Source organism: Anarhichas minor, unplaced genomic scaffold (genome assembly GCF_050575085.1).
Source record: "Anarhichas minor isolate MPS153535 unplaced genomic scaffold, ASM5057508v1 ptg000067l, whole genome shotgun sequence".
In the NCBI taxonomy this organism is placed as follows: Eukaryota; Metazoa; Chordata; class Actinopteri; order Perciformes; family Anarhichadidae; genus Anarhichas; species Anarhichas minor.
In genome coordinates, this window is record NW_027466513.1 from 3,758,750 (window position 1) to 3,830,838 (window position 72,089).

The window sequence follows — 72,089 nt, forward strand, 5'->3', positions numbered from 1 at the left end:
TATGGATCACCAGAAGTTCCATTAAAAATCCAATCAGCAGTGTTGGGATTATGGGCCGTGACTGACAGTCAGACTGAAGCCCATCTGTAGTCCTTCCCCTCGATGTCATCACTGAGAAAGAGATAAATCAACAATGCCAGTTTAATTTAATTTAATTTTTTATTTTTATTTCAGAGTTTCAGAGTCAGAGTTTCCTCTTTCATCCACAATTCACAAGTCTCAGCCTGCAGTTGATGGCATCGTGGATAACACTTTGTTCTCAGATTTGTCTTTGAGATAAAGTCATCTATTCTCCGCTAACATTAATCGAATGTGACGGCTTGGAACCGCGACCCATAACTGTGAGTTTCATAAACGAAGTGGTATTTTCCTGCTTTGACTGCAGAGATGTGACAGCTGAGTGTGAAAATTAGAGCTAAATGGTCTCCATGTCAACACCCCGAGTTGTGGGCCACGAAGTAATTGAGTTCGTATAGATGGTAGATTCACACACACACACACACACACACACACACACACACACACACACACACACACACACACACATATACACACACACAGCAGGTTACTTTGCAACAGAAGATTGTTATTTAAATATCAAACGATTTCCACTTCCACAGTTACTCCCTCCTTTCTGGCATCAACCAGAAGTCACTCTCTTGCGTTGAACTCAGGCGGCAACTTCCGGTTCTGTAAAGTGAAGCCGATAAGGAAGTGTCTTAAAGCTGCATTCTCTCTACTGACCATCAGGGGGCGACTTCTCTGGTTGTATAGAAGTCTATGAGAAAATGACTCTACTTCTCTCTTGATTTACCCTGTACTCCAGGGTAATTACTATAAATACTCAGACAGACAGACAATGTAAAACATTCAATGAAATAAGGAAAACTTATTTTGATTTGTTGAAATGTAATAAATTAAATGTTGAATGTTGAAAAGTTGTAATATTGTATTATAACAGATGTTTTGATATAGTTTTGCTGTTTACTTCAGTTTATCAATGATTTACTACATTTATCTGCCTTTTTTTGATTCTCCGTTCATGGAACATATGAATGGAAGTGGAACATAGAGAAACAAAGCTTTCTTCCAAAATTAAAGGTAACATGCAACGAGTAATTGAAAAAGTTATGCTAAGGGTGAAGTATTCCTTTAAATAAAGGAATACATCGGGGCCCTCAGCTTTACATTAATCTGTGGAGATAAGACTGAATAAATCTCTTCTCAAAACCCAGTTTTATAGACTTGCTTTCATGTGAAGTCTCTCTATTCCATTTATTGTCTTTTTTATTGACTTTATTATCTTTATATGTATTGTTGTCTTGCTTTTGTTTGGCTTTCTGTTGTGTTGTCTTCTGAGAAACCTGCTTTTGCTTCGTCTGTCAAAGCACTTTGTAAACTCTGTCGTAAAGGTGCTTTATGAATAAAGTTCTTCTTCTTGTTATTATTATCATTATTCTTCTTTGTTTAATCTGGCATTACACTGAATGTCAGAGTGAGACATTACAGCCTGTACTCCATGTCGAGGACTGACTGAGTGCTGTCAGCTGGAGACGAGCGAGTTCATTAATAAAACAAATTGCAGCTTTTCCAACACGAGTACTATTTTTCTAACTTAATTCACCTCAAGTGTCAGGCGTCTGCTCCACAAGAGGTGTTGAATAAAGTGTGAAAACTCTTCAGCTCTGCCACACGGAGAGACGCAGACAGGAGAGTAAGAGGCAGACAGACAGACGGGAGGTCAGCGAGACAGGACTGAACATCATCGCAGACTGATACGAGGATCAACGGACAGATTCATCAAAATGCATCAAATTATATATTTAAAAGTGATTGACAGGCAACAAAGAAAGTAACACACACACACACACTCAATGTTACTTAAACATGCAGACACACTCAATGCTACTTAAACATGCAGACACACACACAGCTGCAGACGGATAGGTAGACACTCCACATCTTGTTTCCATGGCGACCAAATGAACAGGAATCCTTGTTCATATCAAATCCTTTTTCCAGTCCAAACCAGTCTGTGTGTGTGTGTGTGTGTGTGTGTTTGAAAACTACCCAGAACTCCAGAAAGTAAAAAACTTTTCACGTCTAAACTGAGAAACTAATCTACCGGATTCTCATCCAGGTGAGAATGATCATCAAACACACATTAAAACATGGACATCCCACATGGATAAATATTCCTGGCACCCAGGGGATGATGTAAGTCTGTGTTACATTCAGTGGTGGAACAAGTACTCAGACCTTTTAAGTACAAGCAGTAATACCACATAGTGTATTAATACTCTGTAAAATCATCAGCTCTGGAAAAAAACATGGCTGAGTCTGAAGTCGATGATGGAAGTTGCTAACGAGTAAACCAAAATTGGAAATACTAAAGTAAAGCATCTTGACTATTTACTTCAGTACATCACTTGGGTAAATATACTTATTGACATTGCACCACTGTGAGACACCAGGCTGAATGTTGTTGTTTTATTTCTTTTCCAGAGGACACATCAGGACTGAGTGAGTGTTTTTCTGACGCAGAATGTTTAATCTGCACTGGAACGGATGGATTTCACTGCTGAAAAACGTGAGTATGTGGAGTTAAATAAAAAAGGTGCAAGGCTACAACATAAATGAGAGTAAATACAGCGGAGGCTCACGCTCGACAGGTTCCAGGTGGGCATGAGAGTCATTTTAATGCCGGAGCTTGCAGGTAATGCAGAGCCCAGCGGCCTATAAGCCTCTTTAGCTCACCGTGGCAGCTCTCAGCTGCATAATGTGTCGAATAATGAGGTTGTGATTTCTCAAACGCCGTCCATTACTGCCCTGAAGAATAAATTCCATTAAATCTGGGGCAGCTGGCTTGATGTATGGGGAAATATGAAGTCGTGACGATGTGGCATTGTGGTGCCAATCTCATAAATAAAATCTATTAAAATTAAAATAAGGTTGCAAGTATGTATTAGCAGCGTCCTTTCATTGTTTCGGTTTGTGTGTTAGTAATATTAAACTGTGTATTCTGTTTGTGTGGGATTTTTCTTCTTCTTTGCAGACAGAAAATGACAATCAAATTAAATCTCCATTCATCCATTCTCTAAAAACTGCTTCTATTGTCAGGGTGGAAATGGATTTAAATGGATTTCGTGGTTTTATTTTGGTTTGTTCTGCCTTCAATATACTGAACGGGCAGACTGAGGAGACAGACTTTATACTTTACGTTTTGAGTTGCAGTCTCTGGTGTTCGTCACAGTTGCTGCAGCCATGCCTGCATTTAGTACTGCATCTATACACACACACACACACACACACACACACACTTTAAGACGCATTTATAATTGTACTAGAGGCGTGTTTGGAAGAATATCAGATTAAAACATTGTTTGGTGAAAATTAAGAACAATTACCTCCAGTCTTGGTATGATTAACTTGTTAATATTTGCGTGACCCCAACACTGACTGGTACAATACATCAAATGCAAACATTTCCATTTAGTATTGTACATACAAAGCCTATATAACAAACAGTATATAAATAAAATAATAAATAAAATTATGAATTAAACACAACATATACACAACAATACAGATTTTTGAACGTGGCGTCTAATAACAATACTACTACTACTACTACTACTACTACTGCTACTACTACTACTACTACTACTGCTACTACTACTACTACTGCTACTACTGCTACTACTGCTACTACTACTGGTACTACTGCTACTACTGCTACTACTGCTACTACTACTGCTACTACTACTACTACTGCTACTACGCTATTCCCTAAAGAAATCCAATATAAGTGAGTACATATTTTTTTCTGTTGGCCTTATATTCAAATCTTTGGCATTGTTGGGGATCCTTGATTTGCAATTGACCCTTTGGTTAAGCCCCGCCCCCCACGGCTACTCCATCAAACTGTCAGAGCTACGTTACGACGGAGACCACACTGTCACTAACTGCAGTCTCTGCATAAATATGATCTAATATTTGGAAAAACTAAAAAGTGATTTCAGAGAGAAGCAGACAGAAGGCTCTATATGTGATAAATCCAGGATGTCAAACTGATTAAAAAGGTGAAGATAGAAGCTGAAGTGTTAAAGTGAACCGACACATCACCTGGAGATCCAGACAGAAGATAATGAAATGAATTAATCAACACCCTCTTTATTCACTGTTACAATCATTAAAAAACTGTTTTTTACATAGAAACGTGTTTTATAAACACATATCTCCTTCCAACCTCTCCGGGTAACGAGTATCACTATTATAATCATATTACCGTGACTTCACTTTAGTATGTGCCGAGAATGAAAAGTGTTTGAGGTTCAAGAGCTGTTACAGGAGAAACAGGTCTTTATGATCGATCGTTGCTGTGATGTGAAGTGTTGTCGTCTTATACTGCCGCTTCAGTTTCCTTCATACCTCAGGAAATAAATTGTGTTTTTAAACTTCATATTTAACTTTAAGGGTCCAAGGTGAAACGAAGCCCACACAGACTTGAACACCAGATAGAATATAGAATAAAACACCAGACAGTCAAGTGGCAGCATTACAACATGGATACATCATCCGCCAATTTGATAAGAACCACTGGTCATCAGCCTTTGGATGTGGTCTTTGGCCAGAGGAGATGATCGAGCATGTAGAGGACGCTTTAAAATGACTTGTGTTTGAGATTTCGAGCGAGGCTGATCAGCCATTTTAACAGTTGATGATCTTACTGGCCGCTTGAACTCTGTGGTGCAGCCTGTTGTGGAAAAGATATTAAAGTTGGAGAAGGTTATTCTGACAGTGGATGAGTGCTGGCATACTTCTGTTATTTGACTTGAAATAACAACAGATTCAAGGGGAAAAATCTCCAAAGAGCAGAACATAGTTTGGTCTTCCTCCTTTACCTTCGAGGAAACTAATGTGTACGTGATGTTGGTGATGCTGGATTACTGTCCAAAGCTACTTCTAGCAAGACAGGTATGTGGCTCATAGTACACTTCGTCTTTCAAAAAATAAATGCAGCAAATTAAAATGGGGTTCATGTAATCTTGTTGTGATCAATTGTGATCATTTACCTCTTTGATTTCAGAGAAAAGCTGCTTTTCATTTTGAACCAGCAATCATCGATTTTGTCGCCTAAAATAAAACCGATTAGTTGTTTGGAGACTTGTACTAAATTAAATAATGGGTATATAACAACTTAAATACATTCTCAATTATGACATTAGTCTTAGGAAAAAGTAAATGTGTCATACAAATGATGTAGATAAGACATAATACAACACATAATGGCAACAGTTACAAAAACACTCAATATATGTGCTTCTTGTACGCCCACCAGCTGGTCTCACATAGCTGGCAGCTCCTCTCAGCTACAAAAACATCAGCTTCAGCTTCCAAATGGTTATTATTTGGATGAACTGATCACATATCGAGAATCTCTCACGCCTTAAAAAATATTTAAAAAATGAATAACGGCTTTATTAATTAAAATTAAATAATTAAAAGCTTAAAAACAGGTTTTTTTGGCAAGTACAGGAGGATAAAGTTGGAGACGCTGAGCAAAGAAATCTCACTTGTGCTCTAAAATGGAAGCAAGATTACAAAATGCAGAAGCGCCTTGTTTCAGGCAAAGAATAAGGTCTATTCGGGGAAACTGTTCGGCGGCATCATCCAACTGATTGACCTTCATCATGATATACAATTTCTGGGGAAAGTTCCAAAGAAATACGGGAGATTTTCCCTTCAGCTGTCACGAGACAATAACTCCTGTAAAACATGGCCCTCCGGAGCTTTATCATGGAGTAAAAAGGATCTGTAAGTAGAATTTAAATATAAATGTCCGTGCTTTGGCTGTCACCTCCTGATTTATCTTTCAGTGTGAAATCTGTGGGATGTGTTTTTTTTCCCCTCCAGATCATTCTAAACGACTGCAGACAGCTCGTTGAACACTTGAGTCGGAGTCACGATCAACGCACCTCATCGCTGAGCTGTTTGACACCGATGGAAGTAATCACGTCTGCCAACGTTTTCATTTTCCAGTGCGGTTACCTGATGCAACCTGTCCCAACCTCTGACATCTCCCCGCCAGAACGTGTCTGAATAATGTATCTGCTGTAGTAACACGGGTGTAATCATTCTGTCAAATGATTCTGGAGATAGAGCAAAGGTGTGATGGGGCGATTGCTGGGTAAAGTAATGCTCACTCATTATTTACCCTCAGGAAGACGGGAGTTTGACAGCAAGGATACAAGAGCTCTCCCATAAGGACTCACTTGTCCTTCACTTGTCAATAGAGTCAATAAAATAAACAATGTGTTTTTTTTAATTTTCGAGATCTGTTGGCTGTAGACATTAACTGCAGTTAATAAAAATGACTAGTGAAGGCTTAATGGTAGAGCTGGAGCCGAACTGTAATGTATAACAGGAAAAGCATCTGCACCAGTTTTTAAGCTCTGATTATTTTGTCACCGAATTTAGACTTGAAAAAGTTTGTGAACATAGAGACAGAGCAACTAAGTTCTGCTCACACTGGAGGTGAGAACAATTCACCGCTCTCCATTGATTTTGCACCGCGTGAAGGTTCTCCCTTGTGAGTTTCGTCTGCCAGCCAACAGCAGAAAAATGCCTTAAAGCTGCTCTGTGGTGGGATTGCTAAAAAAACTTTTAAAAACGATGTTTTTTTTAATAGAACTAGGTTTTTATAAGCTGCCAGACCAAAGAACTGAGAATACAGGCAATAAGAAGTGAGGCATCAGCAGGAAGAATGGGAAAACTGGTGATCCTGACACCTAATGTCTACTGTTACTTCTGCAACAAGCATTTTGTCAGTTTTAAGCTAAATATAGTATTTCTGTTAGTTAAAGCTACTACAGGAAACTTTAATTTCGTGTTGATTTTAGTGCTCCCTGTGGACAAAAGTGGTAGTATTTCCGAGCACCGGACTCTCTTTAGAAAACCTCTCATGTTACTACAGCAGGGTCTGACAGTCTGCCCCGCTGTGTACAGCATGATGTTCATTAAGTAAATTATGGTCCATTTAGAGACCATAAAGCAGGGTATGCTTTAGGGCGGGGCTACACGGTGATTGACAGGTCTCTACCAGAGACGTATACGGCGTCTCTACGTCACTCCTCCTCAGTCCAGATATGGTCACTTCTGTTCATTGATTGAGAAAAAAAACTACATGGCGACAGCCATAATCCAAGATGGCGGCGGGGAAATCGCTGAACTCGAGGCTTCAAAACATCAGTCCACAAACCAATGGGTGACGTCACCATGACTACGTCCACTTCTTTTATACGGTTTAAGTCCTGTAAGAAGGATTGCGACCTGACAGCAGTAAAAAGATGAATATTAATGGACAAGTTGGGGAAAAGGGAGGAAAGAAAGAATGACATAAGATAAGAAAGTAAGGTGGCAGCATTCATAAAACAATAAGAGCAAGAACAAGCTGAAGGGCAAGCATGTATAAAAGCAGGAAGTTTAAAGTGCTGTATCAAAGTAAAATGCTGCTCTTCAACATCACAACAAGGTCAGCTGCAGACGGTGTTGTCTCCACTGATCTACAGTGTCTGGGCTGTAAAACTAAATGTGGTACCCTGAAGTTACACAAGAACAACAACGAAAGCTTTGCTCTCTTCTCTGTCGATTATTAAAAATGGATGAAACCAAGTGTGAGCTAACACTGTTCTGATGTGAACCTAAATATAACTGTATTTATTTAAACAGCTTAGCTTTATGAGAGCAGCATGTGTTAACAAAGACTCTCTTTGTTAGCCAGCTGGATGAGCACCTTTGAAGAGAAAGACATCTTAGGGTGCTTGTAAAAGTCTGTCAGACAGACATCCATCGCTGCAGTTCATTGTTAAATAAACCCACCGCTCGCACTTCACACCTGAGAGGCGTCTGCAGACAGACTGTAAACTATCTGTCATGTTCATAGAAATATAATAGGAGTAGAAACGACATTGAACTGTTTGCCATTGTTGTTGTTAGTTAGCTAGCTTGTCCTCAGGAGGAGTGAGGCGGAGGGGCCGTCAGCCCGCTGTTTGGCTCATTTTCAGTAACCAGTGTAGCATTAAGCATGGTGGAGTTAGCAAGCTAGCTAACTAGCCAGCTAACTCTACCATGCTTTAATGCTACACTGGTTACTGAAAATGGGCTGAACAAAGTTTTCACTCATCTCTTGATAGCAATGTGTGGATGAAGCATTAAGTTGTTAAATGTTACACATTTACTCGACTCTCTACGATTCATAGGTTACTATTCCACTGCTCGTTTTAGTCGTTACTGTAAAACCTCACTTTAGAAAGTCCACGACTTCCCGTAAGTCGGTTTAGAAGTTCAGAAGTTAGCCCGCTACAACGGTACACATAAAAAATGGCCACCACTTTGACCATCCTGCTACATTGATTTGAATGGGAATGTCCGTTCTACTCCTATTTTATGGTGATGTCGTTAACTAAAACTGCCGGCTGCCACTTGTGATCAAAACTACATGCTCTGTGCACAGGTGCATCCTCAACTCTTGTCCTTTCCCTGTGACTCCGGTGGGCCAGATGTATAAATGATGCATACGCACTCACAAAAACGTGCAAACTGTACGCCATTTCCAACACATAAACGGGTATCTATAAAAGAATAGTGTGCAGTGAATGCTCACCCCACACATACATCAGACCAGGTGTTCACATGGTTATATAAATGTGATGTCTTTGTGCATACACAGAGTTTTAGTCGTGAATCAAGTGAGTTTTATGCGTCTGGCTCCAGATGTTTACTCCAGTAATGGCTGTCAAAAACAACCACGTGCACTCTATTAAAACACAACTGCAGGGCCACAAAATAAACGAGCTGCAGCAGTTTCACTTTATGACACTTTATGACATCACAGAGAGACATGCAAGCAGAACTACTTTGGGTTTCAAGAACGTCTGTTTTGCATCTCTTTCAGTGACTTCTTGCAGGTGAACGACACCTGTAAAGTGCTGCTGTTGGGATTCAGATGTATTCAGATGGGTCTGGGGTCTCGGGGGAAATTGCCCAACTCGCCCGGTTGATAATCCAGCCTGGGTTTTTCTCCAAAGCGGTTTATAAAAAGTGCATTCCAACTCCATAAGAACAAAGGCTGGATGTCACCAAAAATTGGAAGTGAAACTAAAAACTGTGTTCACTGCTGCTAAGTATAAAAACAGAAAACCAAGGAAAGCTGCAGTCAGAAAAGTGTTTAATTTCAGACTAATCCCTCCTCTCCTACCAGACAGCGAGGAGGGAAAAGTTAACGGTGAAATCCTGCCCACTTCACCTCCTGAACAATAAGTATTAACTGCCCCCTCCTGTTTCTGCCCTCAGAAATAATGACTCAGCACTGTCAGCATTTCCCTCATTGTATTACTAATGGATTGAGCTAAGCTTTTTTTGAATAGGGCAAAGTTGTGTCCTAATTAAAAAACAACTCAAGGACAGAATGTGAATGTCAAACTGTCTTTTTTCTGAAAGGTTTTACTCAAATGTGTGTTAAGAAATTGGCTGCAGTTGGATTTACTGTTTCAGATAAAGTAGAGACAGATAAGTAAGAGAGCGAGAGAGAGAGAGAGAGAGAGAGAGAGAGAGAGATAAAGACATTAATGTCAGGATGATTCGCCCAAGATGTCAGGAGAAAAATACCAGTTACCATAAATAACTATCATTGAACATAGGATGAGGTGAAAACCATAACAGCATTAGTAAGTTGCAACACGGCAGTGAATCCACTTAAAGAAAAGGCTTTAAATGCAATTAAAGCATCGATGGCTGATGTATTTTAGGAAAAAATTTTAGCGCTAACAACAGGCATGTTTGTTGTCTACGTTCATTATGATAATTTTAGGGGAGTGGCTTCGGAGGAAAGAGACGGGCTATCAGTGTTGAAGATCTCACGACGAAAAAAATTATATTTATTAATAATAATATATATAGTATATATAAATATATATAGATATGTAGAGATTGTCATGAATACTTTCACAGGTGGCGAAAAAGTGACATCATTTTTTGTTGTGAACGAGGTAAATTTGTCTGAACTTCAGTATCACCAATAAAGGCATCGACCAATCACATTGTGCAGAATGCACATATTAAAAAATGACACCATAATAATAAAAATAAACTTTATTTATATAGCACTTTTTAAGGTTACAAAGTGCTTTATGAGATAGAAATGGTAAACAATGATTGTTGAATGTTAAAAGTTAAAAAACGTTAAAAGTTAAACAACATTGAGCGAAGAAGCAACTGATGAATGGACGGATGGAGGGACGGAAAGACAGACAGACACATAAACATAGCACAAAAAGTGCTTTGTTGTAACAATGCTTCTTGGCAATAAATCTTATCCCGTTGGAAAGCCTGTTTATTTCCCTCTTAAATGCCACACTTCTAAGGAACATGCATTTGTGGGATGAGCAGCAGAGCTGAGTGTGTGGGTTGTGTCCATGGGCTCAACAGGGTCCTGGTAACGTTTCAAAACTTCTACTGAAAGAAATATAAAACATATGCGCAGGTGAGTATTTTGCATTTTCTGTCCTTTATCCGTCCCACCCCCGCTGCGTAAAGGCTTTTACTCGACACTTTGGCAATATTGTCTTTGTTTAACTCAACAAAGCACTTTATTTTATACATAAAATAAGGGGAAAAAAGCTAAATGTAAAAGTTCTTCACATTAATTATAAGGTATGATGATATCTGCTCGTATCTTCCACCCGTTGCTACTCGGCATCAGTGCACAAAGCTGTCGATGCAACATCCGAGATGTTTAGAGGATGTGTTTCCATGGGAACAGAGTCGAGTGCCGACAGCGAGCCTCTGAGTGCATTTAACACGGAGTTGTTTCAGCTTCTCCAAACTGTTTACGTATTCGAGAGCGAGGACACGCTTTCCCTGCTTCCTCCTCGCTGTCTGCTCTTTAATCCCATTGAGCTGATTTTCCATCATGGGGGGGGGGGAGGTATCTGCCTCGCTTCCGGCTGTCCTCCCTCATTTTGCCAGGCAGGTGGAGGGTTAGTGAGCGAGCCCCCACCACCTGTGACAGATGAGGAGGTGGAGGTTGAGGATGGCCAGGAGCCAGAGTTTCTCCTGGAAACATCAGCGGTGGTGGGCTGTCACACAGCCAGAAATACATCACGAGAGAGGAAGAACTAAAAGTGTTTCTGACTCGCAAAAATAAAGACAATGTTTAGAACTGCATTGTATAATATTATAATCTCAATCTTCTCTATTTCATCTTTCAAAATCACAATTAAAAAGAACATCAATAGCAGTAAATTGCACACTTTTAATAAATAATGATTGATTAAGATGTCAAAAAAATTAGATCTGGCTGCTGTTGGTACGAGGAAAAGATCCTGTTTGAAATCTGTTGTATATTGATCCGTTTGGGGGGGGGGGGGGGGGGGGGGGGGGTGTGTGTTGATGCTGGGGAAATTGCAGGGTTGTCTCTTTTTTTTGTTCCCTTGCTAATCATCAAAACAACTCTCTGCTGGATAAGCAAGTATTATAATCGTCTGGTTCAATCGTGAGTTAGTTGGTTAATTTGCACAGTCATGCTGAGATGCTGTCGCGGTAAATACGGGATATAATAAGATGATCCTTCATTAGTCCCACAGCGGGGAAATATGCAGCTTACAGCAGCAGAGAGGAAAGTGCAAACGAACAAGAGGCATTAGTAAAAGAAAAACAAGGACAAAACAAGTACAATAAATAAGTAACCACACAGTAAAGGTACAATAAATAAGTAAAAAACCTTTTTAAAACAACAAAAACTACAACATGATTTAAAATCAGAGCTGCATCTAACTGTATTTTCTCATAATGCCAATAGCTCCACAAAGAGAGAAATAACTGACACAAATCCCTGCCCGAGGACACAGAGTTTGATCTCTTTTTAACGTTTATTCTTCAACAACTTTTTGGGCCGTAGCCATCTTGTTTTTTCTTGCAACCAGAAGTGACACTAGAGGGTGGAGCTAAGTACAACCAAACGCTGGAGACATGTTTTTGGTGACCAAGATGTTACAATTAACTTTCATGAACTGAAAACACACTTTGAAAGGGTTAAAGTTCGAAGACGAAAACATAAAATAAAGCTGTAGTTTTGTTACGCAACTTCTTCACTTTACTAACGGCAGTTACGCAACAAACATACTTATTCTAAACGCAACCACAATCTTGTTCAAAGCCTAAACAAGTAGTTTTGTTTATTTTAAATTTAAAGTATTTAACGAGTTGGGAGCCAGTGAACGTAGTCCAGGCTGCAGTTTCTCTATTTATCTATTTATTCGTTTATGATGCAAGTTTTACAGAAGGAAATGGATGAAAATAACTATTTCAAAGCACTTTGAGAGAAGTGCAGTACGTTCCGTCACTGCTGTGTGTCACCGTCCACATCAAGCTCGTACACTCTTCTTCTAATGTCATCAAGCATTCAGACAACACAGACGTCCTGATTTCTGTTTCAACTGTACATCAGATATCACCAGTTTGGCCGCAGTGACTTCTTCTTGTCATTTTTAGATCTATATTTATAGATTGAAGTTATTTTTGCACATTTTCACAGCAGAATTTACTTGAGCCTTCGGGGGACCATTTTATGTTGCTTTCACTTTACTAAACACCAAGCTGTGTTCACTGGTCCCTCTGACCTACTTTCTCTCTGACAGATCTACTTTCCTTTCCATTCTGCTGCTTTTGAAGCAGCTGTTTGAAGTCACAGTGCGAGGAATAGTCTGGAAGGAGGTGGGCTCTGACTGGGCGGCTTTTTTGTTTTACATTATTTAGATTTTTGGTGTCAAAGTAACCTCCATTCTGTAGATGGTGCAGATGAGAGGTACAAGATAATGAAAGAGTGCGTTTTCTGTCACTCATTCCCCCCAAAATTGCTTCAAATAGACATTTAAGAGGCAGCGAGCGGAGGAGCACGGGTTGTACCATCAATATTTGAAAACTGGCATCGTTTGAGTGACGCATTCCCACTGATTTGTTGGTGCTATGTGAGAAAATGGATTCTGAAAACTCAGAGGCAGCGGCGCACAAACTGCGTGACAGATAAGAGCCGTTAAAGAATTGAAAGCCCGCTATCGTGCTTTGTTGTGGGAAAAAAAGAGGCTTGAAAATTGAAAGGCACTTTGCGTCCCTCTGCTGCTGTCCGCCTGTTGATGAGTCCATTCATCAATCAGTTATCAACCTTGACAAGGACTTTAGAGAAGACTTCATTACATCAAAACATCCTGCGTCATCAAGCGCTGTGCAGTTTGTTCAACAGTGAAGTTGCTGCTGGAAAAAAGGTGAGCGGCTCCGGTGTGGATGTGACCAACAGCCCAGTAGTCCAAAGGTCTGATGACCACATTAGATGGTTCCTCACCTCATGATAAACCTCAGTGTGCCTTTCATGCAACAAAGTAGAAAGTGATGGTTTGAAGGACAGGTGTGCAGGATACCGGGGTACGCGTCCCATCACAGACCTGCAAACAACAATCACCTGTTTATTGTCCATCTGTTTCCGATTAAGAGCATCTGTCGCCTTATGTGTAATCCATCATTTATTTGCCATAACTATAATCTTTCCTTAACTTTAAAAAGAGGCTGCATAAGCTATATTTTTATACTAGCATTACGTATCAAATGACAGTGTCTAATTCTGGGTAATTACAATCTGAGGATTGTTTCTTAACACATTATATTTGTGAGAAAATATTTGCTGGAAACAAAAGACTACGAACTATGTAGTATAGATGTATGTGTAATATAATTATCTATTTGACACTTTCAGGCACGTTGTGTTGGTTAATAAAGACGGATAGTCTGCACTCCAAACATGGCCGTCGTGTGGCAAACTTTGCAGAAGTTGGTTTCCTGACTCTTCTTGTTTTTGTTGGGCCAAGTCGGAGAAAGTTGCCACATGTTGACGCAAAACAGCCGTTGGCTCCCACAAGCATCAGAACGTAAAGCGTCATCCAACTAACGGATGCTGGATTTTCAACATCGCGACAGTAACAATATTTTTTAAATGATAGACATTTTTATATTTAATGATATAGATCGCCAAGACCTAATCCACTGTATGTTCCAAACTGTACTATTTTTTACTAAAATATGGATAAATACACGTCTGTGTGAAAAGGTCGAAAAATGTGAGAAACGTAGAATCCAAAAAGTCTATTTTCAGGTTTCAGAAACATAAATTAACTTCTATATGAAATATAAAAGCCAATTCTTATTCATTGAGCCATTTATGAGTTTGGAGTGTTTACATTCTGCAGTCAGATTGATGTTGTTATGATTCTATGATGTATGCACCTCACATTTGCATCATATTCATTTGTGGTTTTCAAATCTGATTCAGATCAAATTTAAAGAGCGTGTCTCCGTCTCTAATCGTATTTCGAATTGTCCTTCAGACGGAGACAGAATACATCTCATCCAGCCAACAGCTCCACAGGAAGAAAAAACAAAAGCACTCCCATCCAGAGCACATATACAGTGTTAAAGCTGCTGGGTAAACAAAACCTTAATGCACAAATCCAACCTGATTAACACTAACAGCCAGATTGGATTTAAGAAATTAATTCGTCTGCGTAACCGAGTCAAGGACGTAAAAACAAAGGAGGAGACAGAGAGTTGAGCTGGCAGCCAGACGGAGCGTCGTGAGTGGGAAGGTTAGATAATGTGAGAGATTTATATGAGAGACAACAAAGACATTAAAGTGAACAGGAAGGGAAAAGGTGGCATCATCATCTCATCAAACAATATCTGTTTTCCTTCTTTCAAGAGTGTTTTGATGCAGCTACACCACAAAACGTCTCCAATCAAATGAGTTGTATCGTCTGTTGTTAAGTTCTTTAGTGTTCGTTTATTCTTCAGTTTCCAGAACAAATTCAAACCCCAACACGAGGAAGTGAGTTTTTAAGCGTGTGATTTTCTCTGCAGTGTTGCCGCCCAACATACTGTGCAGGAGACGAGCTTCATTGTGAGCTCATTATTACCGCTGCTGGGGGAGAACTTCCATTTAAACGACTGCTATTATAAAGAACTCAAATTCATAATTGCCACAGAAATAATGTCAAAGTATTGAAGAAAAGAGTGAAGAAAAGGATTTCTGTATTTAATAGTATAAAATTTAACATGTCATTATGAAGTGACAATGATGAGGATTACGTGACATAAATGTAAAGCTAACGTCATCAGTACTGTTCTTCCTTCAGTGAACATTTGTGCCACATTTGAAGGAATTCCCTCCAGGCTTCCTTAGATATCACATTCCCGATAAACGTAAGTACAGACAACCTGAAAATATAGACGATGAGACTTTATCTTTATGTCCTACTGTACATCAAAGTAAGTTACTCAATAATTAATGGATAGTTGAGTATTTATTCCTTTTTATTTTTTATTGCAAATGGAAGATGAACATTTTGAATAAGTGCTCCACGAGGCTTTTGATCAAACAGCAGCAACAAAAAAAGAAACATGACGTTGAGTAGAATCCACGCAGAACACCTGTAGTTTGAGCAGGACTGTTTCTGTAAGAGTGATTTCACCAACTGTACATGCTGAGTATGCAAAATGTTGTGAGATTTTTGACACGTAAAAAAATGAGGAGTGATGTAGAGACACGTTGTGGGAGAGACCTGTCAATGGGAGAGACCTGTCAATCACAGTAGCCCCGCCCTAAAGCATCCCCTGCTTTATGGTCTGTTTGACTCTAAATGGACCATCATTTACTAAATGAACATCATGCTGTATTGAAGAAGACTTGAAACTAGAGATTGAGACCATAAACTCATGTTTACAATGTTTACTGAGGTAATAAATCAAGAGAGAAGTAGAGTCATTTTCTCATAGACTTCTATACAACCAGAGGAGTCGCCCCCTGGTGGACACTAGAGAGAATGCAGCTTTAAGACATGAAGCATCATAACTCAGTCTACAGTTATTAATCTTTTTAACGAACGAACAGATATGTTTCATGTATTTTTGTTTTGTAAATGTATATCTTGTATTCATGATTATTGACTTTTGCCTACTTGGCCTCGTTTGCAACCTACTTGGCAATAAACCAATTTCTTAATCTCAAATTTTCATATCAAACTTTTCAAATTTGCTCTACAAACATCAGACTCTTAAACATTTCCTTTAGTTAAAATAACACATTTTGAGGGGGTTCGACGGCGGTGGCAGGTTTGTGTTAGAGAATCCGTAAATCAACTTTACAAAAACAAGTTCTCTAAATCCACGCAGAAAGGATTATTTGCTGTGGTTTTTGGTCTTCTAAGTTGAGTCACTATGAAGCAGCTCAGACTGGAAGAAAGCGGCCACTAAATCAGACCGAGGAAAGTCCTACTTTACTGATTATTTGATTAAGTCTTTTTTGTGTGTTGCCACTTAGCAACATCAATAATACGTGTATGAAGTCTTCCAATTCCTCCACAAACCCCCTTTATGAACATTTCCCCTTTCAGCTCTCATGAAGTCTGCGGCAGAAAAAAAAACTGGGACGACGACTTCTTTGATAATCTGGGTTACATGATTTTCAAAGTGCTCGGCGTCTTACTTGTCTCCTCAATTTAGGCGGCAAACCGCCACCTGTCACCATCCGACAATATGAGAAAATGCTCCGTGTCCTTTGGACAAAGTCAAATTATCGACTGTATTGTGGTGAATTTGAATTGTGGGACACAGGGGAGTGAAAATAAATAAAATCATCCTGCTATTCATTCTCCAAACAAATAATAACCGTGGGCTGTTTTTTACCCTCTTCGTTTTTTTCGAAAGCCAGTTTCTCTTTTCATCTAAGAAGAATTGAATATGGAATAAAAGAAGGAAGGAAATAACAACAAAAGAAAGGCATGAAGAAGACAGAGAGCACAAGGATAAAAAGGTGGAGAAGAAGAAATAAGACAGAGAACAAGAGCTGACAGACAAAGACAGGCAGAAATGCCATCGACTACAGAGAGTTCTGTTTGGTATTAGATATCGTCTCCCTTTGTGTGTCTGCATGTCTTCTATCTGTTTTATCTCGACACAAATACCAACCACTCAACTTCTCACCTTTGTCATTTCCAGGCGGCCGTAGGCGCCGGAAGCCGCTTGAGATCTGATGTCTCCTGATAAAAACATCTGCGGGAAACAGAAGTACAAAGGACTGGAATTAGAAAGTGTCTTATGCTCCAGGTTTTTGTGTAAAGTAAAATCTCTACTGGACTCACTTTCAGCAAGTTTGTACCATCTCGATGAAGCTTTCAGGTTAAAGGGACTTCAGTGTGATATGAAAATCAAAATCAACTAAAAAGGTCAAGTGTTATCTAGCCATACACATTTTATTCAACAGGTTTAATGATATCTGCTGCTGACTTCTGAAGCCAACCCAACGGGCCACACTTTGCTTATTCTTCCTGCGTGCCGCACGGTTCACAGCAAAAAGAGAAAGGATGGTGAAAATGATGTTTTGACAGCTTATTGACGTCATAACATTTACGCAACACTTCCTGTTGTTGTTTCTCAATAAAAGCCCTCTAGCGTCTTTCTGTGGACACCAGAACCTCTAGTTCTGCTGAGTGAAGCCAAAGCTTCATGTCTTAAACCTGCATTCTCTCTGATGTCCACCAGGGGGCGACTCCTCTGGTTGTATAGAAGTCTATGAGAAAATGACTCTACTTCTCTCTTGATTTATTACCTCAGTAAACATTGTAAAGATGAGTTTATGGTCTCAATCTCAAGTCACTCCTCCACATTCCAAATATTGTGACTTGCGCGCATAGTTGCAAAACGTCAAGATGGCGACGGCTAATTTGTCGAACTCGAGGCTTCAAAACGTCACAACGACTACGTTCACTTCTTATATAAAGTCTGGTGGACACAAGGCTTTTATTCTGAAATACTTGCAGGACAGTGTTGTGTCAAATACACTGACTTGCACGGCTCCATAAATGAAGAGAGTACTGGCTTTTAATCATTATTATTATTTACAAATGAGCAGCTGCTTCTTAACCTTTTTCTGTCTAAAATAGATAGATTGTGAGTCATTGAAGGATAAAAAAAGCTCTCTGGACTCGGTTACTAACGGGACAATAAGATCACACAGTGTATTGAAAGATGTATCTGTACCATCGATGTCTGCAACATTCCTCTTTACAAAGGAGCAGTATTCAGACGGAGGAGGTTAAATAATAGTGAATAATGGACTCTCCAGCTCTCTTGTTCCCTTAAAAGTCAGCACTATTACGACAGCCTGCAGTTGATCGATGGCTAATATGTGTGTGTTCACCAAAGCTGAATTACTACAGATTTACTTCTATTGATTGCAGGTACAATCCGTTGGGCCGATATTGATTTCCCTGGAAAATGTCATCGTTTTAAATGCTGTGAAAGGGCCATAAAAACATCTTTGTGATATTACGTGATAAAGCGATGATGATGAGAAAAAGGAGCTTATTAAACAAAATATAGTCATTAAGTATAGTATTCTCTTCATGGCTCGGACTGTTTTACATTTACAAAACTAAAAGAGTTTTCAGAAAACTCCCTGCTTGCATCTAACTCACACAAGTGTGATCGATTACATGTTGTACTGAAATGATTTTCTGCGCTCATGGAGAGTCTCTTCCTGAAAGTCAATCAATCAATTTAAAGAAAAACCTTTGGTCCGCTTTAGAAAAGGGTCTGTCGCTGTGTATTTAAAGGATAAAGTAGGCGAAACCCTTTCAATGTCTATTGAAGTTATACATGTTAACACAAAAAGTTATGTAATTATGTTACGTGAGTGATGAAACCGAAGGCTGAAGCACCACCAAAGCTGGAACAAAAGGTGCAGATCATCTATAATAACCACAAAAAGATGTCGGCAGCAAAGTGAGAGGCAGAGAGTCGCTGCAGACAGCACGGACCAAAAGTTACATATTGTCTCAATTGCACATAAAATCTAATCTTTAAGGCATAAATGGAAACAAAAACAGTTTTCACAAGGCAAATAGAGGCTACACAAAATACACACACACACACTCACACACACACACAACAAGATGAAGAAACAAAGATATGACGTCAAACTAATATGACAAAAACGGTTAACACCGATGAAGCCGTCCTGTCAGACAAGGTTGTCGTAGGAGCTTAGCATCCTCTAGTTCTCCCCACAGGTAAACACTGTTAGCTCTGTCAGCACTGTTGCCGTTGTTTGCGCTGTTAGCGCCGTTACCACCGTTAGCTGCAAGTCGCCGGTTTGGACGTCACCATGTTGAGAGCCGTGAGGAGGCAATAGATACTCTCTGACTTTCGTATAGAGCACCTTCAAAGAGCACAGCTCCAAATGGACATATATATACATATATATACATATATATATATATATATATATATATATATATATGTATATATATATGTATATATATGTATATATATATATATATATATATATATATATATGTATATATATATATATATGTATATATATATATATGCTCCAGACGGAGCGAGGAACCGACCAACAGAGACTCAGAGTCTTTTCATTCCTCTGGTCCCACATCTACTCTATTTTCAACACCAGGCTTCTTCCGATGTGTCGAGCTCAGCAGGCTGGAATGAGTTCTGCGACCGCTGAGTTTGAGTGTCAAAGGAAATTGCACAGATGTCAGCGGCAGCAGAGTATTCATCATCTGTAGAATGGAATGAAACTGAGGCTCGTGCACGTATTATTACCAAAAAGGTCAAACAAGAGTTGACTGATGCAATGTGTCACTTTTCAAAATGTTCCTCCATACATTTTATTTGACTTCCTTTCTTAACAGAATAAAAGCATTAGTCGTTCAAACTTACACAGTAGGCCTCCTCATAATGATACTGATACCTGACGTTATGATAACCAAAACTAATACAAAAGTAGGCCTACTTGTACATAAATAGGTAATTAAATCAGCATTAAGAGCACCTCTAATTGATATGTTCAATTAAAATTGAAGTAGACTTCTTCATATCATTTCAAGGCTAATTGCTTAACCAACTGGCCAAGGAGCCAATTATGGTCCTTTAAAGCTCTTAGCGACCCGAGCACTTGTCGGAGTCACACCTCAGTGAAATCTGAACACACCGACATGATACACATATTTTTAGATTCAGGGTAACTTACACTTAGCGAGGAAGTCCATCGATGTCCATCGCGAGTAAACGTCCATAGATCCGCTTAGAAATCAGAGGAAAAAAAGTCGCTCCACAACTTGCCTGAGAATCATCACGTCTTTAAGTTTTCTTCCGTGTCAAAGTAATTCAATGATAGTTTTCCGCACAACTATGGGTTCATTGCAACGAGAAACTGCTAATAGATAATTCGGCATTACTTTTAATGATGCCATTTGCCAAAATGTAAACAAATACAGGCCAAACAGGCCAGGAATCAAGACGTAGCACACAGCTAACTCACTTGACCCCCCATGGCAACATGGCACTTCCCCCAAAGCATTATGGGAAAAACTTAAAGGACGATATTCCCCACAATTAAAAGTAAGACTTACAATCATAGGAGTGACTGAAAATGTAGAACAAAACAAAAATGCATTAAAATATTGTGAGTGTAATCACATATTGGATTTCTCCGTTAGGAATAAGAGCCATGCTAAAGAAAGCAGTTATTCAGCACTCAGTCCTTTAGCTTTCCAGTCTCGCTACTTCACCACAGCTAAGGTTGATCTTTTCTCAGATCGGTTTTAGGGACACGTTGTACTTGTCTGAATTTGTCTGTAGTGCAGGAATCATGTTATGTATTCACATACAAAACATTAATTCATATTCTCTGAGCCCCCTGCGCTCCACTGGTCACTGTATTCATGCTGTTTTTAAAATCACAATATTCTCTCTCTGTCTCTTTGCAAACGTTTTCCCTCGTCTTTTATTTTATTCCACGAGAGCTGCTCAGGGACAGAGAGAGCTGGTCTTTGTGAAGCAGACAGACTGCTGGGAGTCGATATATGCTTTGCTTAAAGCTCTGTGGTGCACCACGGGTCACAAATCTGTATTCATATGAAGCTGCAAGCTTCGTCCTTCTGTTCTGCATACTCTCGCGACTTCTTCAGCTTCTTCCTCTCCCTCTTGAGCACAGTTAAAAGAACAAACATCCAATCACATGTTCAGGAGTCTGGTTTTATGGATAACTACATGAACGTCCAGATGCTACTAGCTGCTAAAAGGCAGTTTGGTCACCAAATGGATACATTTTAATTAAAAAATATTACAGCTGAGTTTTTGTGCCATTTTTCAACATCGATCAAACAGCTTGACAACAGATTATCAGCGGTTTAAGTGCTGTAAAAAGAACAGCTCAGAGCAGAAACATGATGGCATCAGCAGGATACGTCTGACATTATAACAGCATTTCAGTCATTTTTTGGACTCTCCTCCTGTGCATGTAAACAGGAATATGAATGGAGAAACCTGTGAAAACTTAAATTTAAAAGTAAATAGAATAAAATGCATTGTAAATACTTAACTGTGCACCATCAACTAATACATGCAGCCTACTTTATCCAGCGCCACCTCAAAGTTTTTAATTATCCAGTGAAATATCTCTGATTCTACACGAAGGATCGGCACAACATTTTGTACAGACCTTCGTGGTTCCCACAAGTTTAATTGTAATAAGTTTGTTGATCCCTCGACTTTTCAGAAGGTCAAGGTTGGTTGGTTGATGACGGACGTTTTGAAGCCTCCAGTTCGACGATTTTGCCGTCGCCATCTTGGATTTTTGCAACCAGTGAACAGTGACCATATCTGGAATGCGGAGGAGTGACGTAGAGACGCTGTATACGTCTCCGGTAGAGACCTGTCAATCACTGTGTAGCCCCGCCCTAAAGCATCCCCTGCTTTATGGTCTGTTTGACTCTAAATGATATACCAGTATGTTCTACAACATCCGGTAGTATTTTGCAGTATGCAAGCCGGCATGCTTTGTTTTGGTTATTCTGACCCACAATCCTTTGCGCAGCACATAAACGAAGAGGGATCAAAGTTAAAGGTGCCGTGTTATGAGGAAGTAGTAACTCCCAATTCGATGCATACTGCAGGCAACCGTACGTACTTAATAAGCTCAGCTGCAGCTTGTGTTTCTGTCCTGCAGCATCTGAACCGGCGGCAGATTGACAACCATGGATATGATTGGATGTTCCCAGACCACTTAGCGGTGAATGAGCCAATCATTGTGAAGGATATTGACAACAGCTGATGCCACTTAGCCAAATTGGGGCCGCTTCTTTTTAATTCCAGAGAGAACAGATGTTGGAATTTATTCTGGAATAATAACACTAATCAATTGGGTACTCCACATGATCTGAGAGTCTGTGGAGATGCTGGCAGAACTCTACAGCTTTGAGTAGAAGACGATAAACCAGGAATGCTTTACTCTGCTTCGATTAAGAGATTTTCTATTCCAAGTGTTACAAATACTTTCGTAAGTATGTCAATTCTGGTGATGTGGATTTCTGCACATGTACAGTTCTGAGGTTATAAAAAGAAGCTCTACAGAGAGACGCTGTAGAGCTTCACGTTCCTATTTAGCAAATCGGGAAAAAGTTTGGAGTAAAGCAGCAGAAGAGAAGAGCAAGCTGTAAAATAAAGGAGACGTTTCTTAACAATAACATCCGTTCAACACTAAGAAACACAGCCAGGTCAAGAAAAGAAGAGGTCACTCTTAAAGGGACAGTTCACCCCATAAATCAAAAATAAATCATTTTCCTCTTAACTATCTAGATTATAATCTAGATTGTTTTGGTGTGAGTTGCCTAGTTTTGCAGATATCGGGACTAGATGTCGTTCAGCTTGTGGTGCTCAAAGCCCCCCAAAAAAATACATTTGAAAAACTTGACAGCAACGTCTCTTTTGAGAAATCAGGACCTGTTTACTCCAGATAATCTACAGACCTTGTTTTGAGCAGATTAATGTCGGAACTATAGTCTTGAAAAGTAAAAAACAAATAATGATAAAATAAAATAAATAATGTTTCTCTACTGATCTATGCTATAAATGTAATTTCTGTATGATTTCAATAATTTTAAGCATTTTTATAGTCAGAATCGCAGAATTTGCGCATGTCCTGTTCAAACAGAGAGACACGTGAGGTGAGGCAGCGACGAGCTGTGCCTCACCTCAGATTGCGCAATCCCTAACAAACTGGGTTGAGCGCGTGCCTTTTGCTTTCTCATTGTCACCAGTGTAATATTTGTTGATACTTTTACTATATGTCCTTTCTTTCCATAGAACAGGTCATGTAGTTCATGTATGTGTAGAACATATTTAGTCGTTGCTGATCTGACAGAAACCGCAGTGAAAAAGCACAGAGGGGAGGCACACAGTACCTCTGCCTCAATGAAGGGGGCGTGCGAGAGCCCACGGGTCGGGTTCATGTTGTAGTTCCGTTACTCTTCTTCTACACTTCTCTTCTTCTTCTCATATTTTGCTTTGACCGCAAACATTGAAGATTAAATATCTAAGCTTTAACAATTCTCAAAAAACAGGAACATATGACCAAATCAACAGCAATTCAACGTCGGTTCAACGTTTGTTGTTCTCTTTATAAATCCGTGGCTGTTACACAGATTATCGCGGGATCTCGCGATTGTCGCGGGTGGCGCCCGCGATCGCTCCGCTCTTGAAACAGGTTGGTGGGGCAGGTCGCAGATCGCGGCGCACACACTCCTGGTGCAATGAAATATGTACCTTACCTATGTGTGTGTAAAGAATGCTGATATGAAATATGAAAAACAACCAGTAGTCAATGTGCAGGCTGCCAATTGAATGGTGATTTAAGATACTCTATATTGGGTTCATATATTTGTAAATCTGACTCTGAAAGAGTCAGTGCCTCAACAGCCACGAACCTCACCGCACGTCACTGCAACCGAACTACACCGGGCAACCGTATTACGACGCAGACGGAAGCGTGCATCTACTCACGGGCGAGAGGCTCGCGACAGAAAGACACGTGAACATAGGAGGCGCCCTTCTCGGCTGAGCTGTAACGTTAGCTAGCTCAGCCAAAATGCTAAACGCGAGGCTTCAAAACCACAGTCCGCAAACCACCGGGCACCGTGACGGTGATTGCATCCACTTCTTACACGCCTCTTTGCAGGATCACCTACCGCTTCTCATTTTGTCCTCTAACTCACGTTAACTATTTTCTCTTCTGTGTTGGATCTGAGTCCAGTATTAAAAGCTGAAAAACCTGCCAAGAGAGACGGGGGCGAAAGAAATAAACAGAACGCAGTGAGACATCAGTATGCAGAGAGTTTCTAAGAAATTATTGAAGGTCGCCCCAGATGGCATTATATTACAGTTTCTTGACCTTTGGGCCACTTTAGAACGCACTTCATCACATTTTACCAACAGCATTATACTTCAGGTGAAATGGTTAATTACGCAACTCCCGAGTTGTTGTCAAACTCCGTGTTGCATGGTAACCAGAGTGATGTAACGTCCCTTGTGGCCTTGGACTTTGCGGCTCCTTCTGCGGCCGCCGACACTCGTACGTGTGCTTCGTGTTTGTAGAGATGGAAGATTAAAAAAAGTCGCTGGATTATCATCCCAAATCAAAAGCAACAGAATACATTTTGTTTCCCCAATCTGCATGAAGCGATTGAATCAATAATGATTTATTCTTCGTCGTATCGGGTCCAGGGCGGATCAGGTTTTCTTCAGCAGTAGAAACGTGAGCCCTGAAGCAGCCGGTCCAGTTGTTTCATCCTGAGCTTCAGAGAATAATTATCTTTTGTTGTATGAGCCTGAGGTTCATTATATAAATTCAGAGGCTCTCTCTTTTCTATTCCTTCTCTTTTGTCCTGTGTACAGCGAAGATCAGCACGTCTGCACGCTGCGCATGAATTTTTAATGTCTTTGCCCCCGAGCTGTGCAGTGTCAACAGAACACTGCTGCTGCATGGAAAACTGGTAACTTTCATTGGGCTTTCCGTTCTCCGTGTCTACTCCAAGTGAAAGTTTAAACTTTGGGTGCTGCTGGTGTTTAAATACTCTGAGGCGCAGCAAGCCATTAAAAGAGCAAGTATTTGACATTCAGAGCATTACTGGCAGCAAACAACTATTATCTATGTAAAGATATAGTGAAGTAATGCCTATCTGAGCCCTCTGTGTGTGTTTTAATCAGAGCTTCTCCTTGCTTTGTAGATATAGTTGGGTCGGCCTGTTGTGTGCACGTTAGCGTGCCCCACTAGTTAGCTAACGGCGGCCGCTCTGCACTGCTCTCATATGCTGGTTAGAGCCGCTAACATCGTCCCAAACCGGCAGCGTCGACGTGGAAGGGTAGCACCCACCCCCCTGTTCCCCCTCAGGCAAACACTGTTAGCTCTGTCAGCTCTTTCAGCACTGTTGCCGTTGTTTGCGCTGTTAGCTGTGAGGCGCCGGCCATGTTGAGAGCCGTTTAGAGACAATCGAAACTCTCCCAATCTCGTATCTTGCACCTGGAACAGCGTGTAGCTTTAAAGGGGATTTATTGAATATAAATATATGATATTCATAACTATGTTTTCATTAGTATATAATCACCTAGAACTAACAATTATTGTGTTTTTTGTAGTGTTTTTATCAATACCACTGCTTTTCTTGGCAAGACCCGGCCTGTGCAATAGGCGTCCATGCTCGCTGAGGTACTGGTAACCTGGTTGGTCCTGGCTATCCTCACCATAACTATTTAAGATCAATGCCTAAACAAACCAAACACAGAGTCTAAAGGAAGTCTTTCACATTTATTTTTACGTTACCCGAAGGCCACCGTAGTTCTCCGACGCTGTTGGAAAGGGAGGAGTGAGTCAGTTGGATGCAATCTGCAACGTCACCACTAGATGCCCCTAAATCAGACACACTACTACCTTTAAAAACTCATTGCATATTTCTTTTAAAGCACAGCTGGTTTTTTCCCTCCCTCAGTTCCTTATAAATCTGCTCTCGTGTCAGTACAAAGGTTTCACAGTCAGTCAGCCGGCTCGCTATAGCTCACGTCTCGGCGCTCCGCGGGGACATAGTTCACAGCCCTGCAGCCGTTTTCCTCTAACATTCAAACTCCGGCAAAACCACGCCCTTGCAACTTTGACATTTTATTGCATCAAGCAAGCAGAGTCGGAGAAACCTGCACATACAGCACGTGTTTCATAATCGTCTTCCTCTGGCTCGTTTGCACTAGTATCGAAAGTGATTATTTCATAAATGAATGAGCAGTTGAATAATAAATCAATACGCAGGCTGCGTGGCAAGCCCTTTAATGTCGGTATGACAGCACAGTGGACAACAGGATTAAAAGTGTGTGCACACATTTGTGTTTGACTGTGTGTCTGTTTCTGTGTGATGCCACTCACACACACTCTCACACTTACTCACACACACACACACGCACACACACTCTGATATCTTATGTTCCCTTATGAGTCTGGAATAAAATCTTCTTGAAGGCCTTCCTGAAGTCTCGGTTGAAGATGGTGTATATGATGGGGTTCAGGCAGCTGTTGCAGTACCCGATCCAGAAAAACAGGTTGAAGAGTGTGTCGGGGATCGTGCAGTTCTCTCTGCAGACCGCGTGGAGACTGTAGGTGAAGAAGAACGGGAACCAGCAGAGGACAAAAACCCCCATCACCACCGCCAGAACAAATGTGAAGCGCTTCTCCCTCATTTGTGCCACTTTGTTCTTGGACAGAGTCGTCCGCCGGCTGCGGAGAGGCACCGGGGACGGGAGGAGGAAGTGGTGGGAGCAGTTCTCAGACGACGCCCACGATATGGAGGCGCAGGACGGGGGAGGAGGCTTCAACCTGTCCAATGCTCCCTCTGCATCCTCTGTTTTCACGCCTCCCCCGGCTCTCCTGGGGAACCGGAGCGCTGAAGAAAACGAGGCGGATGCTTTTATGTTGGGTTCGCAGCTCCTCTCCTCCAAGTCGATGTCGTCCAGCTCTCCTCTCCGGCGGCTGCTGCTGCTGCTGTCCACGTTGGAGGAGCTGTGTCGGTTTGCGGGCCGCGGGCTGTCCAGCTCGTACCGGGATTCGCTGCCGAAGCCAGCTCCTTTTCTTTCGCAAGTCCTGCCGTTGCCCTCGAAACAGGTCTCGGACTGTGACGGCTGGCGCTCCACCGCGTTCTTCGCCACGAACACGGTGGAGGCCCTCTGCTTGGCGACGCGGTAGATCTTGCAGTACACGAGTATCATGATGACGCCCGGGGCAAAGAAGGACACGAGGCAGGAGGAGAGGATGTACCACGTCTGGTTGTTGAGGAGACACTCCTGCCGCCGGCCGTCGTCGGCCTCAGTCCCCGGATCCTCCTCCTTCTGCGTCATGAGGAGCGGCGGGGAGGATATGACGATGGATATGAGCCACACGACACTAATCATCGATTTGATCCGCTTGGGCGTCCGTTTGCGGTTGTAGCTGACGGCTTTGGTGACGGACCAGTAGCGGTCGAGGCTGATGGCGCACAGGTGGACGATGGAGGAGGTGCAGAAGAGGACGTCCAGGGCCAGGTAGAAGGAACACCAAGTGGACCCAAAGTACCAGTAGCCCATGACCTGGAAGAAGGGAGAAACCAATCAAAACATGTTAAATAAATCACCAGTGGAGAGAATTAGAAAGTGGCTTTGAGCGAGGCGCCTAAAGTTCATTTTGCCTCAAAATAACAAAGCAGTCAATATCTCATTTCTGCCATGTGGACTGCAACTGTGTTTATCTTGTAGGAAGAACCTCTTGATGAGTTTGCCCTCGTGGTTTCACATCTGCCCCCCCTCGGAAATTATTTGGGCCGACAATCTTTTCACAGCTGCCAGAAACTGTGAAATATCCATCACAGTCCTGCACAGCGTGCTCTGCAGTCACCATGAATTTTTGTGTTTTTTTTTCCTCTGGAAGGAGATGTAGAAGTAAATATTAAACTTTCTCAGCTGCAGTGCAACATTTGGACGATGCTGCATTCGCTTCTCTGGGGGATCTAATTCCCAGTTTATGGTTTCGGAGAGGTTAAATGAGGATCTGCTGACGTTCAGATGGAGGTTTGATCGCCATTAATTGACTAATTAACACAACATTTAACGACAACAATTCTGATCCTCAATGAATCGTTATCGTTCACAAAGAAAAGCACTCTCTGGTTTCACCGTCTTATATTCTCGCTTTGATATCATTAAATTACTTAAAATCATGGACTGAATATACATCTCTAAGGCCGTTTCTGATACATTTTTGACAGTTAGAAAAAAAAATTCTTTTTTACATCAACACATAAACAATACTTTCATAAGGATCCTTTAAATTTGACTATTAAATGTACTGAGTTCTGCTGAACAAAGTACAGTACTGAAGACACTGTTTCTCTAACATCTCTTTGACATAACCGTCTGACATTTCATCGGCTGAAATAGATATTACGTTGATACCAATTCATCTGTAATAAGCTGATATTGAAGATTTCCCCGTCTAGCTCCAGTTGTACATTGATGGTGTTTTTGACTGTTGGTCAGTCCAGACAAGCAATCTGGAAGAAGTAACCTTGGCTTGAACTGGTGAAGGATGCAGTAGTAAATAATTCATCAGGGAAGAAACAGCATGCTCGCAGCTCTGTGAGGCTTTACTTCAACATATTATCACGTAACAGTGCATCTTATCCTAAGACAAGTTATTTTATTATCTTTTGTGTGTTTTCCAACGAGCCCCTGCAGTGTTTAGGCAACAAAAGGACTTGGTGAGGTTTGGAGAAAGATCGTGGTTTTTAAGTAACTACCGAAGTGGTTCGGCACACGAGCAGCGGTCTCCTTGGTGAAAGTCTGGTGTTTGTTTGAGCCGTGCATACGCCCTCCGTCTGCCGACACGGACCTTTTACACTACGTCACCTCTCCTGGCTCACGATTACATACACATCGATTCTGTGGGTTTCATATAAATTGCAATGCTAACATTTACATGCTAACATGCTCACAGTAACCCTTTCCAGTCTCACTATATTTAACTAATTAATTCATTATTTATATTATTTTATTATTATTTATTCATACATATTTCTTTGTGTTATTATTTTTTATTGTATTATTTTTATATTATATTATTTATATATACACATACATCTACATACCATTTTATATCCCCAATTTGTCTGCATTGTTGCTGCCGTTATGTTTTTTATTGTTTTGTTATTCGTTTCATTGATTTATACCTCTCACTAAAGAAGCAGTTGAACTTAAATGCTCACAGAAACGTGCTGAGGTAATGTTCACCATCTTAGTTTTAGCGCGTTAGCACGCTGACATTTTCTAATTAGCACTAAACACAAACCTCAGCTGAGGCTGATTGGAATGGAATTAGGTTTTTTTTCAGGCATTTGTTCATCAACCAAACTGTTGGACGAATAGAAGATTTGTTCGATGAAAAGTCTGAGGATCAACAGGAATTCATCCTGAGAGGAAAACGAATCTCTCTACAAAAATATCATTGCAACTCATGTAGGAGTTGTCCCGATATCTCAGCCGGGCTGACGGACCGACACTGACCGTCCAACAGCCGAGCCACCAGCAGGACCAACAAATCTGACTCATCATTTAGGGAAATAATCAGGTTATTGGTTGCAGCCCTTTTAGTCACAACTGCTGCTGCAGATGGAGGTTTACAGTGGCATGCAGCAGTAGAGGAATGTAGCTCCTCTGGCTCTGAATGTCACTGCAGTGGAAATGTCTTTGTGTTTTTAATTTGCTTTGTAGAAGCTATTTATATAATGGCTCCCATCATTTAGGTGGAATTATAAAAAACAACAGTCCATTATCTGTAATACAGAGGAAACGGAGAGGACAATGAACCAGAAGGACCAGGATGACCAGAAGTCATCAAGACTGTCTGCGTTGTGAACTCATTTTAAAAAAGTGTATTAATAAAAAAAGTTATTCCACAGAGAGGAAGAGCAACCTGGATGAACCCGTCTACAGCAGACAGGAAACAGTTTCAGACATGAGAAGATGTCTAATGCAACACAGAAGAGGCTCCGTGTAGATTCACGTGTTAACAGCTGATGAAAAGCAGTGAGCTGTCATTACTGGGAGCCGAGGAGAAAGTCAGAGAGGAAACACCGGAGACGAGCGCCAATGTGAAGGAGGGAAAAACGTAGAATTAAATCCTATAGAATTCAATAGAGTAGAGCGTTAATTTAATATGCAACAAACAAATCAAAGTACTATATGAACATTTCTGCGAACAGCATCACCCATGTGTTCCCTGCCAACTATAGTGATCATTGGATTTACAGTGGAAACAAATATGGATGAACACAAGAAACCCTAACCCCTCATGGGGAAACCAAAGGGATATAAGAACTATGTTTCTTACAGGTGCCGCTGAAGAACACAGCAGATGCATGAGTTGGATGAACATTTGGTTTCTTTTACATGTTTAAAATTCCTTGGACGGACTGTGAACATGAAATGGACGTAGTCAACATGACGTCACTGATTGGTTTGTGGACGTTTTGAAGCCTCGAGGTAGGCATTTTGTCCGTCGCTATCTTGGTTTTGGCCGTCGCCATTTTTTTTTTTTTTTTGTAAACAGAAGTCACACGAGAGGATAGAGCTAAGTACAACCGAACGATGAAATAAGACATTTTTAGGCGACCACAAATTCTACAATTAACTTCCATGAACTGCTAAACACACCGTGAAAGGGTGAAAGTCGTAAGACGAAAACAAGGGTAACTCCCAGACCGAACAACGCCGTGGCAACAACCTGTCAATCACAGTAAGCCCCGCCCTAAAGCATCCCCTGCTTTATGGTCTGTTTGACTCTAAATGGACCATAATGTACTAAATGAACATCATGCTGTATTGAAGAAGACTTGAAACTAGAGATTGAGACCATAAACTCATGTTTACAATGTTTACTGAGGTAATAAATCAAGAGAGAAGTAGAGTCATTTTCTCATAGACTTCTATACAACCAGAGGAGTCGCCCCCTGGTGGACACTAGAGAGAATGCAGCTTTAACACATGAAGCTTTGACTTCACTTTTAAGAGGTTCTCGCCTGGGTTTGAGGGTGGTGTAGTCCTGTCTGAACTTTCTAAAATGTACAAATTTCATCACCTGCAGCCAAAGTACAAAGATGTCAGTGTGTATGAAGCACAATTTTTACTTGCTAACATCAGAGTCGTCTAACAAACTCAAACCAACACCAGAAGCCCATGCATCACTTCAACGTCACCTTGTGTTAACTTCTGAACTGTATCTGCTAATGTTGTATAGACAATGATATCTAATAATGGGTTTTGCATTTAAACATGCCATTAATAAGCTTTCTTGTTTTTTTGCCATTGTGTTTGTATTAGAAATATGTAGATTACAGGTCCTACGTGAATCCTACTTATTTTTTCTTTGCAGAAGAAGAGCTGCAGCAGGAAGACGTGGAGTTGGGTGACATTTTAAATTGTTGGATGGATTATTAGCGATGCTAGCTGTGTGGCTCAGTCGGTCCACCAGTTTGTTCCAGACTGAAATATGTGAACTATTGGATGAACGGTCATGAAATGAAGCCTACTGACTTTTTACCATTGGGCTGACATTTTCTTGGATGGATTGAAATTTAGCACTGATATTCATGGGCCCCAGAGGATGAATCCTAAAGATTTTGGGGATCCTCTGACTTTTCCTGTAGCACCACCAGCAGGGTTATGGTTTTTGTCTCATGACTGATGGATCAGCCCAATATTATGCCAAGTCATAAAATAGTCATGAAATGCAATCTATGGTTGCATTTTTGTACCGGAACACATATTGTCCGGGTTTTTTTGTGTGTCGCTCAGGACTAAATGTCAATGTAAAGTCAATTAGGATCCTTTTTTCGTGATGGACACACAAATGAAACGCATCCACGGATCGATGCAACGGTCGGAGCTAGTGACAAAGACAAAGACCACTTACGGTATCCAGAACTATCAACCACAAGAACCACTATCAACGTTCAAGACCTTACTAAGCGGTTTTGTTGCCTAAACCTAATGTTCATATTTGTTGTCTAAACTTAACTTTTGTTTTGTAACGTAATGTCGTGCCGAAAAATAAGTCGTTTTCTGAGCGACACATAAAACAGACAATTTGTGTCTGTGTAACTATTTCACGAATTGTCGTTGCAGATTGCTTTGTGAATATCAGCTGCAAAATGGAGTCATAGAGCAAAGAGTCTGTTTCCTCACCTCGTTGGCCAATGAGAAGGGGATGACCAGCGTCGCCACCAGTATGTCCGCTGAAGCCAGAGACACCAGGAAGAGGTTTTGAGGGGGCCTCAGGGCTCGGCTGGTGAAAACCGCCAGCACGACCAGCACGTTACCCACCACGGTCCCCAGTATGATGACCGTGACCACCAGCACGATGAGCACCGACGCCACCTGCGAGTGAGGAGGTAGAGGAGGAGATCTCGGCGAGGAAGAGGAGGTCTGGTTGACGCTCTCCAAAGAAGAGTTTGGCGATGAAGTGGCCGGCGTTGTGGCAGTGAATACATCCGATAGGTCCATCCTGGTTAAATGTCTGGTGTTATGATATCCCCATTTTCTGTTTGGACTCCAGTGCGTTCACTGCGGACAGATTGTCTTCATGCCAGCCAGTGAAAAAATGACAGAAAGTACAAAAATGAAAAGAGGAATGAGAGAAAAACAAAGGGAGAGCAAAGCCAGTGAAAGAATCTGCCAAAAAAAAAGATGTCTCTTTGTTTACAGAAAAAAAACATCAAACAACATCCTTCACCAGCTTCAAAATATCAGATTTTAAATCTCTCAAATAAGAAAAACGCACATGAATGTCTTAAAATCCTTTCAGCGTCACAGCTGTGGTCAGTATTTCATATCATATTTGATCTAAAAACATACCGCTTCATCTCAGCGTTCCTGCTGCAACAAAAGCAGGATTTGCAGGATTTAAGTTAGGATAAAAAATAAAAAAAGTCATACCTTTTAAAATGTCCATTTAAAAGCCCATCTGAGCCCAGAGGTTGACACACTAAAGCTACAAGACTCGCCTACTTATTCCCAATGAGATGCAAGGAAATAAAGCGAGACATAAAAATAGGAAAGCATATGCATGCGCAAGTTGGAGCAAGAACAGAAACCCTATTTGGAATGCATGGTAGCCTCATACTGCTGCACTCCGAAAGAGATCAATGTGGCAGAAAGAAGGGATTGAAAAGTAGCGAAGAAACAGCCGAAAAGAAAAAGACTGAATGGGAAGAAGAGGAGGACGAAGAGGAGAACAGAACAGAAAACCAAAAAAAACAAGACGTCCTCACTTTCATGCGTGTCGTTGCCGTGCTGAGTGACACTGCTGCTGCCGCCGCTGCTGTTCACTGATCCTCCACTGCTGGAAAAGAGAAGAGAGGAGGAGGAGGAGGGTGAGAGAGAGAGAGAGAGAGAGAGAGGGAGGCTAGAGATGAAAGGAAAGAGTAGGAGATGCACGAAGAGGAGAGAGGAAGAGAAGAACTGATGCTTGAAAGGAGAAGAAAAAAGCCAAGAAAATAAGGAAGGAAAGAGAGAGAGAGGGAGAGAAGGGAGGAGAGGTGGATGAAGGGGGAGATGAGAGAAAGGTATGAGACAGGAGAGGACACTACGAGAAAGAGTGGGAGGAAGAGAATGAGAGGAAGGAAGGAAAACGAAAACAAGGAGATGTAGGGGTGAGAAGAGGAGAGGAGGACAGAAAAACAAGAGGATGAATGCAATGAGAAATGAAGAAGAGGAGGGCACAACGCGAGAGAGTGGGAGGAGAGATACAGGGACGACAAGAGGAAAGTAAATGAAAAGAAAAAGAGGACAGGATAGGGAGTAAGAGGAGATCAGCAGGGGGAGGGAGGGAGGGAGAGGTAAATACAAAGAAGACAAGAAGAGATTAAAAAGAGGAGAGGTGAAGATAAAGAAAAGGGGAAAATGAGACAGGAGAAGATTGGAGAAGACAGGGTGAAGAGGATGGAGGAAAGGAGGACAGAGAGAAAGAGAGGAGAGTCTACGAGGATGGTGGAAGAGGAGAAGGAACAAGGATAGAGGAGAGGAGAAGAAAAAGAGGAGATGAAACAAGCAAAGAGGTATCGAGGGGAAGAAAAGGAGATAGCAGGACATGAGGAGAGAGAGAGGAGGGATGAAGAGAGGAGAAGATAATGGAAGAGAGGACGGGAAAGGCGAGAGGAAAGAAAGAAAACAAGACAGGACATGGAAAGAAGAGGGGAGGGGAGGAAACAAGTGTAGAGGAGAGGAAAGGAGAGGAAAAGAAATGCAAGACACGAGGAGAGGTTAGGAAAGAGGAGAGGAAACAATGATAGAGGAAAGACAAAGTAGAGAGGAGACAAAAGATTAAAGGAAAGGAAAAAGAGGACAGTAGAAGAGAGGAAACAAAAGGTAAACAGGTTACATGGAAAGGATAAGAAAGACAGGAGAGGAAACAACAATAGATAAAATGAAAAGAAAAAGAAAGAGGAAAGGAAAATAAAAAGAAGAGAGGAGAGGAGGCAGTGGGGATAGGAAAGGAAAAAGAGGACAAGACAAGAGAGGAAACAAGGAACAGGAGAGGATAAGAAAGAGAGGAGAGGAATACAATGATACAGGAGAGAAGAAGGAAAAATGGAGAGAGGAGAAAAAGAGAGGATACAAAAGAGGAGAGAAGGAAACAAAAAGAGGAGACTTGAGGGGAGGATTAGATTGAGAGCAAATGAAAGAAAACTGCTAAAAGAGACAGAATCAACTTTTCAGTGATCGTCAATCGATTCCCATTTAACCTGAGATGAGTGGAGAGAGACTGACAAACCTTCATCTCTTTTTATTTCATCAGGCTCACTGATGCTCTTAATTTAGCCGCCTGGCACCGAGCGATGTCATGTAGGCAGAAGAACCGGAGCTTCGCCTGCAGCGCGGCGACTTACAGTGAACACAGCACATGCACGCTGTGACGCTCACACGCCTCTTATGACAGCTTCACTGGCTGGAGACCTCTGCAAACCACACATCACAGAAAGCCCACGTGACATGAATCCAGGCCGGGGAAGTAATCCCATGATGCCACAGCCCGTAGGCACACTGCAGATATATTTATTTATATTCATACAGTAATTTCTTCCCACTGTACTCGCTGCCGAGCTGGATAAACATCAACAAGCTGCACTCAGGGGGGGGGGCGTTCAGAGCTGTTTATCCAAACTAAAGAGCATTCGAGGCTTCGGGTCGGCGTGAATAATGAAAATTCACACGTCACCACCGAGTGAGTTCGGGGTTTGACTCGCTATCAGAAGAAAGAAATTAAATAAAAAGAATTGTGCTGCATATTTATGCTAAACAGCATGGAAACAACCAGTATGCGCTATTCTTGTAACTGATAATAGTTTACTAAGAGCTCAGGTTAAGTGTTAAAATCCAACTGATGCGTTCCAGAAATAGACCCATTGGTTTGTGGACTGCCGTTATGAAGCCTCAACTTAGGCATTTTGGCTGTAGCCATGTTGGGTTTTGTTTTTTAACCAGAAGTGAGACGAGGGGGTTGAGCTGAGTACAACCGGACGCTAAATACAACAGGATATTAAGGCGACCAAAAATGTTACAATTAACTTCCATGAACTGATACACACACTGTGAAAGGGTTAATGCTGTGAGACAGAAACACGGACAAATCTCAGCGGCCATTTGGTCGTCGCCATCTTGACTCTTTGCAACCTCTGAAAAGAAGTTAGCATAGTTGGAATGCGAAGGAGTGACGTTGTGACGCCGTATACGGCTCTGGTCAATCACAGTAAGCCCCGCCCTAAGGCATCCCCTGCTTTATGGTCTGTTTGACTCTAAATGGACCATAAGTTACTAAATGAACATCATGCTGTATTGAAGAAGACTTGAAACTAGAGATTGAGACCATAAACTCATGTTTACAATGTTTACTGAGGTAATAAATCAAGAGAGAAGTAGAGTCATTTTCTCATAGACTTCTATACAACCAGAGGAGTCGCCCCCTGGTGGACACTAGAGAGAATGCAGGTTCAAGAGACTCTTCAGCATCGGCTTCACTTGGCAGAACCGGAGGTTGCTTCCTGGTTCCAGGTAATGTTCACCATCCTGGTTTAGCTGTAAACATGCTAACATTTGCAAACAAGCAAAGTAAGACAATCACAAAAACTGTAAGTCTGTTTGCTTTAGAAGTTTAGAAAACCTGAAATATACTCAAAGAATAAAAGCAGAGGAAGAAGAAGTACTCAGACATTTTACTTTTACTGACAGTTAACTCCAAAATCAGGTGAGACAGGTGAGAGCAGAGAGAGCTGACGACCAGATGGATTCAAGGATAATTCACTGTCATAATGCAACACACCAAATGCAGTTGTAGCCCATTTACTACCAGAGTAAAAACATAAAAAGCAACAAAACAAAAACAGAAGTGCATTCCTGTGCATTGTTTAAATATTGCATTAACAGCAGCAACAAAACGAATTCTCTAGCATTAACAAATTCAACCTCAGGGAAACTTCATCCATCAACTTTGACTGTGTTTGAGCACCGAGCATCTTTTTAGCACCTGCATTCTCTCTACTGACCAGCAGGGGGCGACTCCTCTAGTTGCAAAAAGAAGTGTGATTGTATAGAAGTCTATGAGAAAATGCTCCTACAGTCCAACGGGTGACGTCACGACCGCTACGTCCACTTCTGATGTGCAGTCTACGGTCTTGTCCTTAAACCTCTTAGTTTTTGTTGCCAGCATGGTTCTGTGCTGCAGGGGCTCGCACCAACACACTTATATCCCTCAAAACATAATAAACTTACTTTTTGGAAGGTCTCACATATGAACCGTTGTGAGGATACGTTGCACAGGGCAGCTGTGTGGCTCACAGATGTGTATCTGATGGAGGCTTCGATATACAAACAAAAGTTGTCAGTGGGATCAATTCATTGTTCTTTCATTGACAGTAAGAAACACATCACCAGACTATATCATATATCATATCATAAGTGTGGTACGTGTTGATGTTGTTTTCACGGCTGCTTACAGACACGCTGCTCTGATTTATTATCGCTTTATTATGACAAAACAAACAATTGCCTCCCTACACAGATAGACAACATACGCATTCAGAGTCATGTCTGTCTACCTGATCAATCATAATCAAACATCGGTCCTCTGCAACCTAAAGGAAATATCTCTTCAGCTGTTCACTACGTCTGTCTGCCATTTGATGCTGGGCGGGTTGTGTACGGGGGGGGGGGGGGGGGGGGGGGGGGGTTATCCGAGCTAAACGAGGCTAAAAGGAGACGCTGGGTGAGAACACTCCCGATTCATTTATTTATAAGGATTTAGTTTGGACGAGGAGTCCTACGTCAGCTAACTTTAGCTTGTGTGTGGGTGATGCCAGAGGCTGTTCTGGACCCAGCAGCTCCCCGACGGTACCGACATACTGTACCTGTGTTGAGATGCGTTTAGTCGGGGTTGGAATACAAAACCTGCACCTTTGTGGGTCGCTGATACCTCCAAAAAACTGCGCAGCTCAACATAAGCTGTGGAGGAGTTGCAAGAAAGTGTGTTAGGATTTACCCCTGAGAGGTTTCAGTAGATGAGAAAAGGGCCTTGCTCAAGGGCACATGAGTCTTACATTTTGTGGGAAGAGAGAAAGACTGATCCCCCCCCCCCCCCCCCCCCCCCGTATCTCTGCAGACTCAGACCCAGAGGACGGATCCAACAACAGCCTGCTTAAAAGTCTCTGCGAAGCCTCGAAGTAAACTTTCTGCGATTTGTATCCATTATATTAAAATAATGCGCACAGCTGTCCAAGGAAACTTCCTCTAATTTAGATTTACAGTTTGTCTAGGACTATTTAGTCTGCCACAAATTCTATGATGTATGAATTTTTACACAAATTACATGAACAGTAGGGCCCTCTTCTAACAAGAAAACACAAACAGGAAACATTATCAGGAGGCGACTTTTCCCCTTCAATCGATACGTGCCATCACTCAACAGGTGGTCTTAGTCAGGCTGAGACGCCATCCTGCAGTGCTCGCACTCCAGACAAGATCCATCGCTGGACTACAAGGGCCATGGAGTCTGAGTCTGCACTGAACCTATAAACTCAATAAATCATTTTGCACCCTGACAGTTGAAGTGTTCTCCTGGTTTAGCTTCTGTTCTCTGCAGCGGCCTTCGAACCTAAAAGTGACAAATTAATACATTAAGTTATCTTTCATGTTCTCTGATTTGGTATTCAGTGTAGAAAGAAACAGCATGATGCACGAGTATTATCCTACTAAAATCACCTGATAATACATGCAGAGTGAAACGTGGGAATGTGTGTTGTGTTGAATAAAATTAAGAAAAATGAAAGGAAAAGACAAAAAGGTCGAAGGGTGGTGATAGCAGATTATTCAGTTTGAATAAATGGATAAAAAAACATTATTAATCAGAAAAATGCCACAGAAAATGTGAAGTATTAATTTGTTTCAAGGAAAGAATGGCGGTTCTTCTGATTTATTGTCGGCCCTGTGCAGCTCTGCAAGTGGAAACTGTGGAGAAGCATTACAGCCCGTAGACACTCAAGTTTCACTGAGATGCTGCAGCAGAGGTTTTGGGAAAACAGCCCAAATCCTGTTTGACAGCTCTGCGGCAACTACTGAAAAAAAGCGAGCGAAGAACCCGAAAGGAAGAAAAAAAAAAACAACTCTCCATTTTCTTTTCTTTTTTCACTTAATAGCCTGGAGAGTGAAGCGAGAGGTGACGTCTGAGGACCCTCAGAGTGAGTCATATCGCCGACTCTGATGGAGAGAGAGAGAGAGAGAGACAGAGACAGAGAAAGCGAGAGAGAGAGAGAGAGAGAGAGAGACAACATAGAGAGGAGATAAACACCAGGCAGTCAAACAGGCCAATACGATAACTCGTCAAGTTCAAAAAAACAGAACGGGATCTTCCGTTCAGTAATAGAATATAAACTACGAAGAGGCACGGGTCATCTTTGTGTCTTTTTAATTCAAGTGGTTTTACAGACGAGGTTGTACCTGGTGGGTCAGCGGTGAACGTGTAAACAACGTTAGCTCTATAACGTTTGATCGGCTACGGCTCGGTCTACAGAAGGCGCCATCTGTTCTCCGAGGGCCGGAGACTGTGATGTAAAATAAAATGATTTATTTAAGCCTATATTATATCTTTACTTTCTTACAATATGGATGTAGTCAAATCGGACATGTAAAAACACAGTGGAAACAGCAAGCTAACGTCAGCTAGCTAACACGCCAGCTGCCAAATGAGAGAAATGTAGAAACGTAACGCTTCATCTACGCACTCGCCGGGTGAAGCGAACGACACAAATTAAGCCCCAATTATCAGGTACACTATTATGTTCCCCTCTGTGGAGGTCTGCTTTAAAAGATTTGCGAGCCATCCGCGTGGTCAGAAAATGTTGGACGTGCACCGACGGGCGAAGAAGCTGCCGCACGGATGTCTGATGGTGCGACGTCACAATTTGCGTAAACTTGGTGGGAACACAGCATAGAGCATTAATGGTGTTGCACTCGTTTGTGATGGACGTAGTTTAATGAAGGATGAAAAAGGAGAGCTTGAGAAAGGTTTAAACTCTGCATGAATGTGGAGGTTCCAGACGCGTACTGACCCCTTTAACCTGCTGCTGTAACAGCCTCCACTCTTCTGGTTTCAGGATTTAATTCAGCTGTTTGATCCTGACTGCAGGGATTTGCTCCCGTTGGTGTTGTACGCGGGTTGAGGTCAGGTTCCTTCACCCCAAACTGGGAAAACCATTTTTTTATGGAGCTGGCTTCGTGCAACAGGAAAAACTGGAAGCACGGTGTTGTCTAAAATATCACTGTTTTCTGCAGAGTTAAGATTCCCCCTTTTCACTGTAAAATTGGTGGTGCCCAAAAAACCCAAGAGTAAGTGGAAAGGCTTGTTTACATACTTAAAAGACAGAAACAATCCTCTAATCTAACAGAAGAACAAAACATATATTGAAAATGTATTTTTGGTGGCCAAAGCTTCGATATCTGTCATGTGAAAGTTGCATTCACAACTTCCAACGTAACTTTTTAATACCAAACTTTCTAATTAATATGCGCATTGAGTTTAGAGAGAAAGACAGAAAAGGGAAACCAAGAAACGCCTCCTGCTCGATTCGGCTGAGTGGCACTCATGGGTGCAAAGTAATGAGAATTGATTCTTTGCTTCAAGACGTCCAGCGTCTTTCTCATGAATCTAGTTGTGTGGAAGCAGATCTCTGTTGCTGTGGATCTCCAGAGACACGAGTCTCAATAACAGCAGAGAAACGGCCTGTTGAACTCTTCTGTGATCGTTGTGCTGCTCCTGTAGTTCCTCTGTAGAGTCTCATGTGACTATTTGGTGATGTTAAGGAGGCAAAACATGTAAACATCAATGTTTTACCTCAAGTAAAAAAAAAGAAACAAAATGGTGCCAATACTGCTATAAAACAACATGTTTTTTTAGGGTATTTTTTTTAATTAGACGATGAACGATGTCATGCAACCAGAGATGATCTTTCTAACCTTTCAATAAGCCAATTTCACCAAACAGAAATTGAATGAGACATAAAGGGATGGGCACCGTGAGGATTGTATCAATACATTTCATATCGCCTGTAATGGGATTAAAGAACAGGCCGACCAGGGGCCAAACAGCTTAGGGGGCCGCTGGGCTTGAGCCTCTGTCTGAAGTTACTAACATTTATCGTTTGGGAAGTAACAAATCCAAAATATTCCGCATTTTCGAGTCGTGTATTCGTCCCGTCCAGGCGGCAACCTCCGTTTCTGAAAGGTGAAGCCAATGTTGAAGTGCATTCTCTCTACTGTCCACCAGGGGGCGACTCCTCTGGTTGTATAGAAGTCTATGAGAAAATGACTACTTCTCTCTTGATTTATTACCTCAGTAAACATTGTAAACATGAGTTTATGGTCTCAATCTCTAGTTTCAAGTATTCTTCAATACAGCATGATGTTCATTTAGTACATTATGGTCCATTTAGAGTCAAACAGACCATAAAGCAGGGGATGCTTTAGGGCGTGGCTACACGGTGATTGACAGGTCTCTACCAGAGACGTATACGGCGTCTCTACGTCACTCTTCCTCAGTCCAAATATGGACACTTTTGTTCAATAGTTGCAAAAAACCAAGATGGCAAAGGCCAAAATACCGAGCTGGAGGCTTTAAAACATCAGTCCACAACCAAATAGGTGACTATAGTCACGTCCCCGGTGTGTAAAGGTCTTTTTGCAGCATTAAGTCAATATTCTTCAGGGTTTATATGAAACAAAATCCTATAAATAAAAACAATACAATACGATCTGGAGCTGTGACGGATTTTGGTAATTTCTTTTCAGTATTTACTGTGAGATTTGGGGGAGTTGGTGGAGACCAAACCAGAGCCAAAAGGAGCCTGACTATTGGTCACCAATCTGAATGAAAGCTAATGTTGCTCCATATAATATATCAACCATATTACCGTTATAAGGTGACTAGGTATTTCTCAGTGTAAAATATCATATCATGATTTTTTTCATGTTTTAAGTAACTGAACAAAACAACCAAACTAATGTCGCATTGTTTAAAAGAAATATACCAAAAAAACACCAAATTATGTTAAGTTTCTTTAAATATGCATCTGTTACTTCAAAGTCCACAGAAACCTCGACACATGGGCATGAATTAGATTCACCACACGACACTTAAAAAAGGTAATTTTAAAAGCTGCTTCACCTTTTACTTCCAAAAGAACACCAGGAGCCAGCAGTCGAGTTTTCATTAAAACGTAATTATGACCGTTGTGTTAACAGCAAGCCAAATTAATCAGAGCACACAAGGCCAAAATGGCTCTTAAGTTACCACACGACCGGCTGCTGACGAACAATGTAGCAATTAAAAGGCTATTTTTTGTTAAATGTAGTTCGGCGCAGCGCTCGCTCCACATCCAAACACACCGGGGCTACATTACATCACTCTCAGCTAACTTCACAATTAAAACTGAGGGCAAATGAAACTTAAGAGTCCGGTCTGTTTATTCAAAAGCTGTTATTCATCTTCCTCTGAAGGCGTTTTCATTGCTTTAGAGGAAATACATAAAGTGTTGACAGTGTGCAGGAAGCTGTGAATACTTGGTCGGTGTCACAAAAGTAGGTTTTCATTTCTGGGTGTCATTTTATTCTGTTAAACTCCAGAGGATGAACTATGTCAAACTTTATGTCAGCAGTTACTGAAACATGTCATCTAAGTGAGGGGCGGGACTTGTACTCCTCTAGCTGTCATGTAGGACTATATATTTTATTATAATCATAACCAGCAGCTCATTACATCTAATGAGTTCTGTGGTGGTGGTTCAAAGGCGATCCGGTGGTACGCAGAGAATAATAAAGAAAGAAATGCAGACGAGGTAGGTGTCTGAGACCGAAGAGTTTTCTTTTTTTAATGCGTCTTTTGTGATCCGATGCACCAGCTGAACACATTTCATTTCCTGTGAAGTCTTCACAATAAAAGTCTCCCGTTATTTGTGCTGCTTACTCTTCCTCCTTACAGTGTTAGTAGACTTGATTTATTGAAGAATGGCCGCTAACAAAGCGGCGCTAATTGGATGAGAAACACATTTAATTTCTTTCAAAATAAAAGCCCACTGTTACTTTTTCTTCTTACTCTTCCTCCCTGCAGTTTTAGTAGACTTCTTTTATTGAAGAATAGCCGCCAACAAAGCTTTGTTTATTCTGTGAATAACATGTTCAATTTCCTGTTTTTCAAAATAAAAGTCCCGTTATTTTTGCTGCTCAGTCTTCCTCCCTGCAGTTGTACTAGACTTGTTTAATAGCAGCTAACAAAACTCTGCTAATTTGGTGGATCAACACATTTAATTTCCGAAAAATTCTTCACAATAAAAGTCCCGTGTTATGTTTGGTGCTTACTCTTCCTCCCTGCAGTATTAGCAGACTTGTTTTTATTGAAGAATAGCTGCTAACAAATTATTCACAATAAAAGTCCCCCGCAATTGTTTTTTATTTAAAAGGTTTTTATTTTGAAGCTACAAAAATCAGGAAATATTGGGTTTTTTTGTCAGTAGTAACTGAAAAGGACTCCAAAGGAGCCAAAACAACTCAGCATGTGGTCTGGCTGATTGAATCCCAATACGAGCAAAATACGATCTCTGAGACAGACTTGACAGTTAATGCGTGCGGGCATGATTGGACAAAAAGACAAGTGTAACCACAACTTAAGTTAACCGAGATGTAGTGAACATGATGAATTGATGAAATCTGCTGTAACATCTGTGTGACACGACCTGATCCCTCTGAAACATCTGTCCTGTAGAAGCCACCAGACTACCCTGTGTTTATCTCAACTGTCTGCGCCACAGAGCAGAGTCCGTCCCCCTCCTCCTGTAGGATCAGCAGCTCCCCTACTGTCTGCTGCCCGTGGACCACAATGCACTGCTCTGCGCCCTCCGATATGACCACCTCCACCAGCTCCTGTTCCGTCCCTGAGGGCAGCGAGTTGTCTATGGACAGGCCGTCTGCGTGGACGTAGACGACATGTTGGATGTTACCTGAAGCCTCCTCGTCTCCTCCCGTCCCAGTTTCTTTCCTCGCCTCCTTTTCCTCCACTTTTCCTCGTCCCCTTTTCCGCCTCACTTGACCCTCCTCCTTCTCTCCTTCCCCCAGAGGAAGCGAGCTCTTCTTGGGTCGGCCTCTGATCGGCTTCGGGTGACCGGAGCCAGAAGAAGCCGACTCGTGCACCTCCTCCTGCGTCGCTCTGCTGCTTTCCGTCTCCTCTCCGTGTCCTTCCTCCGACTCGGCCGCCTTCACCTCCTCCTGAGTTCCTCCCTCGGTCCTGTGCTGAGCTTGGTGCCTCAGCAGACTCTGTCTCACCGTGTATGAAGCACCGCAGTGGCAGCTGTACGGCTTCTCTATCAGGTGGGACGACTTTATGTGTCTCCGCAGCTTCGTGGCCAACGTGTAGCCTGAGAGCAAACATCAAAAAACCAACAATCCATAAAACATTATTCTGTTGAAAGAAATATTTTGGAAAACATTTTAAAGACCTCTTTGCAGTGAAGTTTAAAATTGGATTTTCACTTTATTGCTTTCTTTATTTCTTTATGTTCATTCGTGCTCTTGGAACTTTAGGTTGAACAACTCTCTCTCTTTTTTTTTGTTCTAGAATTTGTATGTTAAGAGTTTGCAAACATTTGAATGAAAATGTCGTTTTTGAAAGGCTAAACGCCAACAAATATGGATCGAAGCAGAATGTTTCATCGGATAAAAACGTGTGGTGAAATCATAATAATATATTTTTGTTCAATACATTTAGACTTTACAACACTCTGGAGTTATTGGAAATGTTTTGATCACACGAGTTGGAAACAAGGCAGCCACCAGTGAAATGTAACTCTAAAAGAGTGTAACACTATTAATGTTAGTGGAGCCTGATCTTTATCTGCAACTGCGCAGAAAGAACGAGTAGACATGCAAGAAGAAAACTAACTGCAGCATTTGGATGTTGATTTAGAGTTCAAATGTCAATGTTGTGACTGAAGCTTCAAACTACTCAGTACGGCATTAAAAGGTAGTATAAAACCTCCAGTGTCTCCAGAGAAAGACGTGTGCAGGTTGGGGCTGAAGACAAGTTTAAAATAAAACTAGAATTACAGCCTCGAGGTTGTTTGCCTCCGCCAAACAGTCTACAGTTTACATCCACGTCTGTCCAAAATGTCATCAATTCATCATTGTATTTGTGTGAAATTGTCATAATTAGCATATGAATTCTTGAGTTCTGGCCAAAAAACGTGTTTTTGTGAAGTCACATTGACCTTTGACCGCCAGGTTCTAATCAGTTCATCCTGAAGTCAAAGTGAATGTTTGCGCCAAATTTGAAGAAATTCCCTCAAAGTGTTGCTGAGATATCGCGTTCACGAGAATAGAAAGGACCGACCCGAAAACATGAAAGACAATATCTCTGGCTCTGCCGCATCGATTTTCATTTAAGACATGATTTATTTTTTCAAAAGCTGTCCACTGGGAGTCTGTAACTGTGACGGTGAGTTGTGACTGCTCTCTACTGGTATTCAGAACAAGAGCGACTGGACATTGTTGTGAAATTCAGCATTTTATTGTGAAAGCACAAAAGAACACATGAAGATGGATCTAATTGTGATAATGAATGATAGAGCTGCAGTCACCAGTAGACAGAGCAGCTCTACGGAGCTCTCGCTGCGCTCATTCGTGTCTTGAAAACAGTGATTTTTGATTGTTGATGGACAAAAAAGAGAGTGAATATTTACGTATGCCAAGTGGCCAGAAACACAACTTGTTCTACGTCTGCAGGATGGAACACGTTCACCAACGTTAAGAGGTGATAACATAGACATGTTCCAGCTTGTTGTGTGCAGCTTTAAAGCCACTTTGAGGAGAATTTCAAAACTTGGCCATAAAAAAAGTGGCACGCTGCCACAATCCCAGTGATAAGGACGGTGGTGCTGAGGGGATTTGGCATCCCAAATGGGGGACGAGAGATTAAAGCACTTGTCCCCACAGCCAATTTCCTCCCTTGATTTTTCTTCTCATAATCTTAATGACTTTTAAATTATGCTATTGTGTTCTAACCTTTTCCGCAGACGGGGCAGCGATGGGGTCTCTCTCCGGTGTGCAGCCTCTCGTGTGACTTCAGGCTGTGCGGGTCCCTCAGTGACTTCCCGCAGTAGCTGCAGAGGAAACCTCCCCCCGTGTGGGAAAACATGTGCCGACGGAGGTCTGGTTTCTGGGAGAAGCTCTGGTCACACTCGCCGCAGGGATACGGCTTCTCCCCGTTGTGAGTTCTCAAGTGAGACTCCAGGTTCCCTGAGAGGCGGACAGTCAGAGGGAGCGAGGCGCAGTGAATATGCATTCGTGCGATAACGTGTGAAAAGACTTGGTTCTCTCACAAAATTGATGTTTTCACTTTGACAAATGAAAACATAAACTGGGGGAATTGATCACAGCAGGAGACGGGATCCTCTTAGAACTTCTATACAACCAGAGGAGTCGCCCCCTGATGGACAGCAGAGAGAATGCAGCTTTAAGACACTTTTTAATGTTGTTTTTAACTTTCTGCCGTTTTGTTCATTGATTCTGTTATTTGTGTGTTTATGTGGTGGCTGTGTGGGACACGACCGCTTTGTAAATGTAATTCAAAACAGTTCAGTTGAGCTCAAATGATTCATCACTTCATACGCTCACTTGGCATTAACGTATCGGAGCAGCCTGCTGGCCCTTCAACAGAGAACTGACCGCAGCAGCGTCATCAAACTGAGCTGTTAAACAGCTCGTAGCAGCTCCAGGATCAGTCTCAGGGCCTCTGACATTACCTTTCTGACTGAAGCACTTTCCACAGTGCTGACAGACGTGAGGTTTCTCTCCCGTGTGGAGCTTCATGTGGTTCCTCAGAGAGCCGGAGTTAGCCAGCAGCTTGGGGCAGACTGTACACTGCACCTGAGGGAGGAGAGAGAAAAAACTAAATCAAAAGGCAGCATATCTTTTTCTTTCTCTCTTTTTGAATGCGGCCAAGTTCAAACTGCTGTTCCGGGAGAATAAAACAGACCTGCATGCTAATTCAAAGATGTTAAGAGACAGATTTTTAGATCGAGCTGAGCGGTGCAGAGACAGAAACACAATCTTTTTTAGAAACTGCGTTTCAAATTGTGAAATAGCTGCCGGGAAGGTGAAGAGGCAGCAGCCATTAAAAAAAAGGAGAAATCTGCACATGAATGAAAAATGAATGAATTAAGCTGCCCACTGTCCTCCTTATTAAAACAGCAAATAACTTGAAAATGTCACCACACACGAATGAACGAGCACTTAAAGTGAACCGCTGGGTTTTTATTGTAAACAAGCAAAAGTTATATTTTGATTCACTTTGAATCTCCAGAACTTATTGTGTGTTTCTGTGAGTTGAACGTATTTCCTTCCTCATAAAACATTTATGGAGATGATTTTTGTTGCCGCCTTTAGCTGATTTATTCTATTATATATATATTATACTATAGTTATTCTACACGTTACTTTATTATACTTATTAACACCCATACAATACTGCATTAAATACTAATACTAAAGTATTTACTTGTTATATATTTTGTCTATACTATATATTATAGATATTACTATCTTTCACCTTACAATATCTTATATTCCATAATACATCATAATTTGACATATTATACTATATTATGTTAATATGTTACAGATTTTAGGGCTGTCAATAACAACTAAATACTATTAATTCATTTGTTATTATTATTATTATATATTAATTTTCCTGCAAAAAAACAAATCAAACATTTAATTTTAGTCGATTCATTTTTGACAAACCGCTCTGTGATTGTTTAATGCGGCACAAAACAAAACATGAATTAAATATTAAACGTTAGCTAGCTAGCGTTAGCTCGGATGCAGCGACACAAAGTCACGACAAAGAGACGAACTGCAGCAGGAAAAGCTTTTAATCGCGTGGTGAGAAAATATGACCCTGATATGTATATATATCATTTATATTATTTTATTTAATATATATATATAATAATATATAATTTATATTCGTACCTCTTAATGATTTTAACTCACATGTATCCTTTATGTGTCTGGTTTAATTGTGTTTATCGTGGTCGCGCATTGAGCAGCACATTGGACACTTCCTCCTGGAATCAAATGTTATTTAAATACAGTTCTTCTTGTATTAACATCATCAGTCTGATGCACACTTTTAACAAAGGTTTGTTGAAGCTGCTGCTATTAAACAAATCACGTTACCTTAAAATTTTGGCCTCTAAATATATTTTTTAAATTGTATTATATATTTTTGTATAACTTTTAGTATTTATATATCTTTTAATCTCTCTCTTTGTATGTACTACGTCTGTCAAAAGAAACATATTTCTAAACTAAAGGTTTATTTGATCTAATCTAGCCGTTGTTGCCTCCACCTGTAGATCAGTGTGACGAGAACAAACGTGGATCCACTGATAGAACCAGCAGCTCCACTGGAGGTCTAAACCCCCCACAGGGAACCTTCACCAGCGCGGTCAACTAGTACCACCCCCCTACCTTCGGAAGCTGAGTGTAAATCCTTCTGCTGCAGTGAAGCAGGCGGTGGATGCGCAGCGAGGGCCGGCGGGCGAACGCCTTGCCGCAGTGCTCGCAGACGTAGGGTTTCTCCCCGGTGTGAAGGACCAGGTGCTCCTTCAGGTCCCGCTTCAGCCCGTAGGACTTCTCACAGTGAGGGCAGGAGAACGGACGCTCGCCGCGGTGACTCATCTGCAGATAACACCGTTATTATCATCACGAGTGAGACGTGTTTTCACTGCTGTTGCTTCTCACTGGGACGAGTAGATTGCTACCCTGCATGATGACTAAGCTCGTGGTCATCAAGGGAGCATTGAGTAAAAGGAAGGAGAAACACCCACTGTTTAAAAAAAGCCACCGGTGACGTGTTGTTGTTTGTCTGAGGCCATTTAGCTGTCAAGTCCGCGAGCAACGAGGATAAAATCGTCTTTTGTAAAAGAAGATAAAGAGCAGCCGAGAAAGAGGGAGAGAAACAAACATCATCTGACAATGTCGGTGTAAGTGTTACCACATTAATAACAAGGAATGTCTGCACACAGACGGTCAGTATGTTTGTGGTCATTTAGAAAAGAAATGTCTTCATCACATCATGCCGTGTTGAAGAAGACTTGAAACTAGAGATTGAGACCATAAACTCATGTTTACAATGTTTACTGAGGTAATAAATCAAGAGAGAAGTAGAGTCATTTTCTCATAGACTTCTATACAACCAGAGGAGTCGCCCCCTGGTGGACACTAGACAGAATGCAGGTTTCATGATCCAATCTTTAGAGGCTGTTTGATAACGGCCCACATTAAAATACAACAACGCAGCAATAAATACTATATTAAACTGGCAGATATCAATAAAATCTCCTTTTGGACTGATGAAAGAAAGGAAAGAAAGAAGTTCTCTCACATCCTGCACTGTACCTGATGGGCTCTGAAGCTTTCTGCTGAGGTGTAGTTCTTCCCACACTCTTGGCAGCTGAAGGGTTTCTCCTCCGTGTGGCTGAACTGGTGCTTCTTCAGGTGACCGATCTGGTAGAACTTCTTCCCACAGCTGGAGCACCTGTACCGCCTCTCTCTGATCTCCGGATCCCACGAGAGAACCGTCTCCTCGGCAAGGACCTCGTCGGGCCCCGAGGTCCTCCTCTCGGGAACCGCCTCGTCTGGAGGAGGCGCGGCGGCGGTGTCCTCGGCGGAGCTCCGGCCCCGTCCCTCCGTCTGTTCGGGCGGTTGCTTCCCGCGGCCGCTCACACAGTGAACGCGTCGCGGTTTGGCAGCCAGGCGGGAGCTGCAGCGGACGGGACGGTCTGTGGGTTCACGGTGCGTCTGTCTGTCCACAGCAGCCGGGACACCACATGTGCCGTCTGTCTGTCCACCTGATGATGTGATATTGTCCGGGGTTTCCTTCACTCTCCTGTTCCTCAGGTGTGTGATCCGATGACTCCTCTTGATGCACCTGCGCCGTTCTTCCTCTTCCTCCTCCTCCTCCTCCTCCTCCTCAGTCTCTTGAATGACAGAAACGTCGGCGGCTAAAGTCTCCACCGCGAAATCTGTCCAACAAAAGAAAGAACAATGACAGTGAAGCCGTGTGAAACGGGTTAGTTGATTTCAGAGATAATGTATCAGCAACAACTTTGATAATCGATTAATCATTGAAGTCATTTTTTCATGCATCAATTGCAAAACCTGATCAGCTTACAGATTCTCAAATGTCAAGATTTGCAAATTTTCTAGGTTTTACAGCTTCGTCAACTGAATATTTCTCTGTCTGTCTCTCTCTCTCTCTCTCTCACTCTCTCTAACCACAAAGTATCTATCGACTGTCTAACACACACACACACACACACACACTGCTGTCGATGGTTCTGAAACAAAGTTGTTGATAAAGTGGTAAAGGTCAAACTGATAGCAGTTATTGTAAACACAAACACTTATGTACTTTACTATGTATCTTTATGCTCATGAAGGATTTTATGAAGTGAATCTGTAAAGTTACTAGTAACTGTATCTGTTACATACGTGCAGTAAAACTGTATTAACTTGAATTCTAGTGAAATATAAAGTAAAACAGAACAACTACCCTCATAGTTCACTTAAGTGCAGTAAATGTATTTAATTACATATTTATACACATGAACATGTTCTGTATGTACACCGTGTGCCTACTCATATTCATGTACAGTATCTACAATAAATGTCACATCTTGCTGTTTTTCTTCTGGTAGAATTTCCACTTGTTTACATTCCGTTGACCTGATAGTTTTAGTTTCATTACTTTGAATTCATTGAAATCTCCTCGTATCTCCTCGTTATTGTACTTCTGGCCTCTACTGCAGCTTTCTTTTCTCCCTCTGAATATAATTAATATTTGCGAGCACTGCAGGGATCAATTGTTTCTTATCTTATTATCTTTCATTTAGCATTCGTTATTGTTTTGGAAATGCTTTGATGATTTATAGGCTGAAGCTAACAGAAGAGCAAGAGTTTAATAAGATGGAGACACAGCCTGCTGCTGCTCGGTGGGTTTCTTCTCTGCATGGAGGTCCTCCTTAATGTCCCATCAATCACAGCACACAAATGCTGCTGAAGGATTAGCGGAGCGCATTATTCCTACATGACAAACGTGCTTCGATGATTCTGTTTTCTTTGTTCAGAGACGGTTCTTCCTCTTATTAATCGTCTCCAGCTGATCGGAGAGGTTCTTCTTCACGGAGCCGTCCAATGAGACGGATGTTCGTGACGCTAGATAATGAGGAGGTGCAGTGGACGCTCACTCATCTGCTGTGATCTTTGTCTTAACATGCAGGTCATTTCACTTCACTGTAACTGAGACTGTAATTATAACACTGGATGGTGAATGAGGGATGTTTCCACTGAACTCTGGAGTTAACGTCCCTCTAGCTCCTCCAGGTGGAGAGTGTGATTAAATATGAAGTGGGCTGAAGTGTGAGCCACACACTGTGATGACTCTATGAAGGGTTTACAGGTGATTAATGCCGGAGAAGCAGTAATCACACATTTAGGGTGCCAGACTGTGAGAAGGGGAGGACAGCTCTGGATTAAATGAAAAGCATCTTTCAGCTTATTGGACCTCATGAAAGTATTCTTATCTTAACTTTCTGTTGGTGTTTTTGTACTGTTGGCCATTTCAGCAGCTAAGCAGATGGATATTTCCCTCAGGAGTTGGTGGAGACCAAAAACAGAGCTAAAAGAGAGAGAATACTGGACTCACGTGGTGAGCTGGTGGACACAAACACAAAGACTTCAGGAGCCTTTAATATATCAGACGGGTGTGATTTATGAATTGTTGTAAATTTCTGCCGCCAAGAGGACAAAAAACGGACTAACGCAGCTTTACATCAACTGTCAGGTTTTTATCAGAACAAAATCCTACAATTAAAAATGATAGAAGTGTTTACGCTCTCAAGCTGTGAGAAAATAAAAATATTCAGTATTCCTCGTGACACGAGAAAGCTCCAATACTTCATGAGATGAGAGCTTCATCATGTAATTATGAGGGCAGATTTAGTTCAATGAAAAGAAGTTAAATGATGCTGAGTTACTGTGCAGCCTGAAGGCCTGTGCACTATGCTCTATGACCACCCGTCTGTCTGCCTGTAAACAGTCGTCACCTGTGTGTCCAGTGGAGTCGTGTTCGTCTGCTGTCTGACTTCTTCCCACCGCGTCTCCTCCTCCGTACAGCAGCAGCTCTGTTCCCGGCTGGATGTCCCGACACACGCGCAGACACGCCCCCACACACCCGGCCGCACACACCTCTCCACAGGCGCACTGCTCCGACACGTTCTGCTGGGCTCTGCTTCGCGCCCGGCAGGCAAATCTGAGGGGGAAATTAACGCAAAAGGGGAGATGTTAAACTGAATGTAAATGTGGTGCACATGTTTATGTGTATATAATCCCAGTTTAGAGTATTTGTACTGTAAGAACGGGGTCTGACGTGAAGAGGAATCTGTTTCATGAGGATGTTTCTTCTGAAACACAGTCAGAGATTACAGAGAACAGAAACGACCCGAGTGCATTGATGCAAATGAAGTCAGATATGACGATGGGACAATGGACTGTATGAACATAAACAGGTGTTAAAACTGGTTGCAGAAAATTGTTTTTTTCCCCAGTTTCACCTCCAACACAATATAAACCACAGCGTTGACAAACATATCAAACTCAATGTGGTAAAAAAGTCCCTTATGTTGTATTTTGCATTTTAAAAGTACTTCAAATAACTTATATTTTGTGTTTTTGTCGGTCCCTGTGGACTAAAGTGGTAGTGTTTCTGAGCACCATAGTCTCTGCTGGAGGATCTGGGTCTGTCCACGGTGGACCGGTCTCTGCTGGAGGATCTGGTTCTGTCCACGGTGGACCGGTCTCTGCTGGAGGATCTGGGTCTGTCCACGGTGGACCGGTCTCTGCTGGAGGATCTGGGTCTGTCCACGGTGGACCGGTCTCTGCTGGAGTCTGAGCTGAAGGAGGTTCTGGTGAACCTGCATGAGTTCATCTGGTTTCACCAGAATCCGACCCGGTGGCTCCGATGACGAGCTTTAAGAATAACTCTATAGAAACAGACCATCTTCTCTCTGATGGTCTCTGTACTGATGGAGGTCTGATAGAGGATCAGGACTACACTGAGACTGGTTCATATAGAGGATCAGGACTAAACTGAGACTGGTTCAGGACCAGTTAAAAGCTCCTCACTGTAACTTTAAAATATATACATCAAACCAATCCATGTGCTGATTTGCTGTTAAAAAGGCTTAAAATAACTCTACAAAGAGCTTTAGTTCCTTCAGTGTGAAGCAGTGAGTCCACTTACTTGATCCAGACGGCTCTTTGTATTAAAGCTTCTTCTGTATTTGCTGCTTTCTCAATCAGTGCCTGCAAAACACAACATAGAAGTTTACAAATGTATTTACACGCTGCACAAATCATCTTATTTTCTACCAGGTGTGCTCACGAAATAAGAAATAATAAGTTATTACGAGGCTGCTGAGAGCAAACTCCTACACTAAGAACAAATTGCTCTGGATGACGTCACGTTTCATGAATGAACCATGAGCCATGGGGTCATGTCTACAGTGATTGGTTGACTGCTGACAGCTACCTTTATATTCACAGTAGTGATGAATACTCTCCATGTCTGACTCAGTCCCACTTAGTGTAAACTATGAATGATCTGATAGGTCGGTTGTGCTTTGAATATGTATTGATTTCAGTGACTTTGCACATTGAGATTAGTAAAAACAAAAAATGTAATCTGTGAAGCAGCGGCGACTTTTCACATCTTTCGGCATCTTGTATTTTTTGTTACCAATGAACAGGAAGTGACCATATCTGGACTGTGGAGGAGTGACGTAGAGACGCCACATACGTCTCTAGTAGAGACCTGTCAATCACAGTAAGCCCCGCCCTAAAGCATCCCCTGCTTTATGGTCTGTTTGACTCTAAATGGACCATAATGTACTAAATGAACATCATGCTGTATTGAAGAAGACTTGAAACTAGAGATTGAGACCATAAACTCATGTTTACAATGTTTACTGAGGTAATAAATCAAGAGAGAAGTAGAGTCATTTTCTCATAGACTTCTATACAACCAGAGGAGTCGCCCCCTGGTGGACACTAGAGAGAATGCAGCTTTAACACATGAAGCATTGGCTTCACTTTTTGCGACTCTCCTCATGTTTTGTCGAAATGGCAAGCATTGATTCGCACACGGTCGATAAAACGGTTTCAAAGTAAAGAAGTTGCTGCTCGCTGAATGTCAAATCATGAGACACGTTGAATCTAAATGGGACCACAAACGTCTGTCAATCAAACCGAAGCCAGTCGGGAGACGAGAGAAACAAATCTGTGCATTCAATTCACCTTCTCTGCGTCTGTGCTGTTGGTCTGACATGTTTCGGATTCAGGGTCTGTCGTGGGTTCACCGTCTGTCATCGGGTCGGGGTGACACTCGTAGGCCCACTCCGTGTCCCCGTCCCTCCCCAGCAGGGATCCGGCCTCCAGCGAGCGGCCGACCCACCACAGCCCCACCGTGCCCCCACAGAGCCGCGAGGGCCCCACGGCGAAGCCCCGGGGAAGCAACGTGGAGAGAAATGAGGCCAGAGCGGACGGGACGGGGGGAGCGACACCGGCCATCAACCTGTACAGACAAATAGAAAGCACATGAGAGGCAGAATGGAGAGTCAACATGGTGACGCTACTACCAACTAAAGTCCTGAACACACTTTCTACAGAAGGTCTGACACTCACCTCAACGCCTTTTCATTACATCATGTCATTTTTGCTGAACTTTGAGCTGTTTTTACATCCACAATGTCAAATTTATGCAATATTCTTTTTTATATCCTTGACATTTTGTCACATTTTTGTCAGATATTCGTCTTTCTTCTTCTTTTGCCAGAGTCTCAATGAGCCCTTATACAGTGTGTATTATTAATATGTCCTTCACTATCATGTCTCCAATCACGACAGGTAAAGTGAAGTATTCTGTTTTGTAATTAATAACATAATACTGTGACACTTCTATTGAAATGTTAATGTTTTTAATCACACCTGAGCTTTTCACTGCAATGACAAATGAAACCATGTCTGTAGACACTAAGTACTAAGCTGCTGTTCTCTATTGTTCTTCAGTGATTCAGAGGTAGCCGACACATATCATCACACACACGTCAATCTTCCTTAAAATAAAGTCGAGGTACGAATCACGTGCAGTAAAGCTCAGGTTGAGAAAACTTCTATTATCATGTGTATGCTTTGTAAGTGCATGTATGAAGGAGACAAGGACAACAAAGCTGGATAAATAAAGTTAAATAATAAGGTTATTTTACAACAATTTAAAATAATAGTCAAGTCAAGCAACACTTCTTATTAATAATAATCGGGGTGTTGCAGCTGTCTGATATTAAACTATATGAACACGTCATCTTTTAGAAAGGTGTCTTCCTCGCTAACGCAGGGCAAACGCATTAGTGGCCAACATCGATGAGTCAAACGGTGGATATTGAGCCTCTTCTCAGTTCATCACAACATAACGCCACGTGTGTTTTAAGACTTACCAAAGCTAACGGTAACAGTGTTGTGTCGACAACTTCCAGCAACTTTTACGGAGCGTTTAGTTAGCATCGGTTAGCTAACTAGCGTTTGTTTTTAATAAATCACGTTAATAATCACAGTAACTGTGTTACATTCTTCCGACGTGCTGGGTGTTTTTGCATTGATTGTTTGTTGTCATACAACTTTAATTATTCCCACGTAAACTCAGGGAAAGCCATCGTTATCCAGCTAGAAGAGGCACCGACGGAAGTCCCCCGTGTTTAGTGGTCCAACCGGAAACAGAGCTGTGGTGTCTTTGGTTCCGCAAACAAAAGGGGCACAGCAGATAATGAAAGCCACAAATACAATTCAATTGCAGTTTTTAGTCATGATAATACCTGATATGAATGTTTATTTATTTATTATTATTATTATTAATTGACTACATATATGAAACGTACCTGCAGAATTATTATATTTATTTAATTTCGAAATTAAAGGATAAACCTCTCGAGCCATCTACTTTCTGAGGGCTCTTAGACTAGACAGAATATTTAAAAAACATTTATAAAAAGTGGGGGGAGAAGAAAAAACAACTAGTACAGCAACAATCTGAAAATCTCCCACACCAGAAATGTTTTATGGTTTTCTCTTAAAGGTCCATTGAGTGATTTCCATTTGGCTAAATGAAGCTCAAACACACCAACAAACAAGTACTGCCACTAACCAAAGAAGAAGAAGATGTGGACTCTTTTGGCCTGTCCAGTGTTGTTTCTTGAAGGAAGGTCATGAGGGTTATTATTTGTGTGTGCAGTGAAGATGGGAAGTGGAGCTGTTATTTTTGTTTCAGGAAAACCTCAAACAAACACCACAAACATAAAGGAAAGCTCACAGATGTTTGTATTCTACTTGTGAAATAAGTGGTGTGACTCCTGAGTTAAAATAAAATGTGTTTGTATCTTACAACAACCTGTCCGTTTACAAATATGTAAAAACATCATCTGTGTGTGTTTGCTCATGTGGGTTTTTTCGAGCAGCACATTCCTTACGATAAAAAAAAGTTAATTATTTATTTTCACAGTCTCTTTTACATCACTTTGTGAGGAGTTAATGGGTGACTTTTTACTTCTATAAATTGTTTTAGGGGCTTTTTGGAAACAATGCATTTACTATTAATATATAATATAATATGAAATAGAAGTTCATGAATAAGCTTTTGGGTGAACACACTTGCCTTGGCCCCTGCCTGAAAATGACATTCCCAAAATGAATAGAGTATCTCTGCAACTACAAGATTTATTTGAATAATCTTGGTATCGTAATAAAGATGACACGTAAAGATGTAAGCGTTACTATATATATATATATATATATATATATATATATATATATATATGTTACCGAGCCAGAGTAAATGAAGACAACATAGCTGAAAGATTTAATTCTCACCAAACAAAACTGTAAACTTGTAGAGTGAATATCTCTGTAGAATGATGCATTTGCAGCCCAAAATCTGAAGTAAACCACTTCACAACATCATGATGAAGTGAAGCAGAGCAAAGTTGGAGAGGTTTTAGTAAAAGCATGTTCGGTGAAATCATCAAATTGGCCATTTGTGTAGATTTGGGCTCCATCTGTGCCATTTAAAATGATCCAGGTAACTGTGAAACTCATTTCATTTAATTTACATGCCACTATAGGTACTAATTATATGTAAATACAACATTCTTTTGCTTTTGTTTTGAAAAACCAATCAACCAGACCACTATTCATGTTGCTATTCAAATAAAACCATAAACTGTTGGTCTATGAGGACGCATCATGCCTGTATTGATGAGTGCAGTACCACAATTCATCCACTAGATGGAGACATATACCGTGTTGTCACATGGAACGCTGAGGATAGGCTGTTCAATGCTGGAGTGAAGTGTGCAGACGCTCCTCCACGCCATGCAAATAAAGAGAGACGGTTGGAACCGACTCAAAAAAGATCCAGAGGTATTGGAGTAACCGTTATTTGAGTGACTTTTGTTCACAAAACAGCAAACGTAAGACATTATGGCTGTGTAAAGTGAAGTTTATTGTTCGGGTGCTGGTTCAGTGAGTTTTGGTCGAAGAGTGATGGAGTTGAAATCAATGGAGGCCCAGCTTTCATAATGACATATCGTTTGTGCGGGTAGCAGGAAGTAGCAACATTGCTAACGTTAGCACCCATGCTGACATGCAGCATTAGGGGCTGATCACACAGAGACGCGTTGATACAGACCGCTGCACAACCGATCATGTGATTAACAGAAAATGGATGATTCACTCCCTCACTCACCGTAGCCTACATGAAACTATCACAGCATGAGATGTAAATTCCCCCCTTCCTTCGCACTTACTCCGTAGCTCTTTCACAGCCCAACAGCTTCCTAGGTAGCTAGCCCCACCACATCTACCGGCATCAAAACAGGAAGCCAGTCTTAACGTAGTAAAGGCCGTCACTCATTGGTTTGTGGACTGATATTTTAAAGCCTCGCGTTCGCTTATTTTGCCGTCGCCATCTTGGATTACGGCTGTCGCCATCTTGGTTTTTTTTGCAACCGATAAACGGAAGTTACCATATTTGGAATGCGGAGGAATCACATAGAGACGTCATGCAGCTCTGGTACCAGCAGCGACCTGTCAATCACAGTAGCCCCGCCCTAAAGCATCCCCTGCTTTATGGTCTGTTTGACTCTAAATGGACCATAATGTACTAAATGAACATCATGCTGTATTGAAGAAGACTTGAAACTAGAGATTGATACCATAAACTCATGTTTACAATGTTTACTGAGGGAATAAATCAAGAGAGAAGTAGAGTCATTTTCTCATAGACTTCCATACAACCAGAGGAGTCGCCCCCTGATGGACATTAGTGAGACTGCAAGTTTAACACATGAAGCATTGGCTTCGCTCTGCAGAACCGGAGGTGGCCGCCTGATGAAACCCTCGTAAACCTTTAACTGCAGCTGTGAGCTAATGACAAATAAGAAACAGCTCTCTACAAGTCTGTTTGGTACGAGTTTTGTTTGAAGATCAAAAAGGTTTTTCCTTGGGGAGTAAAATATTCAGATAAGATTAGAAGAATTAGACACACAACTACTCTTAAAACAGCAACTTGTCGTTGTTACACTTTAAGGGCTGAACAAACAAACAATTACCATGTTCATTTGTGAGTTTTAGAGATGCTGGTTGGTGGATTTTGTTACATTCAGACAGAGCCAGACGAGCTTGTTCCCCAGTTCCCCGTCTTTGTGCTAAGCTTCTCTCGTCATATTTAGTGTGCAGATATGAAAGTGATATAAATGCTCTCATCAAACTCTTTGCAAGAAAGCAAATAAGTGCATTTGCCACAATATTGTTCTATACCTTTAGGCACCTTATTTTGACCAGTCTTCCCATGTACATGTTATTACATGATACAGTGCTATCCTTTTATGCAGTTATTTGTGTAACCTTTTTTTGTTCTGATATATATTTTTAAGGGTCCATGTTGAGATTCAAGGGCCTCTGACACAACGTCAGTGTTTCTAATGTGACATCGTTTTCTCACAGCAGGAAGCACTTAGCAGTATGTTTTAGGGTGCAAACATTTTTCTGTTTTCTACTATTTAACGAGTGCAAAACATGGCGAGAGCAGAGAGAGTGAGAGAGAGAGAGAGAGGATTCATCCGGAGGGCCGGGGCAGAGAGGTGAACCGGTGTGTGTGAAGGGTGGAGGTGCGGAGGATCCTTAAAAGAACCCTATTCAGTCATGAGGGAGCCACCCTGCTGGTCAAATACAAATTAGCCGTCATTTTTATTATTCCTATGAGTCAGCGGCGTGTCCTATTTACCTCGACCGCATGCCACAGAGACACTGAGAACACCGAGAGGTGAAAGACCTGTTTGTCTGGAACACCTGGGCGGTGATGTCTTCAGTCTGCTAATTATAGAAGTTTCACACCCATAAACATCCTCAGGTTGTTGTGCTGAAGGAACGGAGTCATACAAAAAAAAAACTGAAGGTATCGACAGAAGAGTTTTAATGTGGCATCGACTGATGTGAGTACAAACACTCAGAGGTGTGAGTTCATTCTGACATCATGTGAGGATGAGGAAAATATGTTTCTCTTAATTCATATATTATTTCTCTATTTCCTGCCTCGTGCAAAGAACCAGTGTTTCATATGAATTTATACATCACCGCTTTGTCCCCAAATTGACATCGGCTTTGAATTTTCATTGAAAGTGACAGAATGGACATTATTACACTCGTGTTTATCTGCGTGTTGCAGCCCGGTATCATGGCAGGTCATGAAACAGTCATTAGACGCAAACTATTGGTTTCTTGTACATGGACATTCTTGGTGGACACACGCAAACCCAAGCAAGAGTTATTGTTTGAATTCACAACGTTACCATGAGTTGTGTACAGCAGACATGCTTTGGTTTATCATGCAGCTGGTGACATTATGAAGCGGGCACAGCCCCCAAATACAGAAACAACGACACAAAACGAGTGCACAAATGAAAGCAGTCAAAGACATCAACAACAGGCATTTCACACTGTAATGCTTTCCTCTGAGGTTGCCAACATTAATAGATAACAGGTTCATTTTACTGACAGATACACTATGCACTGCACAGCGTCGTCGTGGAAGATGATGACAACTAAAACGCAGAGAAGACAAAAGACCCAAACCAGCCAACACGTCACAGGCAGTTTCCCTTCGTCCTCTGCAGATTAAATATAAGAAACTGGAGGCTACTTTAACCAGACATCATGTCCAATGAAACCACTTTAGATGTGTGAAATAATCCAGAACACATCCAATGATCCTAAATATGTTTACCTCTGAGCTACAAGTTCTTCCTGTAATGGATTGTCTCGCGCTGCGCTGCAGATCTAAAGTAAAGTACATTGAACCAGACAGATGCTGCCTTCTATAAAACTCATGTGAACCAAAATATCCCAGCTAAAACTTCAACGAAACAAAAATTATATTACAAAACACACAACGCAAATCAACTCAGAGCAATAAAATGATAATGTATAGTTAAAATATATTATGAGGGACGGGGGATCGAAACAGGATGTCGCACGATTTGACCCTCAAGCAAAAATCTGTGCGCTGCAAAAGTTCTTGATTCATTCATTCCTCTTTTCTTTTTTCTTTTTAGTGAAGCTTGCTGCCGGCTGCCAGACGCTTGCTGCTCTTCCGCTGCATTCTTTATCTGGCTTTCACTGCAACGGGGGAAAAACACAACAGTGAGTTAAAAAACTGTCCTTACCTGTCACAAAGCTTTTTCTACCAGACTTGGTGAATAACGAGCACTCACCGTCAGTACATTGCACTTGGGGTTTCTCCCACTGTCCGTCTGCTTTACAGCGAACCGTCGGCGGGTGGCGCTGTGCAAACCCGGGGCTGCACTGATACCGGATGATGGAGTTGACGCGGTATTCCTCCCTCTTCTTACCAAACATGTGGGCATTCTTCACCTCTGGCGGGGCGCCACAGGACACTGAGGACAGAACCAGAGGTTGTTGTTTTCATGCACTGATCAGTGATTTTGGTCTTCTTTCAGACTAGTGGAAAGAAAACTACACATTTACGTGTTTATTTTACTTTGTCTGTTTACGTCTGTAGATTTCTCCTAAATTCCCCAAAAGTTACCATTACATAATGCCTCATTTGCATATTTAAACATAACATTTCAGAAAGCTTGTAATACAAAAAATGATTGTCTTAAAGTAAGCAATGAACTGGTGAAGTTTCATGGTGATATCTATGAGTTCATGTTTTGACCCTATTCACCTGTAGAGTCTCTAAATGTCTGTAATGTAACTAAACGTCTCTTTAAAGGACGTTTTCTCTAAATGAGTTTGTTCTCAGACTCTGATGCAGAAATCTCCACTTCAGCAGCTCTTACATACACCAACGTCGATAATATTCATAGCCTGTCACCTTATCTTGGTGGGTTTTTCGTTGTTTTTTTGAACCCTAGTGTCATGTAAATGGATCAACACAGCTTTAAAACCTTCGTCTGGACCAACGTACCTGGGCCTTTCTTGCAGGTAAACGGCAGGCGGTAGATGCAGGGCACGTCGTTCCACTGGCCTTTCTCGTGCCAGATCATCGCCACACAGTCTTCTCCAGAGCTGACGTAATTATCCGGCTGGTTCGGCCTCCAGTTCTCGTATTGCTGAAGCAGAGGAGGAAGTGTACAGATGCTTTTACTACAAGGTAAACGCAGACACTAAAAAACAGGCAAAAGGGACCACAACACACAACGGTTCATTTCAATCTCTTTCGCTTTTCATCACTCTGCACTTCAAGTAAGCAGGATTTATGAAAACATGCAGCCCCTTCTCTTCAAAGGTTTCCTCCAGATTGCTCCAGCAACAAAGGTAAACCTGGATCAACTTTTTGCAGAAACTTTCCAGAGTTAAAGAAATCCTGTCTAGTATTATAAACTGCTGTGCAGTGTTTTGGCCTCCGACTCATCATTCTAGTAGTCAAACTGGTACCTGAAGCAACAAGCGTCCACCTACGCTGCCATGCTATTTTAAACACAGTGCTGTTTCTCATACAAACTCACAGCAATGAAGTCAATTCATTTTTCTGCTTCCACCTGTTTTTTTTGTGCCTTTGTATAAAGCTGCCTGTGTTGAGTGGTGCAGCTGAGCTTGTGTTTATGGTGCAGTGCTCAGACAACAAACAAGTGCAAACAGCAATTTCCATTGCTTTAGTTGGCAAAGAATTAGACCAAAGAAATAGAGACACTTATTCATTTTTCAGTCATCATTCATCAATGAGGTAATTTTGTGTCTCTCTGTGGACATTTTGCATCTTCTTTTAGTGATGTTTTTCTTTGTAGTTGTTTTATGTCTTCTTGTGTTTTGTTTCTTGTTTTGCATCTCTTTATAGTTGGTCTGTGTCACGTTGCAGTCATACTGTATCTCTTTGTGGTTGTTTTGCATCTCTTTGTAGTCATATAATGTCTCTTTGTGGTTGTTTTGCGTCTCTTTATAGTCATATAATGTCTCTTTGTGGTTCTTTTGCATCTCTTTGTAGTCGTATAATGTCACTTTGTGGTTGTTTTGCGTCTCTTTGTAGTCGTATAATGTCACTTTGTGGTTGTTTTGCGTCTCTTTGTAGTCGTATAATGTCACTTTGTGGTTGTTTTGAAGAGAAGAGTATCAAAACAAAACCTTCTGGGAGAGAACAACCACCTTTAGTCATACTGTACCCAAAGTGTCACAAGTAGACTCTGTTTTAAGGGTTTACAAACCAAACAGCTTGGGAACCACCACACTACACCATACTATACTATACTATACTATACTTTCTCCTTCCTATAATGGGAGCAACACACCAGTATGAAGCCCTCACTCACCAGTGGAGTGCCATCTGTCCAGCGGAAATCATTCTCTACTGTCTTGTCATTCAACCCGATCCACTGGTAGTCCTTCGCGTTTGCTATGGGAGAAAAAAAAAGTGTTGAGACTGTATTTTTCACCATCTCCATCTCTATGAAAACAAACACACAGACACACACACACACACACACACACACACACACACAAACATTATGCACTCACAGTTGACAAAGTCTTGCTCCTCTGGCGTGATGATGCTGACCAGGTGGGCGTTCAGGTCCCGGCAGTGCTGCTCTGCGTCCAGCCACATCTCTCTGTCAGAGAAGTGCAGGTAGCAGTTCCCCTGAAACTTAGTCCAACCGTCCTCACACCGCTGCTCATCTGCAGCCGCAACACCAAAGAGTCAACGCTCATTCAATCAACGGCACTCTGAACGCACTTTCACCTAAATATACGTGTGTATATTCAGTATAGTTTAGTATATTTGTTATTTTTTTAGGCCTCGGAGACTCAGCAAACTAAAGCACAGCATCTGATGATGAGAAGCTCTTCTGTATTCTTATTCTTTCTGTGTTTGAGCAGCGGATAAAGTGCTTGATATTGTTCACAACCCATGTAGTGTTTCAGTTTCAGCTACATTTTCAGTACTTGTCTTGTGAGTCAGTGATGATCATATTTTTCCACTGCGATGCTCTCAGTCAGTCTGACGACACACAGTGTTTCCACCCTGACCACAAAACAAACGTCCCGATGCAGAATGGAAAATGATGTATAATGCTTCACTTCAGCAGAGAGAGCCCAGCCCAACAGTAATGCAATTGTGAATTTCCCTTTTTTTCCTTTTACTGTAACATTCAAAGGCTTCATTCATTCATTCTCTTGCTCCACCTTAATGACTTTGTTTATTTTAAAGGATCAGTTCACCCAGATTACATAAAAAGATATCTTCACATTTACCCAAAGTTTGTCTCAACACACGTAAAGTAATAATTCACCCCCCAAAAATGACCATTAGTATATCAATTACTCACCCTGTGTTACTTTGAATTCTTGAATAAAACTGAACTTTTTCTATCATGCCTCCACGGTAGATGAAGAATCAAACAATTGAGAAAAGTCTTGATGGATTGAAGTAGATTGTGATTGTGGTGGCGTTTAAAAGCCAGCAAAACTATATCAAAACATCTGTTTACAAACTGTCACGCAATTAGCCTACTGCATTACTTGATGAGCAAAATATATATACATTTTTTGTGATTGGGGTGAACTGGCCCTTTGGTTGCTTTTATGGACCCATATAGACCCTTTTACAGCCAACGTCATGATTGTGTCGCAGTGTTAGCTGGAGACAAAACAAAGAAACGACTTGAGGCCAACAGGAATCCCCTCAGAGTAAAGTGGGTAAAGATACACATTCAAAATGTCATCTTGCTGTGTTGTTGGGTGCCACAATTGATATTACATACAAGTGAGACGATAAATTGTGATTCAAGGCTCTAGCGAGCCACGATATCGTCGCAGTGTTTCAGAGATGGAGAGGAAATGTTCCTAATAGTTTAGCTTAGCTTTCTGCTAACCTCCTCAGCGGCCACGGCTGATGCAGGCTCACGCAGAAGGCTAAACTATTAGAGATATCAAAAGATGGCCGCTGTTGGACTCATCATCTGTAACCAGTGCAGCAACAAAGCATGGTGGAACCAGCAAACCAACCAGCGGGCGGCTGGCTACTTAGCTAGCGTGCAAATTCCCCCATATGCTTCCACACAACACTGGTCACAGAAAACGATCAGAACAAAGTTGTCATATATTTGGCGCTTGTAATGTGCTTTCCTAAACTGTGACATGACATAAACTCATGTTCACAATATTTACTGAGGTAATGAATCAAGAGAGAAGTAGAGTGTCGGAGGAGTCGTGATGTTTAGCATCTCTCTCTCTCTCTCTCTTTCTTCGGTTGTTTTTGAGAGGCTGTTGTTAGTATTTATTAGCTGAAGCTGATCCCATACCGATCTCACAGTGTTCCCCTCCATAGCTGGGCAGGCATAAGCATTTGTAAGAGTCTGCACTCTCCACACAGGTGGCTCCATTGGCACAAGGGTTGGGATGGCACACATCTACCTCTGCAAGAAAGGGGGGCGGGTGACACTAGTGTTTCAGCGTGGGGTGGGGATGGGAGGTTGGCCAGCAAGGTGAGGGAGATAAAGCTGTGATAGATGGACTATCACACCTCGCGACTGACAAGTAAGTGAACAATACTGTAGCTGCTGCAACCCTCTGATGCAAACTAAGACTTACTGCACACTTTTGATAAATCTTATTACTTGAGGTCTTTGAAGTTGCTAAATGATAAAGATATTCACTGAAATATACCAAATTTCTGCAAAGAGGACAACTAATAATCGTAATATCTGCAGTAAGTTTATGTTTGAATATGTGGCTGCAGCAGAAGATCAGTATTTATTTTGCAGCAGGATGAGAGCACCCATATGGTGCCAGAAAGCACATATGTTGCCCCGGGTTAGGCATGCATGAAGCAGAGCGGAGGCGACGTACTGGCACAGCAAACCAAAAACAACATATAGGCTTGAAGACAATTGTGATAAGACGTGTGACACAGAGGCTGTGCAACCTCAGAGCAGAGCTGATGCATATTTGACAAGCAAACATTCAGTCTGCCACAGGAACACAGAGAACCATAGCCAGAGGGACAAAATGATGACAAGGAAATCAAGGGAACACAAAACATAGCAAAATGATGAGGCAAAACACATCAGGACAGAACAGCAGGGAGAGAAAAGAGATTGTTGGTCAGTCTAGTAATACTGATTTATGAAATACAATCACAACCAGTTAAATACGTATCTGAAAATAGAACTGACAAGCTGATTAATAAACAGAATGCAGACCAACAATACAAAACATGCAAAGTGCTCAACAACAAAGACATTCAGAGAAACGCGACTGGTGAAGTCTATTAAAACAAAACATCATCACACAGTCTTGAATTCAGTAGTTTTCGGAGAAAGAAGGAAGAAAAAAAAAAAATTACTTGCAACCGTTTTTTGGGACTTACCATGGCAGAGAGCAACCCCTTTCTCTACTGTGCATAAACCCGCACTGCAGGGGTTGGGTTCACATGGGTTTAAACCACCTAGAAAAACTGCTTTCAAAAGACAGATTCTTACAAGTCTGATCTGAACTGGAGTACTGTTCAAACCTATTATATGTAAGGGATAATGCCCGCCGAGGTGGTAATTATCATGAATTATTGGACGACGTAGAGGCCGGAATGACTGCCCCCCCCCCCCGCGGAGTCCATTCATTGCTACAATTTGTTTGTTTTTTTCTTTCGTTTATCGTTATCTTGAATTACAGCTGTCGCCACCAATGAACAGAGGTTACCATATTTGGAATGCGGAGGAGTGACGTAGAGACGCCGTTTAAGTCTCTGGTAGCAGAAGCAACCTGTCAATCACTGTGTAGCCCCGCCCTAAAGCATACCCTGCTTTATGGTCTGTTTGACTCTTAATGGACCATAACTTACTAAATGAACATGATGTTGAATAAGACTTGAAACTAGAGATTGAGACCATAAACTCATGTTTACAATGTTTACTGAGGTAATAAATCAAGAGAGAAGTAGTCATTTTCTCATAGACTTCTATACAATCTGACTTATTTTTGCAACCGGAGGAGTCGCCCTCTACTGGTCAGTAGAGAGAGTGCAAGTTTTAAGACACTTCCGCATTGGCTTCATCCGGCAGAAATCGGAAATTGCCACCTGCTAATGACAAAAAAATAATTAAGAATAGGTTGACCTACCCTCCACTGTAGTTGAAGTTTCTTCAACGACACCCGTTGTCTGCACAGAAGCTGGTGTAGTTGCAGTGGGAGGAGTAGCCAGTCCTGCAGGGGCAAGCACAGGGTGGGGAATTCCATAGACGTCACCAGGGGTCTGTGACAGTTTACCCCCACTAAGGGCCTCCTCTGGTCCTGTGGTGCTTTCTGTTGATGCCCACTCACTGGATGGAGAGGACAGCACCATCTGTGGCAGATTTCCAGAGGGAGCTCCTGAGCCACTGGTGCTACTGCTTCCTTCTCCACTGTACTCCACTGACCCCTGTCCAAGCTCCATAGACAGTGTAGTGTCTCCAGATACCTCTGTCAAAAAATCCCCAGAGACAAACGTAACACTTCCTTCTTCTCCGCTCGTTGAGGACTCAGAACCATACATTCCTGATCCAGACATTTCCGATCCAGATCCAGAGATGAAGCTTGAGCTTCCAAATCCAGAGGCCTCCTGCTCTCCAGAGGATGATATTGTAAGGTCAGTAAACCCTGACCCAACAAGGGTCACCCCCGAGAAGGACCCAGAGCCACTTCCAGAGCCGCTGAGAATCCCAGATCCTGAAATGTCTCCAGAGCCGCTGAACGCCAGACGGCCTCCACCAAGCTCATTCTCCTTGTGGGTAACAGGGGTGGACGCGTCGATGAGTTCATGATCGATCAGTAAGATCTGTGCGTCCCCACTTCCAGAAAGCTCTCCTGAGTCTCCACTAGCACTTCCAGAGGAGAATCCTGATGGGAACCCACTTAACCCAGAAAAGTCTTGGCCGGTGATGAAACCGGACGACATGCCAGAGAACTGTCCACTTTCCCCAGAGCCGTCTATGGAAGAGCCACTCTCCCCAGAGCTGAAACCAGATCCAGATCCGGACATGTCCCCGCTACCACTGAGCTCTCCAGAGCCTACTTCAGATGAAGGGACGATAAATATCCCCGTGCTTCCCTCTCCAGCTTCTTGGAGTCCACCTGAAGCCGAGCCCTCTCCAGAAAAAGTGCTGTTGACGTCCGAAAATACAACATTGATGCCGGATCCGTCTCCACTGACAGCTGAGCCAGAAGAATCTGTACTGCTGAGACCTGATTCTCCACTGGGCAGCTCAGCAATGACACTGCCGGCCAAGTCCCCAGAGCCAGACAAGTCCCCAGAGTCAGACAAGTCCCCAGAGCCAGACAAGTCCCCAGAGTCAGACAAGTCCCCAGAGCCAGACAAGTCTCCTGAGCCAGACAGATCATCAGAGATAACCTCGTCTCCAGGACCAGACATGTCTCCAGATCCAGACTGGTCTCCAGAGTGACCCCCAGAGGCACCATCAACCGCAGACCCTGAGCCAAAGTCTGCTGAGCCAGATCCCGAAGTCTCCACAGGTATAGGAGAGACGATGGAAGGAACAGCTAAAGAGACATATAGAAGAAAAAGAGTGAGGCACATTGGAAATAAAATGACATTTGCACTAGTAAGAAAGTAATTTGTTCATAATTTAAATATAGCTTACCAGGCCTCAACAAATCAATAATTGATGTTAGGTTAAGGAGGGCCTCCTGGATGTTTGTGATGTCCTTTTTTCCAGGCTGCGTAGAGCTTGATTTTGTTGTTGTTGTATTATTGCCATTTTTATTTTTTTGTGCAACTGTCTTAATTTATCCTTAATTTTGTGCTATAAGCTTTATTGTGAGGCTGTTATTAGGTATAATATTTATTTTTAAATGCCATGGATGATAGTTTCAAAACTGATTAAGTATTTTATTATTAAATGCAGAATAAAGAAGGTCAACGAGGCGTGGCACTTTTTTTTCAGGGAAGGGAAGGCTGAGGCATAATGAGCAAGAGGACGGACCTGCTGTTACTTGTAGCCTACATGTAGGATGTGACGGCTGCTCTTTGTAGTGTTTGTCCCATCCCTCCTCCATTGTGATTGGACAGCTGGGTAAAACTGACAGTGACAAGCATTTTGCCCAAAGTTGAACAATTTTTCAACTCTCTGCGACCAGAATATAACAAACGTGCAGCGCAGGATAGATGCAAATACCACAGACTGTAAGAAGTGGACGTAGTCATTGTGATGTCACCCATTGGTTTATGGACTGATGTTTTGAAGCCTTGAGTTTGGCAATTTTGCCGTCGCCATCTTGGATTATGTCCATCGCCATGTTGTTGTTTTTGCAACCGATGAACAGAAGTTAACATATTTGGAATGCGGAGGAGTGACATACAGACGCTGTATACAGCTCTGCTATTCAGCCTGCCCTAAAGCATACATCATGGCATGTTGAAGAAGACTTGAAACTAGAGATTGAGACCATAAACTCATGTTTACAATGTTTACTGAGGTAATAAATCAGAGAAGAGTGATTTTCTCATAGACTTCTATACAAACAGAGGAGTCGCCCCCTGATGGACATTAGAGAGAATGCAGCTTTAAGACATGAAGCATTGGCTTCACTCGGCAGAACCGGAGGTTGCCGCCTGGTAAATACGCAGCGCTCCCATTGCAAATAATTTAGCTTAGCTTAGCATCCCCTGCTTTTTACCCTCCTCGTCCCTTTACCCTACACCCCTTCATCCCACAACTCTCATCCCTTCCTCCCTCAATTCTCCTTCCGCTCCCGAAGTCCATCCCTCTCACTTCAACATGCGACTGGACACTATGCAGTTATCCTACCATGCATCAGCAGTTCAGTATTACTGACCAGTTGGAGACGTCACAGAGCCTTTGCTGGGCTCTCTTCCTATATCGGGCTGGGCGGTGGCCGGTTCTATCAGGTCAATGGCGAAGTCTGTGACGTTTGCCGGCTGAGGCAGCGGCAGCCCGGTAGGGCTCTCTGTGAAGGTAAAGTCCACAACGGTAGGCTGCTGAGTCTCCAACTCTCCGACCGCCTCGCTCTCTGTGGTCGTCCGCCTGAAGTACACCTCTGGGCTGTGTGTCACCGCGGTCACACTCAGCACGCCGCTTCCTTCGTCTATGATGTCCAAACCTTCGGGGGCCTCTGGAGGTGATTGAGGAGAGAGAGATTAGTGATGAATCTCTGCTGTAGCTCTGGTTATGTTGGCTCATACGTTGGGCTCTCTTCTCTTGTTATCTAATTATCTGTATTTAAACGGTATTTACAACAGATGACATTAACAATTTTACTTTCATACAATTATCAAGTATATTTGCAAAATATGGCTAAATCCTACCACATTTCCTTCTTGGAAAACAGCAGTTTTATCTTCACTACAGGGTATCTTAACAGGAATATGTTAAAGTACCATCCAATAATATTGAGTTTATAACAGGTCCACTTGTCATGTAAAACGTGTAAACCTGCACACGTTTTTTTTGCCACTTGGGACAGTGCAAACTTTAAACACAACGTTGACATACGTTATACAGGTGATATGGTGAATGTGTAGGCAAACAGTTGTCTATTAACACAGCAGATACAGAACATTAGCATTCATTTGAAGTTTTATTTTGTGTCCACCTGATGAATGTAGGTCCAATATTACGACTCTGCACCCAGAGACACAGTGGTGGAAAATCGTTTGCTCGCTGTAATTGTTTTGGACACTGTGCTTGGCTAACGGCTAACATAACTACCAGTATGTACACATTGATCAGTTGCTGCTACGCGGGCAGTCAGCTTGGTGAGATCTTTTGAGCTTGAGGAAAATATCTGTCTCTTTAACTGCTCAGTGTTCCACTATGTTCATCAGCTAGTTGTCGTTAATGTTATCTGGTTGCTGCTTGGGGCTGGACAGGTAGCGTATAGTGTGTTTAACAAAGCTTTTCACTGAAACAATGTTGATGAGAGCGGTGAGACTAAACCAAACCAGTAAACCTAAAAAAACAAATATTGAGCTCAAAGATACTTTCACAGCTCCCTCCGCCACCCCAAACTTTAGGTTTTGCTGTCTTTACTAACAGTCAGTGTCATGTATTTGTTTTAAGGGGGAATTTTTCTAAACGATGGCCCACCTGTGTAGCAGAAGGCGCCGTAGCGGGACTCAGGAAGTGGGTATCCTGTCTGGTTTGTGTGGCGGTAAACAGTTCGCACCCCCAGCAGACCCCCTCCACATTGCGGCCGACGGATGCTGATGGGGTAGCGGACGCTCCTGTCTCCCAGCCAGCCGGCGTTGCAGACATCCATCCCACCCTGCCAGGCCAGGTAGAGCTGACCAGTAGTGGCCAACTGAGCTACCTGATTGGAGCACACCTCCACCGCCTCAGAGTAGGTGAACTTTTTTGCAGAAGCGGTGTAGAAAACTCTGCCTGTATCAAATAAGAGAGGTTCATTAAAGTCAATGAGTAAAATAAGGATTGAGCTTAAAAACATCCCCAAACCTGAAAATGTAAGAGAATTCCCACAACAATCACAAACGGAAACATTGTGGTGTTGATCTCAGTGTACCTGTCATCTCCTTAGTGTAGCAGTAGACGTCATAAGTCTCATCGAGGTCCCTCACTCCGTATGTTCTGACCCCAGGCAGCTCCTCTTTGTCGCCAAGGCAGTTCGCACGAGGATCACGGATCGGGTACCTTCGGTTAAATGGAAATGAGTTTCGGTGTCTTCAATAACAAAAACTCTCAAGCACAAACTAGCCGTGTTGCAATTCAACTATCTAGTTTTATGCAAACTATTTTGCACAATTGAGGAAGTTTTAGCAAACTTTTCCATTTCCATAAAGCTTTTCTAATATTTATGACTAGAACAGTTTGACACACGGTGCTGAGCTGCATCTTTTATGTGGCATCTACTGTTGTCTGCTGTCTCCCCTAAAGATCCCCTGTCCCCCCAAAAGAGACAAGAAAGGTCTATGTGGGTCTCTTAGAGTTTTTAAACAGTGTCAAAGTATTTTAGCACTTTTTAAGTGTATTTAGTAAATGAATAAACATTACAATTGCCATTTGGGTGGCCAGTATTTTAGGTGTTTGTTGGACACTTTTATACAGTATAGTGTGTTTTTCGCTATCCTTAGCGCGTGAGTTTCATGTTTGTGAGTTAACACCCCGAGTGTGTCATGTCTCTCTACCCCTTTGTTATAAATAGATATAGTAAAGAGTTGTTGTTGCCCATCATATGACAAACTGACCTGACTGTGTGGTCAGAGAGCCAGCCGGCGTCGCACTGGTGGAATCCATCGTCGTAGGCGGCTTGAAGCTGTTCGGCTGAAGCTACGACGGCACTGTTGTGGGTGCATGCTGCCTTCGCCTTTTCAAAGGTCAAAGTGTAGCGGCCCATGATTGCCCGGTAGTGGAACACCATACCTACAGAGTTAAACAAGGACTTTAGTTCTACTGAGAATGAATTAAGTATCATCTTTTGATAATCAATACCACAAAACTAGACATAACTACCTGCCACTTATAGGCAGAATAACAACACATGTTGCTGAATCGCTCAGAGCAGATTCGTGCAATTGTCTTCTAAATTTAGTTGCATTTGCACCATGACTTCAAGAGTTATGGCAGTTCATGTCAAGTAGGCCATTTTTTCACCTTGAACCTGCACATGGATAATGTCGTGGCTGTCCTCGATGCCGTGCTGAACCTCACAGCGGTAGACTCCTGTGTCACTGGAGCGCAGCTCGGATATCTTGATGCTAGCGTCCGTGGAAGTCAAGGGGTATTCCACCAGATGAACTCTGTCCAGGTAGCTCTCGCTGACACGCACCTTTCCCTGCAAAGCCACTAAGATAGTCGTGACTTTCTCTT

The 72,089-nt window shown here is 41.9% G+C and overlaps 3 protein-coding genes across 3 annotated transcripts in view; all 3 read right to left on the bottom strand.

Moving 5' to 3' along the window:
- Positions 1-25,903: 25,903 nt before the first annotated feature.
- Positions 25,904-33,440, bottom strand: LOC142934145 (alpha-2Db adrenergic receptor-like). Its single transcript, XM_076078566.1, has 3 exons — positions 33,303-33,440; positions 32,218-32,610; positions 25,904-27,570 (listed from the first exon to the last, which is right to left on the bottom strand). The coding sequence occupies exons 2-3, from the start codon at positions 32,533-32,535 to the stop codon at positions 26,431-26,433; spliced, it is 1,458 nt and encodes a 485-aa protein (XP_075934681.1). The 5' UTR covers positions 32,536-32,610; positions 33,303-33,440; the 3' UTR covers positions 25,904-26,430.
- A 9,573-nt stretch (positions 33,441-43,013) lies between these two features.
- Positions 43,014-55,429, bottom strand: znf408 (zinc finger protein 408). Its single transcript, XM_076078563.1, has 9 exons — positions 55,182-55,429; positions 53,986-54,262; positions 52,934-52,995; positions 51,738-51,943; positions 49,030-49,655; positions 48,100-48,309; positions 46,365-46,488; positions 45,625-45,858; positions 43,014-43,982 (listed from the first exon to the last, which is right to left on the bottom strand). Exons 2-9 carry the CDS (start codon positions 54,256-54,258, stop codon positions 43,345-43,347), a joined length of 2,373 nt encoding a protein of 790 aa, XP_075934678.1. The 5' UTR covers positions 54,259-54,262; positions 55,182-55,429; the 3' UTR covers positions 43,014-43,344.
- Positions 55,430-60,397: 4,968 nt separating this feature from the next.
- Positions 60,398-72,089, bottom strand: part of LOC142934133 (brevican core protein-like) — a 12,857-nt gene continuing 1,165 nt past the window's right edge. The window contains exons 3-16 of the mRNA XM_076078553.1: positions 71,874-72,089; positions 71,468-71,642; positions 70,786-70,913; positions 70,353-70,646; positions 69,098-69,378; positions 67,887-67,962; positions 66,370-67,785; positions 65,621-65,698; positions 64,554-64,667; positions 62,770-62,928; positions 62,565-62,647; positions 61,226-61,370; positions 60,507-60,689; positions 60,398-60,411 (exon numbers count right to left, since the gene is read on the bottom strand). The exon at positions 71,874-72,089 is cut by the window's right edge and continues 76 nt beyond it. Of these exons, the coding sequence (XP_075934668.1) occupies positions 60,398-60,411; positions 60,507-60,689; positions 61,226-61,370; positions 62,565-62,647; positions 62,770-62,928; positions 64,554-64,667; positions 65,621-65,698; positions 66,370-67,785; positions 67,887-67,962; positions 69,098-69,378; positions 70,353-70,646; positions 70,786-70,913; positions 71,468-71,642; positions 71,874-72,089 (3,362 nt within the window). The remainder of the gene's footprint in view (positions 60,412-60,506; positions 60,690-61,225; positions 61,371-62,564; positions 62,648-62,769; positions 62,929-64,553; positions 64,668-65,620; positions 65,699-66,369; positions 67,786-67,886; positions 67,963-69,097; positions 69,379-70,352; positions 70,647-70,785; positions 70,914-71,467; positions 71,643-71,873) is intronic.

Coding starts and splice junctions, on each gene's coding strand:
- znf408 (XM_076078563.1), bottom strand. CDS start 54,258: ATGGCCGGTGTCGCTCCCCCCGTCCCGTCCGCTCTGGCCTCATTTCTC. Junction 51,944..52,933: donor CAAAGAGCCGTCTGGATCAA/GTAAGTGGACTC, acceptor TTTCCCCCTCAG/ATTTGCCTGCCGGGCGCGAA. Junction 49,656..51,737: donor CGACTCCACTGGACACACAG/GTGACGACTGTT, acceptor TTTGTTGGACAG/ATTTCGCGGTGGAGACTTTA.
- LOC142934145 (XM_076078566.1), bottom strand. CDS start 32,535: ATGGACCTATCGGATGTATTCACTGCCACAACGCCGGCCACTTCATCG. Junction 27,571..32,217: donor CCTTCTCATTGGCCAACGAG/GTGAGGAAACAG, acceptor CCCTTCTTCCAG/GTCATGGGCTACTGGTACTT.